Source organism: Homalodisca vitripennis, chromosome 5 (assembly GCF_021130785.1).
Source record: "Homalodisca vitripennis isolate AUS2020 chromosome 5, UT_GWSS_2.1, whole genome shotgun sequence".
In the NCBI taxonomy this organism is placed as follows: Eukaryota; Metazoa; Arthropoda; class Insecta; order Hemiptera; family Cicadellidae; genus Homalodisca; species Homalodisca vitripennis.
In genome coordinates this window covers 75,130,246-75,202,334 of record NC_060211.1, presented here as the reverse complement: position 1 = coordinate 75,202,334, position 72,089 = coordinate 75,130,246, and positions in this window count along the sequence as shown.

Below are 72,089 nucleotides of genomic sequence, written 5' to 3'. Positions count from 1 at the left end.
TAAAAAGTAAAATGATGCTAAACACAAATTTTGTTGCAAATATCTGCTAAAAATTACGTGGCAAGCATACATTCAAATACTTTTCTATCTAATTTAGAGCTTTATATATATATGAAGTGTTATATATCACTGGAAAGAGGAATTTCTAGAGAATAATAATCAGAAAATGTATTTTTAAAAAAATATTTGGCGTTTGAGGTGCCCTTAAAGCCCAAAGGCAGTTAAAACGTTTTAATAATCCAATATAGAATAACCCCGCACGGAGAAAAAACCTTATGTCAAATAGCAACAAGCATTTAAGTAGTTCTTAACATTTTGCAAAATTTCAATAGCATACGTTTTAAAATATGGTTCAAATTCAGGGATCTAGAAGATAAATTACTCTGTAAAAAGTATGTACGAGATTATGTAAGCCGGTAAAAAATCGACATGAATAATAAAAAAGAAGGAGCATCTGGTTTACATTTTATAAAAATATTATTGCCTTGATATCTTTATTGGGCTTTCTTAAACCACGTGTCATTACTTACAACATTAATTCCGTAAATTTTAAACATAAAATATAATGCATTTTTCTATAATGCAAAATTTGTGCATGATGTTTGATATAATGACCTTGGTTATAGCGAAGAGCCTTTGTGCGATAAGGAAACACAATACTTAGAGCATAAATTCTGAAGATCTTAAAGTGGAACGACAGACTGGATGAGACATTGTTAGATACCCAGGATTATTTCGTAGGTTTTTATCATAACCTGCAATCAATATTTAAAAATTATACAATACAAATCATGGTAACTATTCATTTATATTTTAATTTACAAATTTATTGTATACACCATATTTTCACATGGATCATTCGGAGAGTTTGACATGTTAGGGATTTCCTCAATAATAGAAACTGTGATATTATGTGGTTAGAAGGATTTTTGTAATGGAAAGCCTAGTTTAGGTGGAGTGTGATTGTTGAAGTGAGTGGAGCAGACTCCAACATTGTAACGCTTTTACTGGAGGAGAGTAACCAAAGCTGTGCCTCAGGAATAGCATCATCCTTTTTAACATAGAATATGCGATGTTATATTTTAACTAACAGTAAATTATAAATTTATAGCAGTTAAATTACGTATATTACACAAAATTACATATTATTTTTACCTTGCTTCTTTTAGTAACCGATCAGTTTTGTTATAAAATATCTACCAAACGATCATAGCTTATTATTTAATTCCAGCAACTTTATGGGAGCCTAATAATAATTAATGTGATCATAAGGATCGTAAGTGGTCTATAGAATACAAATAGGAGATAGCGAGCATCTTGGTCAAATTTATTTATTTATCAACGGACAACCATTTTTTATAAGAATAATACAAATTAATGAATTCCAGACAGACAGCATAATCGAACAAATTTATCATAAATTATGGTGTGTTAGTTTTAACTATGTTGTAATTGATTTGTACTACATTAAATTAGGTTTTAGCTAAAATTTTCCAAACTCCTATCACATCCTAGTACACATCTAAAGCCTATAAAGCATATTTCTGACTATTTTTATGGTCCAAAGCCTTAGTGTTATAGAGAAAAGGTGATAAGTTAGTCGACGATATTAAGTGGTGTGTGTGTGTGTGTGTGTATATATATATATAGAAGAACAACTTGAACAAATTAATTTAAAAGTAGTCTGTGCACTTAGATATGCCATAATAATGCACCTTACATTTGAAAGAGGATTTAAATGTGGAACTAGTGAAAGATTCTTTAACGTAATAAGATATTTTATAATTGATGCTTATAGCTTTATATACATATAAGGACTATATACTTGCTACAAAATAGGTTTAAATGTAGACAACACTTCTAAACAAGTATAAATAATTTTAGTACTCGAGTATTACGTATTCTGTTCTATTTATTGTGATATTTTTATTAAATAATTGTGTTTTAAACGCTGTGTATAAGAAGATGTTATTTTTTCATTCCCTGATTGCATTAGTATTAGACATTTTCTTACAACAAAACAAGAGGTTAGTTTCTTAAACTATATTTTGATCAAAATTTCTTTTACAACATATTGATAATTTGTTAGTATTAAAAACTGTTACACAACCTTCAAAAGAGTCTCATGCCCGTAAATTGTAATGAGTTTCATAATAACATGGTATTAACCAAAGGGTTACAAAACATTATGTTGATCAAAAGTTTCGTTTTTATAAAATCAATATTATTATTTATATTTTATAAACTGTTGTGGTATTTCGTTTGTACTTTGTGTTGTCCCAATTTATTTAAGAACCAAACTATTATTATGATACCTGTTACGTTAGCAAAGTAAATTTATATTTCCTTTTTGTGTTAAGTACGGAATGTTTTAACTCATATATGAGCACAAAAGGGCAATGTAATCCTTCCCTACAACAAAGAAGATTTACAGTTGCGAACAAAAAGAGACTTAGTCTCATGGCTGAGTTGCTGCTTCTGACACTTTGAGCTTCTTATGTGGGCAATTTTTTAACATTTATTTACAGAATCTTTTTGATTTGTTGGGTTCTTATTACGGATCACGACAAATGATACAAAATTCGAAAATCTAAATCATTTGTTTAGTTTATTATATAGGATTCAGTAAAAATTTACAAACATACTCGCATGGGTGGATATACTTTTATTCAACTGACATAATATTTTTATTTCCTTGACACTTTACTTATTAAAAATATAAAAAGACTTCTAAAATAATACTTCTTAGTATTAGTACTATTTAAATATTTTAAAATTTTTATACTATTAAAACTCTCGGAGAAGTAATAAACATCATGTGAATAATTGTCAAGTTTGAAAACAAATGTAAGCCATTCCCCTATGGATTTAAAATTGAAATAGTAAGAGGTGAAGAAGGTCTCATAAATGTTAAATGTTTACGTTTTAGTATGTCATATTAATACCAGGACTGCTTCTAAAACAAGCTCTAAACATATTGCCTCAATATAATTCCGGTAATAAACAAGGCACTGTAGGGGTACGCTACAACACGTGTGGCAAAACAGACTTTGTACAGGTTGCATACACAATTTCAGATCTATAACTAATTGTATTCTAAATTTTTCCTGTGGGCAAGTAGACAGAAACACAACAACTCAAAAATAAACTGACTCAAAAATTACGCTCACCAAAAAATTGGTAGTTGGAAATTCACCAAAGTAAAAACCATTTTTGTCTATCTACAAATGTAGTTTCCTCCAAAAATTAAAGTCTACGGAAAATATGTTTCTCGGGATGATTTGCCTCATGATGCAAACACATTTTGTTCTTAAATTTAGATTGCATAGCAATGATAAAATAATAAACATTTGGAAATGTACGGACCGTCCTACATCGTGGAAGTGTGCTGAAATTTAATATTGTCACCGACTTTTAACATTGACTTTCCCTCTGTTGATTTTTTCGTTTTACTATGTAAAAAAGGTATGCCACCATACGTTTCGCAACAAGTCTCGTTGAGATTGGATGTTAAATGTAAAATCCATAGCTCATTTCAATCACGACAGGTTCTACGGACAGATAGCCAGGCAATTATATAAAATATATGTTTACATGCAAATGGCGAAGGAAAGGCCTCGTTCTTATACAAATGGATTTTCATACTTATTTAAAGTCTACTATGAAATATCTTTACACATCTTGCCACATTACACATTAAATTGGGTTTCATATTAGTCCACATTAAGTTACTATAAAATTGTGTTTTATGTTTTGGGATAGTTAGGCTACATTGTGTTAATATGTTAAACGTTTAAATTTTAAGGATGTAATCAGTTTGCTTCCAAATTTACTGATTCTGTTATTTGATCGTTGCCATAAATTTTATCCATAAGACTAGCGTAAAAATATTCTCTAACGCTCAGCCAAACCCCACGGAGTACAATGCACCATTATCGATTTCAGTGTTGCTTATATACAAATGAAGAAGCTTATCCAAAATTCCATGTTCATAGGTGTTTTGCATGCGAGATACAGTAAAGACCGAAAAAGATTAAATTTTTCCAGCCTTTTCAATGACAGGATTTGCTAATGGTTAGCCTATAATCGGTTCAATCAAATGGATTTTGAGAAAGGACAAGTAAATCAGGTTCAAATTATGTCTAAGAACGAAACTCTTTTATAAAAGTTCTGTTTACCTTAAACTGTACTAATTTACATATTGCTTTGTTTCATTGCGTATTTTCACACATGTATATACCGTTGAGACAACTAACGGTATATATAATACCGTTGAGACAGCTATAATAAGACTACAAAGTATATCAGCCTTCAGTTTATACAATAGTAATTTTGTTCCTTTTTATTATTATTTTAGTACTATTTGAACTGTTGCAAATATTTTCAACTGTTTATGGTTCGATCCGCATACTTATATTCTTGTTCGCAATGAATAACACAATCTTTCCTGCAAAAAGACTACCAAACAAATGGACACAGGAGTTTATTTGGATATAATATATAATGTGCTGAATAAAAGAGTGTTTGGCATTTTGTAACGAAATTATTCAATGATTTTAGTATATTCAATAAACTATCCAGATGAGATGACCATGCATTAAATTTCAAATGGTCCATGTCACGGTACCAACCTGTCTATATCGGGGACAAGCAACAGCCTTCCGTACTTGTGTACAATGAATTGTACTAGGTATAATACAAAAGATTTTAGAAAGTAACAATATCTTATTTACCTTATGATAATACAATAACACTGCGCCACTGAAATAGGAATAGGATAATATTTTTGTTTCATAATAATAATAAACCTCAGATGAGTTTTGTAAGTCATATAAATGCATGTGCAAAGCGTACAGTTTATAAAATGATACAAAGGTTGTTAAGAATTTTGGTTAGAAAACCGTTTCAAAACAGAGTTCCTTATGAGAAAATCTTTACTGAATGAAACAATAAACCATTAGTATTTACAGATAATGTATTTTTTTAGAATTTATTAGCACTGTGAGTTAGTTATGAAATATTTGTGGATTTGAGACAAATCCCCGTACTACTCAGTTTAAAATGTTTGTTTCATATTAAAAGTAAATCATCAGATCCATATAAATAGAGTTTCATCTCAAATATAAGTTTGATACGCATGAATTCTGTGTTGAGAACATCTGAATTGTAGTACGGAAATTGAGAAATAAATATGTTTTAATTGTATTTGTTTATTAAAATATATCATTATTTTTAATACGGTTCAAACTATTGCAAATATAAAAATACAATTTTCACTATTACAAAAGTTATGAACCAGTTTGTTTTAATTTAACGGGAATGCCAATGTTCGAGTGGTCTAAGACGTTGGACTTTGAGTTTGAGTTAGAGATAGCGCAGGTTCGAATCCTGTCTTTGACCGTTGCACTTTTTATAAGTACCGTCGACCTTGCACTGTATCGACTCTCCCCCTTATTCTGTTTTATAAGATCCTCGCACAGGCCAGTGGCCCATGAGGACGGGCAGAATAAGGCTTAAAGGGAGATCGGCTTCTCCTTTAAAAAGAAAAAATAAAAAAGTAGGAAGATGACAAATAAAACTGTTCTGCAACCACGTGATCGGGTACTGAACGTTATTGTTTATATTTTCTCTTTATTGTCTGTTTAGCACAATTAGTACTACTAGGAAATAGTAGTAGTTTGCTTTTGCTTTGTTTGACTTGAATAAAAAGCTACATTTGACTATGATAACACTTTTCTTTTTTAGGTGGATTTAATACAATCGCCCTCATGACGGAGTTAGTTGCAGAATGTTCACATTTTCACCAATTAAGAACACCAGACTCTTAAACTACCATAATAAATAAATAAATGTATATGTGTGTGTGTGTGTGTGTGTGTTGTGAGTGTGTAATTATTTATTGGCTTATGCAATAATATGGTGCGAGCTTGTAAACACTATAAACACTTACTTTCGATCAATTCATTAGTCACTCTTAATTAATAAAAAGTATAAAAATCGTGGCCGAATTCTTGCAACAGTTTTACCTGGATTAATTCCCAACCTAGACTCAAAACGGACCTTTTTAAAATATATAAAGTAATAAAAAATACATTTTCTGTTTTTTTATAATTTTTTCATATCTCTTCAGGTATCTATTGTGGCTATTAGAATTTTGCAAAATGAATGGTTTATATATATATATATATATATATATATATATATACAAACATTATTTTAAATTACATGAAAGTTCTAGACTTTTTTCTAGATATAATTCATAGTAACACACACACACACACACACACACACACACATACACACACATATATATATATATATATATATATATATATATATATATATGAGTTATATATGAGTTTGTTGTTACCTGTTTTTTTTTATATATCGTAAGATATTATAAGATTTTCAGGTTGCAGTCGTATGAAGTTTTAAATAGTATAGAAAATTTTGTAAATAATTTTGAACGCGGTAACTTCGTAGTTCTGAATAAATATAGGCTAAACTTGCTACAGAGGCAGTATTTGAATACAGCTTTAATTACTTTGTTAGCCAGTCTTAAACAAAAAATGTTTTATGATGACGGTAATTAGCAATTGGGAAAATTTTTATCTCGTGTATTTTATAACTTACATTACAATGGATATTACATCTCTTAACATTTTTAAGAAATGTAAACCAAAGATTTATTCTTACTTTATTTTTCTGTGACTCTTAAGGTTTTAAGGTGGTAGTTGTTTCAATTAATGGATGTATACAATTAATTTTTCGTAAGTAAATAATATCTGATTCATTGTAACTTAATCGAGTTACAAATTTACAAAGAATTTATATGTTTATAACAATCTATGTCTTGTAAGGGTTCAATATTATGTAGTTTGAAAGTGCTACCATTGTGTTTACATACTAGCATTGTATTGCAATTATTGTTCCATCGGTGATGTGGAAATTAAATATCGAAATTATTAATGCTTATGAATGTTAAGTATAGATTTAGTTCACATATCTCTTATTGCAGCATCTGAAATCTTTTAAATCTCTTTAAACGATCATGACTCCATTTCAATGAGATTTCAAGAGTTATATCGAAGACACCATCAGATTTCGCATGATGTACTTCGAGGGAGATGACATGATATTTTCAACAACTATCTTATAGCTTCAGAAGCACACATAGATGTCTTCTGAGTTTCAAAGATCCTTTCAGCAGTCTCACTTTCTTGCTATGGTAATTTCCTCAAATGTTACGAAGCATTTATAAATCATAGTTAATTAGGGTTTGGTTGATAGCATCTTTGATGTAGTACCCTAAACAATATCTTTAATTTAACATGAGGCGCAGATAAATCCTTTGACCAACTTTTGTAGTAAGACTGTCTTTCTATAGACACTTTGTAATTACCTTTTATGTAATGTATTAACATCCGTACTGTACCAAAATGTGTATTAAAATTTGCAATTTAGTTTACTCTACTTGGCTGCAAATATAATTGTATTTTTATGTTTGTATGCAAACTATAATAACGTTTTTACGCTTTCCACATCGACAGCAACTCGCTCTTTTTATATTCAGGATTTAATAGAAATATAATGAACAAAGTGCTTGGAAACATTTTCACATTAAAAGTACAAACCTTTTGTCAAAAGACTTGATATTACGATGTTCACTGGTCACTAAACATACAATGCTTTGACTTGCAAACAAACAGCTTCCACTGTAACGCTTCTCTGTGACAAATAACATATGTAGTTGTACATGTAACAAAGTGACTCAGTTGCAGTGTTTAATTATTGTCATTTTCACGGTTGTCTTTACATGTCGACCTTATACTGATTGTACATACATCACAAAGAGGTCTACTATTACTCGGTATCTAAGAATGTGAACATGTAGACACCTTTGTAATGGATAATTAGTAAGTAAAAGGTTGTGATCCTGAATACATGTAACCTTGCATTGTTTAGATGTAAATAATTACTAAAAATACTGGAAAGTTTAAAGGGTATTCTACATTTTAGTGACATTTAAAAATATTAGTTATGAATTTAAAAATTCTACACTACTTTCCTATTTGTTAGTCCACTTTAAAGTTTTTTGTTCTAATCTATACTTTGTTGCGATTCCGGATATTGCTTAATCGGAAATTGTTCAAAATAAATAAAGCGACCTGAATTGATTGTTGACTGTGATGGTATTATTTGCGTACACTAATAAATGCTATACTCATTTCTACTAATCTATTATTTACGTTAAAGTTTCAGTTTTTGAACCTCGACCCAGTAGTAGTGTTCCACTTAACTATAATGGTTTTCGCCATGTTATCACGTTTGAAATGTATCACACAACGGTTCTTAAACATCTCAAAATTTATAAATTTAATAACATCAGTCTAGGTCAACGAGTAAGTTTCTTAAGACGAAAGCTGCTAAGCATATAAACATTTACAAAAAGAGTTGTATATCCAAATTCCCTAAAAATCGTGAATTGTGTCTTAAAATGTCAGTCTGTAGCTATTACATAAGGCTATAATAATCAAACAAATTACTGTACCTCAGAAATTTAGGCTTGACAATATAAAATACATATAATCCTTAACTTAAGTGCCTGTCCATGTACAATAATTACCTGTAATTAACTCGAGAATTTCAAGATAATTATATATGAAATGAACTTAAAATTACAGCCAAGAGTTAAAAAGTTGGTAATATGAATTATGTTTTGAAAATATTAGGGAATATATACTTTTTCACTATATATAACTGAATACTGAAACCTATGAATAAATTCGTTGATAAACATTTTAATTCTGTACATCTTCTTTTTTATTTGCATGAAAATAAAGTGTGAAATACAAATTAACCCTATATTACAAATTTAACGTGTTGATGTCTATGTTGTTTATATACACAATAGATATAATGGCTCACGTGTGACGTGAATGCTGGGGGATGGTAGTTATGTGGTCTGGAATGTGGAGTAGGCTCCAGGGTTACATCTACACAGTTACTATCAAAGTGCGCTTCCATTATAATTAACTTAACTATGTTTGCAGAGCATACTATTAGGGTGTTTTGGTTTATTTATATACAACATTTGATTTTTTTCTTCGTATAGATGTGTGAATTAAAGTACAATATACAAACTAAAATTGTAATGTTTTGTCCAATTCGAAAATAAATTGCATAGTGAGTTTAATTTATTTCGGCCTAAAAGTGTCATTTAAAATTCTGTTACTAGTATGTAAAATAGGAGATTAATATATATATATATATATATATATATATATATATATATATATATATATATATATATATATATCAATAAACATTGAATCACAAAAAGTAGTTGCTCCGCCGGGAAATATGTATATATCGATTCCTACATGGATAAGTCTGTAATATTCTTATAATTAATATAACCATTCATATGGCTAAATAATTATGTATCTAATGGATAATCCGTCGTATTTCTTCAGTACTGTAATTGTTATATGATTAAATTGATAACTTTAATATAAAAAGTTAATTAAAACATACACAGTTGTTTGTTTATAAGGTGGATTAGTGAAATTAACTTAAATGTTGAAATACTTTTACGCCTATTACTTTTGGCTATATAGTTACGGGATTACTCACATTTAAAATATGATTGCCATGAATTCAAACGCTTATTAGTTGTTATAAAACACATACATTAAATATCAATAATGAAGTCTAAACAATTGATTTGTTTCTGAGCAACAAATAAAATTATCGATAAAGTCATAAAAACTAGATGCTAATTAATTATACAAATTTCTCATAATTATAGCCACAAATATTAGGGTATAAGACCGTAAAATTGTTTGAAGATTAACATTGTTCTTAAAGGTCTAAATAAAAATGGGCGCGAGTAAAACCCATATATATATATATATATATATATATATATATATATATATATATATATATATATATATATATATATATATATATACAGTATACACAAATAAAAAGTGAGTCCCAAACATATGCAGAAACGGTGGTAGCTCATTCTAAATGTTAAAATAATAAAAAAGTTTGTGTAAATAAGTGTCTGAAAATGCTTCATTAGCGAGTTACAGCTAGCGAAATATTTTGCCCAGATTTCAGCTTACCATGTAAAACGAGTTCTTCCTGAAAGTCTGGGAAGATAAGACTATGGGGTAAATTCAATCGTTTCTTATAGTTTTTAACCTAATACATTTAATAAAAAAAACCCCAAAACCGTAAGTTAATGGATTTTTATGCAAATTAAGCTAATTACAGTGTCCACTTCTGCCCATGAAATGTTTTATACCATCTCGAGTGTTTTATTGGTAAATAAAATATACTTAAAGAGTCGATGATGAGTGTTTAACCAAATGCAGTACTTATTGTCTCCTGGACTTAAATTCTGTATTTTTGGTTTGTAGTAGGGATAGAGCTTGTTATTATTGAGTGTTATCCCTACTTTACTTTGCGTAAACCTGAACCTTTTTAGAAATACTTCTTGTACCTGAACCTGGACTATGTTCAACAGCAGCAAAAATGCTTTCTTCTACTTAAACATCATATTGGCAAAATCAGCCATACTGGTAATTTGCACTAAGGTGTAATCCTTTTTTAAGTAGCGTAAAAATGTAGCATTAATTTTTCTAACATTTTGAATTCTGCAGTAAGAGTTTAACGTTTTCTAAATTCTTTAACAGCGGCCATAGTTCTGCCTTCACATACACATTAAATAAACACCACATTGGCGTATTCCTCACTTGTAAATAAGGGTGGCATTAATACTCCAATAATTTAAAAATTACCACGGACAAAACAATACTTACATGGAATGCAACTCAGTTAGTAGCCCTAAAAACTATTTTAATCCTACAATTAAAATCATATCATTGTGAAACAACTGGCTATTGTATTTCCAGCTTATAAATAAAAAAATCTCTCCAATAAACACCACTATGTGCTTTTAAATAAAATTAAATCAAGTCATAAAATATATTATCAGCGTACATTTATATTAAAAATTGTGGTATGATTCTTGGTAAAATAACAAAGTTATTTTTACCCAAAGAGGAAAAATTAGTTTTTTCTCTCCATTGCTTGCATTGCTTGGTTTTCTCAAAAACTACCTAACTTACAGTTTTAGGACATTTTTTATTCAATGTATCAGGTCAAACATCATAATAAACTATTACTTCCTTAATCTGCCTTACCAGAATTTCAGGAAGACCTCGTTTTACAAGGTGATCTGAAATCCGGGCGAAATCTTTCGATAGCCGTAACTCGCTAACAAAGCATTTCCGACTCCATGTTTATATGAATTTTTTCATTAGTTTTACATTTAGATGAGCCTCACAATTTCTGCATATTTTTGTGAATCACCCTGTATATAATAGTATACAGAAAAGCATTTTATATTAGGCCTATCTTTTCATACGACACTCAATATGTATAGAAATCGTTGGCCAACTTGTAACAAATATTTAACAAGGGATTTAATATTTAATTTAATTGTAAGATTTTGCATCGGCCCTTAGAATTTACCACTATGATCTCTGCATCCGTTTAAAATTTTCTTCATCTGACTATTCGTAATACCCTTCAGAAGGAAAGAAACACAGTTAATCTAATATCGTGTTCGAATAATAGTTTTTTTACTATAACTTTCGTAAGTTGACTATTCAATAGTTATAAAAAAATACTCATCAAAAGTTTTACATTGTTTATATTTGTGTGAATACCAATTGCATTAACAAAGATCAGTTCCAAAGTGTTCTACAGTTGCAAGCGATTAAATCAGCACTGCCACTAACGAATCTAACAAATAAACAAACACCACCACTCTTACTTTTTTGTGTAGCAAGCGAACTATCAAGGTAAGCACAATAGCCTATACTAAAACATGAAATTAAATTTTGTTCAGTTTCGAACCAGATGGCTGTAATTAAACAAAGCTGATGCAGCAGGAAGAACACAAACAAGGCCAGCAGCTGTTTAATACCACGTGATCCGGACATCGGCTTCCCGCTTTATTGTCTTTTTATCTTATCCAGACAGAATATAATACTGTTATATTTGATTTAGCAAGTTTAATACTGACAAATCAAAATGGAAATTAGATTTATTCAAATGCAAATCAGATTTAAAATAAAACACTTTTACTGAACCGTTCTTTCAAAGTACCAAAAACAATGTTAATTACTTTTAAAACTGTACACAGTTTATACTTAAATTTGATTTTTTTTAATAAATCATGGATTGTTTTAATCTTAATGATATTAATATTGAAGAAAGCAGTAGTATTAAAACAGTTGGTGAAGTGAGTCAGTTTTAACGGTAAAACACTGAATGAACCTATTATAACTTATTGATAAACAGTTTGTAAAGTTTAAAAAAATTAAGGATTTTTCATACAGATTAAGAATACATGTTATTCTCAACAAAAGGAGAGACCGATTCCTTTTTCAGACTTACTTCCCCATTTCTTACGGACCGTTCGAGGATCTTATTATACAGAACAAGGAAGAGAGTCTGGACAGTACAAAGGCCGATAGTATTGATAAAAAATGCAATGGTCACAGACAGGGTTTGAATTGGTGCTAACTCTAACTCAAAGGCTTTGTAGAATAATCAGCCGCCAGATTTTCCAAATCGTACATGTATTATTATACAACTGTTATTTGTTAGTTTTCGAACATTGTTATACATTTTAATGAATATATTTTACAAGAAACCATTAAATTTCTACACTAAACAATACAATAGCAGTATATCCATTAACGATTTTAGTATAGGCTATTTTTAAAACTATTAGCAATCAAGTTTTTTAATTGAATAAATAATAAGCTAGTGTGGTACATTAACTCCAACAAACGTTACTATTAGTGTTTTGTGTCTCATCCTTCTAAAATAGAAGAGGGTGTATTTGGAGAGTCTGATTTTGTCAGGGAAGACAAATACCTGTTCAAGTGTTATTTCACCCCTAAATCAGGTTTACATCAGGGCGTAATTTTACAAGCTTTCTACCATAATGTTTTTTCAAACTATATATAAAACTAGTATCGAATAAATCAGCGCATATTGTCACAGTATCTAATAACAGTAAAGCTCGAGATTCCTCCCTAAAATTCTGATTTATTGATGCGGGAAATAATAAAACAAAGAAAAGCATGAGTAAAACTCTATAACATACTAATAACTAACTGGTTAATACGTTCTTGTTGATTATTATAAAAACTTATTACACAAGGGAAAAAAAACTCTCTGTCTGTCTGTCTGTCCGAACGATATCTCGAGAACGAGCAGACCTATAGTCTTAATTATCAGCATGAAGATTCCTTTTATATCATTAACATTGAATCCAGTGATGGTGCATGTCACTTAATGTCATTTGCTAAACTTTAGTAAACATGTTAACATTTGCGCTATGAGTAATAAAATTTGGAACAAGCTGATTTACAATTATATAAAACTTAAATAATTGAAATAGTAACTTATGGTGCTTTAAACTTTAAATTGGCATCCATCCCCAGCAATTCCTGTTACTGAACCTTTTTGTATTGATATATATATATATATATATATATATATATATATATATATATATACACATACATATAATATTAACTCACCCGGCAAGTTTCAGATCCGGGTTCGACTCCCGGCGGAGCAAGTACTTTTTGCGATTCAATGTTTATTGAAATTAAATAAGGCTATTGCCATTTATACAATTTAATGTAAATAAAAGTCGTTTGACAGGTATTTGGTCTTCCGATTATATGTTAGTTTGCTTATTTAAACGCATATGTGACAGATACGGCCAAATACAAAATAATTGAATCGGAAAAAGTAAGCGTTCTGTGGTGTAATGGTATCACATTCACCCGGCAAGTGAGAGATCCGGGTTCGACTCCCGGCGGAGCAAGTACTTTTTGCGATTCAATGTTTATTGAAATTAAATAAGGCTATTGCCATTTATACAATTTAATGTAAATAAAAGTCGTTTGACAGGTATTTGGTCTTCTGATTATATGTTAGTTTGCTTATTTAAACGTATATTTGACAGATACGGCCAAATACAAAATAATTGAATCGGAAAAAGTAAGCGCTTTATTGACCAAATTACATACATATAATATATATACATATACACATATATAAATTTTTAAATAAGTTAAATTTTCAATAACCCACTAACACTGCATTATAATATAACAGTTGTATATTATTGTATTTAACACATTAAATCATTATTATGTAAATTATATCATAGTGAGGCTTTTATGTGAGAGCGATGACAAGTGCAAAAGATGGAGCCCAGCTTTACGCTGTTATTTGTGGAGAACAGCCAAGGATTGTGACAGTAATACTGATACTTAGTTAGTTTGGTTTACCTGTAAGAACCATATTACTACATTTACCTGTAATTAGAAATAAATAATAAGGAACACTTGATATACTGTGCAACAATATTTTTATTTTTACTGGATAACAAAATAATAATACTAAAAATGGAAATGGTATCCTGATAACTGATAACGTATATATAGCCTACGCACAGGCTGCTTGCCCATGTAGGCTTATTTCCATTGTAGAATATATGTTAATCTGTAATATTTAGTTAAATAAATCATACTTAAATTATATAAATAATATTTATCCAATTACTGTACTTAAAATTAAATTGTTTTAATTTATCGCCACTTAGTAAGTATAGTAAAAGGGTTATTTACTATTTACCAACTGTAAATAAATCTAATATCTTGGTGTATATGTTTAGGAAATAAAAAATGTATCTATTCTATCCTATTCTAAAAACTTCTGTACCATCCCGTTTGAAGATGGACAGATTCACTGATATACAACATGTAGAATATCAAAATGAAGATGATTTTTTTATTATATGAATAACGTGATTAATGCAATAAAGACGTGAAAATCTTTGATAGTATAGTGGAAGTAACATCTCCGACAGTTCTCTCAACTTGGGTAGTAACCTTGATACACCTTTAATTTTATAAAGCTTATTTGGAAAACTCTTGCAATTTCTTTAAACAACTAACATAGCAGTGAGTCTGAAATTGATCCAAAACTTTAAATTTTATGACTAAGCACGCGGAGTCCGATGTCCATATCGCTTGATAGTGCACGATAATATCAAATAATAAACGTAAACACTGTACTAGCAATTAATTTGTTACTTATTAATCTTTTTCTAATTAATGTGGTTACTAACAGGCTTCAGATTAATGAGTTGCAGATTTACGTTTCTCTCATAAAAATGTGCATTTAATGAATGTGTTTCTCCTATAGAGATCTTAGTGGTCAATTATAACAAATCTTTTACTTCCAATAAGCCATATTCCATGCATGCAAATTATGAAATAAAACACTTCCCTTACTACCCAAATCCTAGTAACTTAGGACGCATATTTCACCACACATTTTGTGCAAACTATTTCAGATTTATGACGTCACTCATCAGTTTCAAACAACTAGTACCTAATGACCTTCACCGTAGGCCACGGGTTCGATTCCTGTAGTGGTCAGTAAATATCTACAAATGGTGGACAGTTTTAACTAAAACGGCTAGTGTAAATTATTAAACTGCAACCTGCGTAGAGGAATCTTGCTTATAAGCAAGCGTTACATTGCTGATTTACAGTATTACAACGCTTAACGCAACGACTCGAATACCCGATTCCATGTCAATTGTAATCTAAAAACGCAAAGATGCTATAAGCGCAGCTAATGGACTAAATATAAATGTGTCTGACCATGAGGTAAGTTTTAAATGGAAGGAGAATGAAATAAATATAAAATTAACTAGGCAGTTCAAAAGTCATGTCCATCTAGTAAGATGAGGTGGAGACATTCATTTATTCTCTGAGCTCAAACTTGTCCTTGGAATCTTGGAGTGCTCTTATCCAACCCACCTTCTGAAAGGACCCATAAGAATCCCTACGATTGTAGTTATTATTTTAAAATTCTACCAGTTACAAGTCATACAATGTTTATTTCAAATGTATTAGAAACATATATTGATCTAATCTTGCGGTACATTCAAAGATATATGATTAACAAACCAAGAATTATTTAATTAGAAACGATTTAATCAGTAATACTAAGAAGATTTATTTTACTATTGCAATAAATTAATAAACATGACACATATCAAAACATAAAATGTATGAAATTAAATCTACCAGAGTAAAAGTGTAAATTCGTTTCCATGCATGGTATCTAGCCACCTTTTATACAAATTGGCCACATAAAACAGGTAGCGTGCTGACGGCCAAGCCACACGACAGCAGTAAATCACGTGTAACGCAAATGTCGGGGAGAGGTTGATGTGGTTTGGAGAGCAGTCCTTACACAAGAGTGACAGTCACTCACAGAGACCACAGGGAATATCAACAACGTCTACCGAACTATGTGTGTGTTTAACGTAGATCAATAAATTTAGACTATTTCTCAATCAAGTGAAGGTCACAGATTTTCTGTAAGTAAATTGCTGTCTCTTTCAATTTTGAATACTATGTTAGTAACAATCTAATACTATTCGTGAACCTAAAATGAAATAATTCGTTTAATTAATTTTTTTTTATTGTATAAGAACAAATATATTAATCTGAGATACTAAGCTTACAATAATATAAGTGTTCCATAAAATTAATAGTGGTAATATCATGTTCATATTGAAATTGTTTTCTTATGTACGTAGTCTTGAGAATGTTATCTCACCTGAAGTTTTTAATATTAGTTTTAATATTAATAACTAGTTGTTCAACTATACTTGAGTACTAAAGAAGGTTGACGTTATCATATTAAAAAGTCCTCCAAGTATCATTCAGACCAGAAAGAACCATAGTATGAAATCAGTGGATTTAGTTTTCTTGAAACTTAGACCCATAATATATTCTCGTCCACTCCAAAGAAAATGTTGTAAAAATTCCTATTTATTATGCTTAAAGTCAATAGGTTTTTCGGCCTTAGTGGTGTTTGTGACAAAATCCTTAATCCAGGTTCCCACTTCTCCTATAGACAACAAAATCTCCCTTCGGATAATATGACACTAATACAGAACGGTTTATTTAAAGTAAAGTATATTAACCTTCAACATATTAATTTATACAAATAAACCTAATCAATAAAAATGTTATTGTCGTAGTATGTTATTATGGCTTGAAATATGATAATAGTAGTAGACCCAGGTCATTACATACCGCTATATAATATTTAACTTACAAAATTAAAGAATTTTAATACTTATGAATTCAATAAAAACTAGCAAACATATACCCCAATCCAATCCTCATCACTTCCCCCATATCAGCAACTGTTCGGTATGGTTTAAAAAGTCTTATTGAAATGTTTTTATATTCCCTAAATAGCAATTTACTTGTGGTTAATAAATTATGGATCGTTTTTTTCCTAACAAAATATTACATTTTAAACTGCTTGGATTGATATAAAACCTTTTTAGGAAGGTCTTGGCTTATATAATAAATCGGGATTAAAACACAAAAATTACTATTCTACAGTGATGCAGTAATTAGTATACTTTGTCTGTTCCTTGAAAAATGAATTTATATCATTGAGAGCGTCTAGAGTGAAGTAGATAGTACTGTAATATGTAATATCTGTAACCATTTCGGTAATTTCTCTGACTCAGGGTTACAACTTTTGTATAACAGATAAACAAAAACTATTAAAAAATTCAGATTAAACAATCCACCCATTATTTGAACTAGAATGGTTAGAGATATAAAAATAACTGGTCAATAATTTTGTAACTGTTTTCTTATGGTTCTTTCGTTTGTTTTACATATTAATTTAAGTATTCCATCGTGTACTATGTAAATTACACATGTCTCAGAAAATAATCACTAAATAATTGGTGCTTTTAGATTAATATGCAGGCCTAAATACAAGATGAAACAGATAACTGTAAACTATAATGCATACATATATTAAATACGTATTGTGCTAAAAGAAAATACTAAAATACTCAAATTTATTTTTCAGGCGTGAAGGATGCTTTTCAACTTGAATGCGTTTAAATGGACTTACGGTTGAATGTTCATAGCAATATTATTTACTGAAAAAAACTATTAAAGTAGATGTTTGTATTTGGAATCTTTTGTTTTAGATCTTAGCGATTGCAGCACAATTAAACTTTAAAGGTCTTTAAATACATTCTTAATTATTTATTTTAAAACCTTGAGCTGTATAAACCAGTTAGGGATACAAGTTTAGGGAAGTACAACGATTATGAATGGTTGTTTATATCAAACGAACTTATGGTTGAACTATGTTACTAGAAGATTTGTATTCTTCCCCATGTTGAAATTCGATATAAACGATTGATTTTTATAGAACTTAAACAGTAGATATTATATTAAAGAGAAAAGAAATATACCATTTAAAAGTCAGTCAGACTAATATAGTTCTCTTTGATGAAATTAATCAAAGGTTGCTCTCTCGATATTTAATGATTGTAAATCGAAGTGTCCTATTGCAACCTAATAATAATTAATTGTCTTATATAACTTGTTTGGATTTTTAAACTAGTTTAATCATGGCTAAAATAAAATAAAATAATGTTAAGATATTGCATTCAGAAATTAGTCCATCATTACTCTGAAAATCTAGTTTTATTTGTCTGTTACGTAACCTTAGAACTAAACTCAGTACATGAATTCGTTTTTCAAGTTAGACTTTGACAATGGAGGATTAGTGAAAATTCAATGTTTTTTTGGAATTTGTCCATAGTAGTACGAAACAATAAAAAGAGATTCATTAAGATTTGACATCTGTGATATGCACCTGAAATAGAGATCAGGTAGCATATCTTGAAACATACTTGTCAGAGTAAACTAGATATGCGCATTTTTTAATGCTGACAAAAGACACTGTAATCTCATTAATTATAATAAAATTAAAAAGTCATTAATGTGCAGTCTTAATGGCAACTGTTCTAACTTTTTGAAAAAAATACTGCAAAAAATTCGGAGTAAAAAGAAAAAACTACTAAATCATACAATATATCAGCTTCGTTATTAAAAATAAACATCGTTAGCTATCTTGGAGAGAGACTTAATCCTAAGAGATTTAGCCATTAAGCGCTTGTAATAATTAATTGATGAATAAAAGGGCTAAGAGCACATTTAGATAAACTGTAAAGTGAACTGTACTCTTGAAGTATTCAACGTAGGGACTAAGCACACAAGGTGCACAGGAGTGCTTTGTCTTCTCAATAGAAACTTATCACTTCAATTTGTATTTTTTTGCTTGTATTTATTAATCATTATAGCACTAACAAAATGGTTGCTCTAACACGTTATAATGAAAGAAATATACAAGTTAGATAATGGCAGCTAACTAAGCGACACTTCACAGAAAAAAATCTGGTGTCTCCTGCAGCTGCGCCACTCCGGCCAACAGTTTTAAAACGTGTGTGTGTTTTTAAAGTATTTTTTAGGTTTTATATTGTTTATTATATTTAAAATTACGGTTTATATATGTGTGAGTATTTATCTATTTATTATAAGAGATCAAAGTAAAACATGTTTCTGATGCTCAATTCTGAACACGATTTGTAAAAATTATAATTAATGAAATTATAAAAACAAAATGCAATGGGAACAAAGTTTTTATAGGTAACAGGCTTTAAAGAAAGTAGCCTTGTATTATTTTTTATTTCGAGTTAAAAGCGCACTTTCCATGTTATTGCATTCTATGTGTTACTCGCAACTTCTTACGCAATTAATAAATTTGAAGGCCGTGGATTACTCAGTAATACTGCGGTTATTATTATTACGAAAATGTAATATTTTGGAGCCATATAATATCTTTTAAACGTATGCAGGCATACTAAATGTACATATTATATCAGTGTTCTTGATTAAGAGGATCAGATGGTAAGGGTAATTGCGACTGACTCTTATATCAGGTGCCGCTCGTATACAAAACATTTCTGGTTCAAATAAATTATATTTCCGAAGGTAACGCTGCATTTGCCTTGTTGCGCTAATTAAGAATACATATACATATGTCTCTAGAACCTTTGTTTAAAATATATTATAAAATCTTGCACCGTAACTGGCATTTCTACTGATTTTATTAATGTACTTAATAGTAATAAAACATTGGTTTTGTACACTGAAGACCTTATAATCAATGCATTTAGCTGAACGTTGCATTGATAAAAAGAAAATTGGTACCCTATAAAAATAAACTATGCAGCAAATAAAGTCTAACTGGTAGAATTATTTAGCATATAAACGAAGTTTCTTGAAGAATTACAAATTAATTTTATAGGTCTATTTATTATCGAGAATTCTTGTTGACAGACAGACTGGAATAAATATTTCCAGCCTCTTGAGTAAAAGGCCTTCGCTACAATCAGCCTAAAACTTTGCATATATTCTTAGTAAATACAACAATGTTCACTTCTGTGTGATACATATCTTTATTTTAAGTTCTACGTTCGATGATCTTTCAATACAGAAGAAACATTCTATACTTAAAAACAGTTTTTTTCAGATGTTACGAAAAAGAGTATTAAATTTAATTACAATTAAAACAAAAATAAACTTACAGTTTTTTCTCTTCAATTATTACAAATTTAGAAAAATATACCTATAATAAACAAAATTGCACATGGTACTTCCTTAAAACCACATTAAGTGTGGTGCATATTGTGAAATTTCAGCTGTAAACTTCAATTTATTCTGATATTAATAAATATAAGTAGTGTATATTATGCATATGTTATAGGCACTCTAGAGAAACCGAGAGCTACTTAATAATGAGTATAAATCTTCACTCTATATGAAACTAAAATTAATAATTTGGAGTAAATGTTTAAATATAAAACTTGTCATTATAATCAATGAAATATAACTTGTAATATAGAAAACAATATCAATTTTATTCGTGCTTAGTATCAACATTTTTATTTGCTAAATTTATAGTTCTGATTTCGTAGGTAATTTAAAATTAACACAAAGTAATTGAGCTTTTATAAAAATAAAATGTGTGATATTTCATTTGAGTGGGTTGTATTGCTGATCGAACCTACTAATGTGTCCTCTCACAATAGCGAAGATTAATAATTCACATCCAGGCCCTTACTTGGTGAACCCCCAAATTAGACTTTGTATAACATAATCCAACGCTAGACCTTACATGGCGGAGTCGAACTTTACACTGTTAATAAATAATAAGTTGTAATAGGTTTCGCAGTATTTCAAGAAAAAATTAATACTTCACTGATTACCAAGGAACTAAACACACGTCAGCAAAAGACAGTGTTTGTCTGGCGTTTGTGATCGTGTAGAACAGTTCCCGTCTAAACAACCCGGAAGGAAATACACCAGAACTTCCGCCAGCTTTGTGGATACCAGATAAGACTCACATTACATTGTTTACATATTTTTGGCAACAAACTTTGTGTGTACTTTAGCGTAGATATTATAAACAAAAATTTTTAATTCATACACACAATTACAATGCAAAATTCAAGTCTTCAGTAATTGATTTACTAACTTGTGTAAGTAAGTTCAAAACCGTCTTGTGTTCGCAAAATGTTACCGTGCAGCATATTTTTAATTTTTTACTTAAACAGCAATCTTCTACAAAAGTTTAACTATGTGTACCTAGTAGTTCTCCCGGATTATTGGAGTAGTTTTTTATATGAATATTTTACGTCAGATTTATTTATACCCCCATTACAACTTGATTCCACTGACACTGTTACGTATTATGGTGTAGAATATGCAATGGTGTAAGAAATATTCAAATTCTGTTTTAGTACACGATAACGTGAATTGAGTCATATAATGAATATCCATTTTCGTATTGATTATAATTTGTACTTAGTATTGTGAATGTGGTCTTTAGGTCGTCTTATAGTTGTATGACTAGACTGATTGGAATAAATGGATTCTCATATCATGCAGTTACGTTTGTAACGTATAATGAGGATTATTTATTATTTTATGGTTAATAATATAAAGTAGTGATACTTTATGATTCGCTATTTATAATTGAGCCAGAAATACGAATATATAATTGCATCAAATTGTGTTTTATTCAATTACAATTCAGTAAGTCTAGTTATATAAAGGATTAAGTAAGAAAGCTCCAAGAGTAATAAAGTTGAAAATGGACACTGCTATACATCTTCTTACGGTTTTGTTATACAGGGTGTCCAAAAAGTCCCGGGTCGGTTAAATATTTTTCAAAATATTTAAAATAGAGCTACAAAACCTTACACAAAGTTACTGGACATAAAAATCTATTTTATCACATATTCAGTGATCCGCTACTTCCTCAGGGGGGCGGCCCGCTAGGAGTCAGAAGAAAATTTTAAATGTAAGCATAGATTAATGTGCATATGAAATAAAAGGTCTTTATTAGTAGAGTACAGAGCCGCAAACCCGACCTCAAACGGATAACCGAGTCAAACATGACAGCCGTTCAAAGATGGCTAGAGTTTGGGTCCAAAAAGTTCCGGGTCGGTTAAATATTTTTCAAAATATTTAAAATAGAGCTACAAAACCTTACACAAAGTTACTGGACATAAAAATCTATTTTATCACATATTCAGTGATCCGCTACTTCCTCAGGGGGGCGGCCCGCTAGGAGTCAGAAGAAAATCTTAAATGTAAGCAAAGGTTGGAATGCATATCAAATAAAAGGTCTTTATTAGTAGAATACAAAGCCGCAAACCCAAACTCAAACGGATAACCAAATCAAAAATGACAGCCGTTCAAATATGACCCAAAACTCCGATCCCTCTCAGAAATAACGAAACTTATTATTCTACAACAACAATTAATTGTAAACAGTTTTGGGTTAGTAAAGTTAAAATCAAAAAGCTCATCAGTTAATTTTTTACATGAAATTAGAGAAGTAAAATTGTAAAAGGTAGGCTGCTAAGTCAACTAACAATTCATACGTAACTTGATAAAAATGTGAATAAATTATACAATTTACTGCACTGCAATCTCCATATGTAAACCATTCGTCAGCCAGTGCAAACGGACGCTGCTCTGAAACACGTATCTGGAAGGCATTTAAACAATACGTTTGTTGTTTTGCAGCTGGAAGCGAAATACTTTATGCTCTCTGTAAACTTCACAGAGTGCATGACATGAATAGTAATTGTGGGCTCTTTTTGCACTCATTGTGGACGTGTTTAAAAAGTTACTGTATTTTTGTGTAATGAAAACAAATAATGCTCGGAACTATTGAGTAACTGAAATTTTAACTAAATATAGCACTCTGAGTTGCATAAGAAGAAAATGAGCTAGAGAATTATGTGATATCTCACATTTAAATATTCCATTAGTACGAATCGAGAAAACTGTTAATAGTTTTTTAATTCAATAATGAAGTATAAAAAAATTGTATTTTTTTCTCAAGCAAACAATAAAAAAAACAGAAAATTATTTTTTGCATATTAATTATTTACTTAATGTGAGATTTATCACAAAACTATACGGAAGTAGATTCTAATGGCCGTAAGTAGAGGACCTTAGTACAAATTTCACACCAACTTTCTTAATCCTGGCAAGGACTCGATCGTATAACACCATAAATACCTTAGAATTAGATAACTTTGAATGAAAGTATACGCTTTTTTTAAATATAGAACTTTACAAGCCTATGTATATGTATATTTTCTTCTTAACCAGGGCAACAACTTAAACGTTAATAAACTACGAAAATAACTATCATTGGATTACAACGATTGAAAGTAATACATTTTTGACAAAAATTGTCTTTTCAGATCTCCATACTGTGCATTTTCTCGACTCGGCCGACAATGTAAACGAATCTATGACACCTAAAGTAAATTACAAAAGGCCGGCAGTTGACGCTTTTTGAACAAAGAAAACTTTTTGGACATATGTATGTATGCTTAGACCTGTAATATCTTCCTGATACCACTAATTTTTTAAAGGTTTTTCATTATGTCATTTAGAAAGTACATGCCTATAAAATACATGTTATTCAATAGATAATCTATGCCAGTAAATTATTAACTGGCAGTAAATGATTTATAAACATTTTTTAACGTTAAAAACGTTTTAGAAACTGTATCGTAGCAGCTATTACATTTACAACTCCGCATATAAATTTAGATCATTTAACATTCTAGTTATATGGGAAATGTGGCTTAACCTAGGCTATATTGTTACGTATATTAAAATATAAGCGTTTTTATATTCTATTTAAAAACTGGGGGAGAGTGGATACTATTCAGTACCAATACAATGTAGATGATATATTCTTTTACAGATTAAATTTTACAATACAATACACAATAATAAGAAGAGGGCCTTTTGATTTTAAACAGACGAATGGAAAATTATTGAGAAAGATTGCTATGTTCAATTTCGAATAGAAATCAAATTAAGTCGTTAACTTTATAATGCAGTCGCTATATTGAAATACCACTTCAATATGTGTGTGTGTGTGTGTGTTTTTTGTTTTGTTTTGGTTATAAATATACGCTGTTGCAATTTTATTTATCATATTCTTAAACTTGCATAAAAAAGAAGAACAGATCATTCAGAATATAAACTATTTACTGTACAAAATACTGTGAGCTGTATGTAATGCACGTCTTCATATAATTGCATAAAGAAATTATAAAAAAGAGCTTGAGCACTTAACCTTCAACAGCATATTTTATGAATATTTAGAACTTCGAAAGAACGGTATAAAAGTGTAATGGCAAAGTTTTAACGTTATCAGCAATACTTGCCCCAGGATACTACTTCCGCCTTGAGTAGCGCAAACTATTAACCGATAATGTTCCCTACATTATCCTAAGAAACTATATTGTTTTTAAATATGTTATTAAATCTTGCACAGTAACAGGGATTTTTACTGAGTTCATAACAGTACTCAGTAAACACAAACAATTTCTTGCACTAAACAACCTTTTAAATGAGCGCGATGTCGTTTAGCCTAACATTGCATGGATAAAAAGAGACTTTTTCACCCTATAAATAAAAACATGCAGCACAAGAAGTCTAACTGGTGGAGTTATTTAGTGGGTTGCTTTGTAGTTCTCCAATAATTCCACTGCTAATGGATCGTAATCAATTCCTTGACATGGTATTTAATCTGTTTTATTGTATCTTAGCAAGAGATGAAATAGAACTAATTAAAATTAATATCCAAAGTAGTAGGTGATCAAACGTTACAAGGTAGGAGTACGCCACACCACGTATCCATGAAATGTCACCGAGTTTGTACTCAGTTGTTTCACTAATTTATTTATTTTGTGACTTTCTCGTACCATCACGGTTATGCATAAGACCAATTTAAGCATATTTGCTTTCGCTCAGCCAAATTCCATCTAGTAACATGCAGCATCATAAACGCCAACGTTGCCAGCATATAAACAAAGTTTCCTCAAGAATTTACAAGTGTATAGGTAAAATTCGTTAGCGAGAATTCATGTTAACAGACAGGCAAGGCTAACTACCAGAGGCGTTGCGACACGCATAAGTCAGGAATCACAAGCAACCATGTTGTGTGACACACAACTCTAGTTCTATAAAACATGCGCTTAATAAAAAACAAAACACAACATTAATTATTGAAACTAAACTATAGAATAATGGTCAAAATTGGTCAGCATTCGCCGACAAAGCACCTACGACTTACCGGAGGCCAATAAATGGCATAGTCACGGCGGAAACATGATGATGGCAAAAAAGGAGGGAACGCGATTGGGCATGTTTTTATTGTGTTCATGATGACGAATTTCTTTAAACCATGATGTGACTCCTCATCGGATTATTTGAAATATCTAATCTTTTTTTATACTTTTGGTTTTCATTTTTAGTTAATTTTTCAGAACTGGCAACCAAAGCGGCATAAATCGGCTGTTGGTTGACTGATTGCTTGGTCTGCAATTTAGTGTATGGGGTCTAGATAATTTTAATTTTTTCTTTATGAAAATTATGATGGGTTTATTCCCAATTCATATAATGGTCTTCGGACAATGATGAGCAAATAAATTGTTTACTTTTATGTTAGACTCTTCCTCGTGTTTTCTTCATGGTCTTTGATCCTGACTGGTATTTCTGTCTCACCTACGTATTCCTTATTGTAGCAACAATTTTATACAGTAAATAAAGTTTTTTGTAATAATGTGTGCCATTTTTTTGTTTTGTATTTAAGAAAACTTGTTTAGGAGTATTGTGTTTCAAAAGCGTTTGTAATGTCATTCTTTCTATCTCCGCTTCTAATTTTCTTTCTACGATAATCGATAATCCCGGTACATAAGGGATTTACAAGTAATGCAAATCTACCACTATTCTGTTTTTCTGATTCAGGAATTATTCTTCTTGGCTCGTTTCCACATACTTATTACTAATTGAAGGGTATCTCCATCAGAACACAACATGGTGGTTGGGATTTCTGATCTAGTATATGTATATTACATTTATACTATTTAACGTAAATAAAAGTCGTTTGACAGGTATATGGTCTTCGGATCATATGTTAGTTTGCTTATTTCAACACATATGTGACATATAAGGCCAAATACAAAATAATTGAAATCATAAAAAGTAAGCGCTCTGTGGTGTAATGGTAGCACATTCACCCCGGCAAGTGAGAGATCCGGGTTCGACTCCCGGTGGAGCAAGTACTTTTTTGCGATTCAATGTTTATTGAAATTAAATAAGGCTATTGCCATTTATACTATATAAAGTAAATAAAAGTCTCACATTACATTGTTAAATGTTTTTGGCAACAAAACTTTGAGTGTACTTATATTATAAACAACATTTTTTAATTCATACACACAATTACAATGCAAAATTCAAGTCTTCAGTAATTGATTTACTAACTTGTGTACAAAACCGTCTTGTGTTCGCAAATGTTACCGTGCAGCATATTTTTAATTTTTTACTTAAACAGCAATCTTCTACAAAAGTTTATCTATGTGTACCTAGTAGTTCTCCCGGGTTATTGGAGTAGTTTTTTTATATGAATATTTTACGTCAGATTTATTTATACCCCCATTACAACTTGATTCCACTGACTGACCTCTGTTACGTATTATGGTGTAGAACGTACAATGGTGTAAGAGATATTTAAATTCTGTTTTAATACACGATAACGTGAATTGAGTCATATAATGAATATCCATTTTCGTATTGATTCTAATTTGTACTGAGTATTGTGAATGTGGACTTTAGGTCCTTCTTATAATTGTATGACTGGACTGATTGGAATAAATGGATTCTCATATCATGCAGTTACGTTTGTAACATATAATGAGGATTATATCTTATTTTATGGTTAATAATATAAAGTAGTGATACTCTATATGATTCGCTATTTATAATTGACCAGAAGTACGAATATATACTTGCAACAAATTGTGTTTTATTCAATTACAATTCAGTAAGTCCAGTTATATAAAGGATTAAGTAAGAAAGCTCCAAGAGTAATAAAGTTGAAAAATGGACACTGCTATACATCTTCTTACGGTTTTGTTATACAGGGTGTCCAAAAAGTCCCGGGTCGGTTAAATATTTTTCAAAATATTTAAAATAGAGCTACAAAACCTTACACAAAGTTACTGGGACATAAAAATCTATTTTATCACATATTCAGTGATCCGCTACTTCCTCAGGGGGGCGGCCCGCTAGGAGTCAGAAGAAAATCTTAAATGTAAGCAAAGGTTGGAATGCATATCAAATAAAAGGTCTTTATTAGTAGAGTACAAAGCCACAAACCCAAACTCAAACGGATAAACGGAGTCCAAAAATAACAGCCCGTTCAAAGATGGCTTGAGTTTGCAACTTGGGTTAATGTAAAAAATTAACTGATGAGCTTTTTGACTTTAACGTTACTAACCCAAAACTCCGATCCCTCTCAGAAATAACGAAACTTATTATTCTAAACAACAACAAATTAATTGTAAACAGTTTTTGGGTTAGTAAAGTTAAAATCAAAAAGCTCATCAGTTAATTTTTTACATGAAATTAGAGAAGTAAAATTGTAAATAAGGTATGGCTGCTAAGTCAACTAACAAATTCATACGTAACTTGATAAAAATGTGAATAAATTATACAATTTACTGCACTGCAATCTCCATATGTAAACCATTCGTCAGCCAGTGCAAACGGACGCTGCTCTGAAACACGTATCTGGAAGGCATTTAAACAATACGTTTGTTGTTTTGCAGCTGGAAGCGAAATACTTTATGCTCTCTGTAAACTTCACAGAGTGCATGACATGAATAGTAATTGTGGGCTCTTTTTGCACTCATTGAGGACGTGTTTAAAAAAGTTACTGTATTTTTGTGTAATGAAAAAAAAAAAAAAAAAAAACAAATTAATGCTCGGAACTATTGAGTAACTGAAATTTTAACTAAATATAGCACTCTGAGTTGCATAAGAAGAAAATGAGCTAGAGAAATTATGTGATATCTCACATTTAAATATTCCATTAGTACGAATCGAGAAAACTGTTAATAGTTTTTTTTTAATTCAATAATGAAGTATAAAAAAATTGTATTTTTTCTCAAGCAAACAATAAAAAAAAACAGAAAAATTATTTTTTTGCATATTAATTATTTACTTAATGTGAGATTTATCACAAAACTATACGGAAGTAGATTCTAATGGCCGTAAGTAGAGGACCTTAGTACAAATTTCACACCAACTTTCTTAATCCTGGCAAGGACTCTCGATCGTATAAAACACCATAAATACCTTAGAATTAGATAACTTTGAATGAAAGTATACGCTTTTTTTTTAAATATAGAACTTTACAAGCCTATGTATATGTATATTTTCTTAACCAGGGCAACAACTTAAACGTTAATAAACTACGAAAATAAACTATCATTGGATTACAACGATTGAAAGTAATACATTTTTGACAAAAATTGTCTTTTCAGATCTCCATACTGTGCATTTTCTCGACTCGGCCGACAATGTAAACGAATCTATGACACCTAAAGTAAATTACAAAAGGCCGGCAGTTGACCGCTTTTTGAACAAAGAAAACTTTTTGGACATATGTATGTATGCTTAGACCTGTAATATCTTCCTGGATACCACTAATTTTTTTTAAAGGTTTTTTCATTATGTCATTTAGAAAGTAAATGCCTATAAAATACATGTTATTCAATAGATAATCTATGCCAGTAAATTATTAACTGGCAGTAAATGATTTATAAACATTTTTTAACGTTAAAAACGTTTTAGAAACTGTATCGTAGCAGCTATTACATTTACAACTCCGCATATAAATTTAGATCATTTAACATTCTAGTTATATGGGAAATGTGGCTTAACCTAGGCTATATTGTTACGTATATTAAAATATAAGCGTTCTTTATATTCTATTTAAAAACTGGGGGAGAGTGGATACCATTCAGTACCAATACAATGTAGATGATATATTCTTTTTACACATTAAATTTTACAATACAATACACAATAATAAGAAGAGGGCCTTTTGATTTTAAACAGACGAATGGAAAATTATTGAGAAAGATTGCTATGTTCAATTTCGAATAGAAATCAAATTAAGTCGTTAACTTTATAATGCAGTCACCATATTGAAATACATATACGCTGTTGCAATTTTATTTATCACATTCTTAAACTTGCACAAAAAAGAAGAACAGATCATTCAGAATATAAACTATTTACTGTACAAAATACTGTGAGCTGTATGTAATGCACGTCTTCATATAAATGCATAAAGAAATTATAAAAAAAGAGCTTGAGCACTTAACCTTCAACAGCATATTTTATGAATATTTAGAACTTTGAAAGAACGGTATAAAAGTATAATGGCAAAGTTTTAACGTTATCAGCAATACTTGCCCCAGGATACTACTTCCGCCTTGAGTAGCGCAAACTATTAACCGATAATGTTCCCTACATTATCCTAAGAAACTATATTGTTTTTAAATATGTTATTAAATCTTGCACAGTAACAGGCATTTTTACTGAGTTCATAACAGTACTCAGTAAACACAAACAATTTCTTGCACTAAACAACCTTTTAATGAGCGCGATGTCGTTTAGCCTAACATTGCATGGATAAAAAGAGACTTTTCACCCTATAAATAAAAACATGCAGCACATGAAGTCTAACTGGTGGAGTTATTTAGTGGGTTACTTTGCAGTTCTCCAATAATTCCACTGCTAATGGATTGTAATCAATTCCTTGACATGGTATTTAATCTGTTTTATTGTATCTTAGCAAGAGATGAAATAGAACTAATTAAAATTAATATCCAAAGTAGTAAGTAATCAAACGTTACAAGGTAGGAGTACGCCACACCACGTGTCCATGAAATGTAGTCGAGTTTGTACTCAGTTGTTTCACTAATTATTTATGTGACTTTCTCGTACCATCACGGTTATGCATAAGACCAATTTAAGCATATTTGCTTTCGCTCAGCCAAATTCCATCTAGTAACATGCAGCATCATAAACGTCAACGTTGCCAGCATATAAACAAAGTTTCTTCAAGAATTTACAAGTGTATAGGTAAATTCGTTAGCGAGAATTCATGTTAACAGACAGGCAAAGACTAACTACCAGAGCGTTGCGACACGCATAAGTCAGGAATCACAAGCACCATGTTGTGTGACACACAACTCTAGTTCTATAAAACATGCGCTTAATAAAAACAAAACACAACACTAATTATTGAAACTAAACTATAGAATAATGGTCAAAATTGGTCAGCATTCGCCGACAAAGCACCTACGACTTACCAGAGGCTAATAATAAATGGCATAGTCACGGCGGAAACATGATGATGGCAAAAAGGAGGGAACGGGATTGGGCATGTTTTTATTGGTTCATGATGACGAATTTCTTTAAACCATGCTGTGACTCCGCATCGGATTATTTGAAATATCTAATCTTTTTATACTTTAGGTTTTCTTTTTAGTTAATTTTTCAGAACTGGCAACCAAAGCGGCATAAATCGGCTGATGGTTGACTGATTGCTTGGTCTGCAATTTAGAGTATGAGGCCTAGATAATTTTAATTTTCTTTATGAAAATTATGTTGGGTTATTCCCAATTCATATGATGGTCTTCGGACAATGATGAGCAATTGTTTACTTTTATGTTAGACTCTTCCTCGTGTTTTCTTCATGGTCTTTGATCCTGACTGGTATTTCTGTCTCACCTACGTATTCCTTATTGCAGCAACAATTTATACAGTAAATAAAGTTTTTGTAATAATGTGTGCCATTTTTTTGTTTTGTATTTAAGAAAACTTGTTTAGGAGTATTGTGTTTCAAAAGCGTATATGTCATACTTTCTATCTCCGCTTCTAATTTTCTACGATAATCGATAATCCCGGTACATAAGGGATTAAAATTAACGCAAATCTACCACTATTCTGTTTTTCTGATTCAGGAATGATTCTTCTGGCTCGTTTCCACATACTTATTACTAATTGAGGGTATCTCCATCTGAACACAACATGGTGGTTGGGATTTCTGACCTAGTATATATATATTACGAAAAGCTTCGTGTCGGCAGCTGGAAGCAAAATACTTTATATAATATATATATATATATATATATATATATATATATATACAATATATATATATATAGAATATGTATATATATATAAACATTGAATCACAAAAGTACATGCCCCGCCGCGACTCGAACCTGGATATTTCACTTGCCGGCTAAGTGCGCCATTACACCACAAAGCCCTTAACTTTTACGATTAAATTTTGTACTGATATCATCGACCTTTTTACTTTAAATAGCAATCTTTTCCTAAAATTTTATTTATATGCACCTAGTAGTTCTTCCAGGTTTCTTACTAAAGTTCTGGCTCTAATTATAAGTTTTAATTATTCTAAATGTAGTTTTGAATTCCTTATAACCAAAAACAAAGAATAATAACATATAAATGTTAGAAACTTAAAAATGCTACTTTTTTTGTTCATTAAAAATTAAAATAAACAGTAATTAGTTGTGTTAATTTAAAATTTAATTTTACCTAAATATATAATTCCTAATTTCAATATAAATCGCTTAACAGCTTCGCTCATGTTGCATGCAGAGCTTAAAATCCACTCGAATTTATTCTCTATACGTCCTGCTGACATATAGATATATTTAAAATCGTAGAGAAAAGAAAATTTTACATCCCTTCTTCGGATAAAAGAGAAATTATTTCGGTCTACGGAGTTAGATGCTTTACTGGTGCTGAGCCAAATTACATGGACCATCGTATAATTCACTATTGTCTATGTAGACATAAGGTTTAATTCAGGATTAAAAGTGTAAAGACTTAAAATGTCTTGAGATATCTTGTCACGAATTCCACGTTTATATTTGATAGTAATGTTCAAATTATAAATGGCCTGGTATGCAAACGATAGTATTAAAACACAAGAGTGCATAGAAATATTGTAACTAACTATAACTAAAAATTTCCTTGTTAAACATTGCACGATTGTACGAAGTCTGATACAAAGATATTCAGATATTATCTCGATGTTACCATGGTTACCCTTAAGAACAATCTAAAATAATTGGTCTTCGCTTAACACATCCCCGAGGGGTGAAAAGTATTATCGTAAAACTCAGTGTTGCTTATATAGAAATAATGCAACATGCAACATTTCAAGTCCTACATCAATGTTTTCTAGATGTCATACGGACAGACAGACAGGCAGAAATGAAAACGTTTGCAAGCCCTCGAGTGATACGCTTCGCTAACGCATTAGGAGCATCTGATCATAATCGTGTCTGTCGATACAGATCTAATTTACTTGGGTTCAACATTATATCGGTTGTAAAACTAATGCACAAATACTGTACTGTTGAAACATCTGTGTTTCTACATTCAACCATACTAATATCTCAATTGTCATACAATATACATTTTTGACTAATTTGAAAGTACTTTTCTAGTTATTTATGTACGAGTGGTTACTATATACGTATTTTCTCTGAATGTTACCCCATGCAACAGTATTTATATCCATAATTAAAAAATTAAAGGTAGGTTCGTAAGTCAACTAAATATTCATATGCAACTTGATAAAAATGTGAATAAATTATACAAGTTGCTGCAATCACCATATGTAAACCCTTCGTCAGCCAGTTGCAAACGCACACTGCTCTGAAACACGTATCTGTAAGGCAATTAAACAATACGTTTGTTGTTTGGCAGCTGGAAGCAAAATACTTTATGCTCTCTGTAAAATACACATAGTGCATGACATGAATAGTAATTGTGAGTTTTTGTTGCACTCATTGTGGACGTGTTTTTAAAGTTACTGTATGTTTGTTGAATGAAAACAAATGATGCTCTGAACAATGCAGGAACTGAAATTCAATTAAAATGTAGCAGCCTGGGGTGGCCAAGAATAAAATAAATCGTAGACAATTGATATCTCAAATTGTAAACACCTTTCAGTTTTTTTTTTTTTTTTTTTTTTTTTTGTAAAATATAAAACTAAAAAAAACCATAATGAATTATAAACAAGTTTTATTTGCCTCTTGGCGAACAATAAAACATATGTAAGAAGCTTTGGATGCTTAATAATTATATCTTTAAAATGAGATATATCACAAAATCATACACCTAAATTTAGGACGTTAAGACGTAGAAGCGGTTGAAGTTCAACATTGTCCTTTAGGGGCTATAATTAAAATGTCCGCCAATAATTGTAGTCTTAAGAACAGATTTGATAGGTCGGTGATGTTCTTGGATTAAAAGTGAGTTAAACATAATTTATGTTTTTAAACTAAACACAATAATATTCTTGTACAATCTTTTTATTATAAATATTTATAACAATTCAATTTTTTACTAATATGTTAATAAAAATTTTATATTTAATGTCATCATAATTTTCTCGTTACACCCTGTCTTTGGACGTTAGGATATCTCTGCACCCGTCTAAAATTTTCTTTTGGCCAGTGGTAATGAAGAAGTAAAATCTTTTAATAAAATACCTTTTCCTATAAAAATCTATTATAATTATTACTTTTTTAAGTTAAACTAACAGTTACTAAAAAAATTGTCAACATTTTAATAATTTATCTGTTTATGTAAATATAAAATTCATTGACTAAAATTTAGTTGGAACGTGTTCTACGATTAAAAGTGTCCCAATAGGCTTTATATAAAAGCTTTAAAATCAATATAAAGAAGAACTATTGGCAAGACATTGCTTACAACATAAACGAAACAGAATAGAGAAGCGTTTACATAAAAAAGAATACACCAACTACTACTATGTCCGGATAAAAATTACAACACAATAAATTGAAAGTACATGGAGCAAGCTCATCAAACCATGTTGAAGACCTAAAATGCATTTGGCCTAAATTTAAGACAACTTTTAAAATAAATTAAAAAAAATAAATATATATATATGTGTGTGTGTGTGTGTGTGTGTGTGTGTGTGTGTTATCTATAAATTACGTCATGAGGACCATTGCAATAGACTGAATACTATGAAATATACCTAAAAGTATACAACAAATATTGATATATACAATTATATACTCTTGAATGTACTCAACAACAAACATAAATTTACCTACATCAGGAATTTCTAAGTAGGGTCGATACTATACATAAGACTATAAAAAATAGTCATATTTTTCAATTTAAAAATACGACTTGTATTTTAAAATTTTTAAATATTTACAATTTTAATTTTTTTTGCCAATATTCTTTCCCTGTTGCATAGAACCAGAGCAACTCTTTTAAAGGAAAACTACTTTGGGATTTCAATATAGCTTTTCGTAAAATAAATTAGTTAAACAAAGTATTTAAATCTGATTAACACACATTTGTTGAAGAAACTCTCTACTTAATACAATTTTCAACCCTCAAAGTACTTTTAAAACAAATATACTGTGTAGGGAGAAACCAATATTGTCTAACAAACTCAAAGATTCCATCTCAAGTTGTATTTGGCCACCTCCTCCCCCCGTTGGCCAACATAGCATGACTTTAGTATTAGTTTATGTTAATCCCAAGTTCTGTTAATTGAATCTTCCAACTTGATTTAACTGTATTCCGGTGGAGAGGAGGAGTTAGAATTCATAGCAAAATGTGTTACTATTTAACAGCTATTTGTGTTTCTATTAACTAGCTATTTGTGTATTTAACAAGATCGTGTACAATATGAAATCATAATAAATCTTAGGAATTTATAAAGAAAATCAAATTGTTGTATTGCATTTCTCACAAGTTATGGGGTTCGTATTTTACTAAATGTTGTATTTAAACCACAATATCCGTGAATCACATAAATAATACAAACAGTATATTCAATTATTACTTTTTTCTTTGTAATGCTAATTTAAACAATTAATTGGAATTGTAAATAATTTAGAACAGTAAAATGTTTCTAAATAAGGTAAAAGGTGTCCGTGTGGGTATCTGTTAATGTAATGTCTTAAAAAACCTAGTTCTCGAATGTAGAACCATCTATCCATATGTTGTCCTGGGTTACCTAATATTACTTACACAAAAGCCATATGTCATAGAGTATTGTACCATTCATTTGTTATAAAACTACCTGTCATGATTACTATTTGCTGGCACGTGCACGAGTGTACAGACTTTTGAATGGTTAACTCCCAGATGACCATCAGCTGTTTCCCGCTGATATAGTAACCCCTGGCGTATCTTGGGCCCTTGATAGCATGTCAAACTTCCTTATACACTTAAGTTCCTTATATTATATTTGCTTTATAAAAAATATTTATTAAGTAAATTAATTTTTATAATTGTTTATTGGGACTCTATTAAACTAATTTGCTTCAAATATCAACGATCCGAACCAGGCGCTTTTGAAATTCCCTCTAACTTTATTTTCAACTTAAAGAAACCTTAGCGTTATGAACCATTATGTTTTAAACTGGCATATTGTTGATTATAATAACTTACGTTATGATACTTGAGGTATTGAAACAGACCCTATTTAAGGTAGTTAAAAACCTGAGTAAAATTATCTTCATCGTATTTAAATTGTGACATAAGGAATATTTAAACCTTCTGCCCTAAAACTATGACTGTGAAACCCAAAGTGTAGGTTTATTGCAAACTGATTAAGCTTTCGCTAACACAACAGTAGGAAAATATTTCGGGATGCGGTGGGTCCACGGTCGCATCGTGTGTTACTAGTATCTCTTCTTGCTACTCTCATCTGTCCACTATGCCAATTCTCCTCCTAATTCTCTTTGACAAGACTTTCGTACAGGCTGTTCGCCCATGAGTACGCAGAATAATGCTAAAATGTACTTAGCTTTGTATAAAAGAATTTTGAACAATATACGCATATACCGGGCATTTAAAAAAGGACTTTACAACTTTTAAAATTCATATAAATTTTATTAAACAAGGTACAGAGCTGGTTTTGGTATTACTTTTAAGGAAAAAACTTCAAGTGTTTTTACCTTAAACTGAAGATTTTCTATGTGGCTTCCGTTGTTTATTCTGCAGACATCCCATCGGTGGTCGATTTCTTCCCTACTCGCACTAGCATTTCAGCTGTAACTTGCTCAGTAGCAGCGTAAATTCTTGCTCTAAGTTCAGGTAAAGTGGCCGGCAAAGGAGGTACGTACACCATATCTTTTATGAAACCCCAGAAGAAAAAGTCTAGCGGTTTCAGGTCTGGGGAACGGGGGGCCATGCAAATTGGCGCATCACGGCCAATCCATTGACCTGGGAAGCGGTCATTTAGAAAATCCCGGACGTCAGTCAGATAGCGTGGTGGTGCGCCAACTTGCATAAAGAAAACCTTTCGTTCTCGGTCATCCTCATCGATCTGTGGTATTAAAAATTATTGCAACATATCAAGGTACACTATCCCATTGATGGTTCTCTCTTGGGGAAAAAAAGACCGTACTCTTTCCTCTTGCTCAACGCACAAAAGACGTTCACTTTAGGGCTATCACGAACATGTTGTAATGTTTCATCTGGATTTTCGCTGTCCCAAATCCTACAGTTATGTGTGTTTACCTTGCCACTTAAGTGAAAAGTGGACTCGTCAGAAAAGATTATGTCGTCCAAGAAATGTTCATCATCATCCACTCGATTTAACACATCACACAGAAGTTCCTACGGGCAATCTTATTAGTGTCATTAATTGCTTGTAAAACCGAATATCGGTATGGTTTCAAGTGCAAACGTTTTATCAACACACGCCAAACCGTCGTATGTGGTAGTTGCAGCTCACGAGATGCACGCCGGGTTGATTTCGTAGGGCTATTTACAAAACATTGTCTCACTTGCTCAACGACTTCGTCAGATGTGCTTGGACGACCAAGGGATTTTTTTATGTTTCACTGAGCACCCTGTTTCTACAAAATAACTATGCCACTCATAAATTGTAGGCCTACTAGGAGGATCTTTAGAGTACTTGGTACGAAAATTACGCTGAACTGTTGTCGCAGACTTCGATTCTTCAAACCAAAACACACAACTAGCACGCTCCGGTCCAGTGAAGGCAGCCATGTTTAACGTAACTGTCACTAGCGGACTACGCGAGTCAAAACTTGAACTGTTTTCCTTTAAAACAACACAAAAACCAGCTCTGTACCTTGTTTAATAAATTTTATATGAATTTTCAAAGTTGTAAAGTCCTTTTTGAAACGCCCTGTATAAAACATAAATACTGTCTTCGTAATATAAGAAGTTTTCTACGTATCTCAAAAAGAGTGAGATTCATAACCTATTAAATATCAAGCATTAGTTATTTTTTAGTTACAAGGATTGAACACATCTACTCAGATTAATTAAAAATTGTATTTTAAATTTTGAAACATTTAATGTGGAACTAAACAAAAAATGTAACAGATATGTATAAAACTATAATTTAGATTTTGTAATTTCCGGATTCGACCATTTTTGTGAAAAAGTTTAGCACAAAATTAAGATTATATAAATCATAATTCACGGAAAGATTATTTTGTATTGTTTTTCAAATAAAAAACAAAAGAGAAAGAGGAAACTAAGAAAAGTATAGTGAGATAAAATGAACGGGGGTGATCATACAAATTACTCGTTTTAATTCAGATATTTATCTAACGTGTTTCCAACAGTTAATGATCAATATAGAATTAGAATTTTACTACTCATAAGCGTTGCAAGCCACTTATTTCTAGAACTCTGCTAATTACTTGAGATAAATAATGATATTATATTCAATATCGTAACACAGCTAATCTAATCTTATCATAAAAAGTCGTTTTACCTTTTAAAGGTAAGCGTTAAAGGCACACATGAGAATATTTAATCGCACGTTAAATAAAACTATGATGACCGAAATGTTATAACTGTACTTCGAGTAAAGGAATTCTCAATTAATCTTCAATTGTAAGCTTCAAAGGGCAACTTGTGACATGTCCTACCACTTAAACCTGATGAATAATAAACATTAATGCTAAGCCTTGTTGGACACATGATTTGGACAGAATTAACAAGATCCTTTAGAATATTCTGCGTAGATTGACTTTACTCGAGAAAAACTCCTTTTAAAACTTTCTTATCATCATTTTTTATTTTTCTGTATAAATGTTAAAACTTTGAAATATCTGAATGTTATTGGCAGTTGGGGGAAATTTGTTGAATATAGTATATATTCTTATGTAAAATAAAAAATCATACAAAATATTGCAATTTTCTATTGTAGCACTTACCAATAATATTGGCAAAACTTCACTGACCATGACCCCCAGAGCCCAACACTACTCTCCCCTCCCTTGAAAGGTTCATGAGAATAATTATAATATCACATTACAATATCTATATGGCGCAGGCTAATGGAAACGATAAATTTATCAAAACATACCAAACAAGTTTAAACTTGGTACAAACCAACATATTATAAGTACGTCGGGTAGGTTCGTTGGCCAGCTTGATACAGCATTGCATTTCAATATAGTGGACGTTTAAATAAAAAATGGCATATCCGTTATTTATGAAGCTAGAGAAAAAACACAAAATGTTCTGGAATTCTTATATTGTTTACTAAAAATATTTTTAAGAATTAATATTTTGTTTGATCTCTAATGGTTTTGAGATATCGCTTACATGTACATTCCATAACAGTATGCGTAAAGAATGATGAAAAAATTAAAAAATTTGTAGAATAATTGATTTTATAAATATCTTGAGTACGTTTATTTGTATTCCTGAGAGATTTCATCTTTGTAGCTGTTTAAACTTGAAAAAAAATCACAACTTCGTAATTTATCAACATAAAGAATCCAAAATCGTTTCCAGGGTGCTACGACATATAAATTACATAAATATAGATTAGTAATGTTTCAGCTGTTACAAAATCTACCACTTCTTTAAAGTAAGATGAAAGGACTATATTTATATAATCTGGGGTCGAACTTCCGAAGTCAAGTCAGCAACAGTTCACCTAGCATAACATGGGTTCCCGTCCTGAATTTTAAATCATTACAGAGTTACCTCTAGTAAAAATATTCATGTGGAACTTCTGGAACATCTTCATAAACAGATAAATCCATAGTTTTATTGTCACAGACCTGTTTTTAATAATTAATTCCCTAAGCAAATGTGTAATCATAATAAATGAACTGAAGAGGCGTCTGCATTACTACCACACGGACTTAATATTCACTATCTGAAATAGTTTTGTTTATTTTAGAACTGGCTTTCTATGTGTCGTAACCTTAAGTACATACAGCAACATAATGCAATATTCTTAAACTTAATAGTATTCTTACAACCATTAAAATGCCACATAGAATGAATTTTTGGTCCATTAATAATATATATTTAAATTAATATGCAAACTACGTTTATATTTTGATTACACTGCTCGAATATCGAAACTCTAAATTACGTTGACATGAGTTAATATCGTCACTTAAATGTGAGAGAATAACGTTTTAACTATTATTATGTTATCAAATATTGTATTTGTGATTCGGGTTTATAATACGGCAGTTTATTCTAAGAAGTTTTTAGGTAGATGATAAAGATTTGTCAAGCAGTAGCTAATTCAGAAACATTTTATTCAGGACACACACGCGTATTTACTATTTAACTAGCATGGTAAAATTAACTGTTTCTTCCTATAATTTTTTACCAGATCATTTATTAATGTAATAATACAATTTCATCTACGATTCCGTTAAGTAGGTTCAACCACTCCATGTATTACATTAACGCTTCTAATCAATAAGAATGTAAATTTTGTCAATAAATACGTTGATATATTAATTAAATAAATATTGACTGTCAGAAAATGTCTTAATATCTACGTCACTCATAACATCTTTTAATATTTTATTCAAATATCAATAAAATAAATGTAGCTTCGAAACAAACTACTCTAAAATAATTAATATAGATTAAAATTGTAACTCTAAATTATGACATTTTCTACTTTAAAAAGCGTCTCGAGTTATCCTGAGGAAATACAAATAAACACGGTTAAATATGTGATCTGAATTAAAATTTATTTTCACACAGCCAAAAATGAGGAGTATACAAAATGCACTGTTTTTGAAAGTAATACAGTTATGTCGACTTATTGCGCACTGGAAATAAATAGAAAATTTCGTTCAAATAGGTTTATAGTCTTATAGGATATTATCTCAATATTCATAGCTCCCAGAGAAAAGCGAGTATGTAAGAGTATAATGACAAAGTTATCAGCAGTAGTTGCCCCCAGGACACTGCTCCCGCCTCCAGAAGCAGAGACTATAAACCGATCGATAATGTGCTCTTACATAATAATCACAGAGTAATAAGGTATATATACCTTATTACTCTGTGATAATAATATTTGTTTCAGCTGTACTGTACTGCATAAAGTATAAATAAGCTTCTGTACGCTTTGTTTTAATTTAATAGTAATAAATATTACTGTTTGAAAGTTGGAAGAATAAAACATTTTTTAATGTGTTAAGTCAACGCTTAAAACCCCTTCAAAAATTACCTATCTATTGTTCGATGATTTAAGAGAGAAACGAGTTACTCCTGTTCTGTAAATAAACACCTAGAGTAAAAAATATAAATGGAAATGAATTTTTCTTGTAATTCATAAGTTTTACATATTCATAAAAAAATGTATGTCTTAAAAGTACCGCACAGAAACTTAGGGAAAACCTAAGCCAAAAAGTGACTGTTGGAATAATGCTTAAGAGAGCCAACATTTTGAAAATAAACTGAAATGAAACTCTAAACTAGTTAAGTAGTTTTATTTCATAAAACAAAACTTTGTCTGACTTATAACTTTGTTTTGTCAATATTTAGGGGTCTAAAATATAAAATCAGTTGAGTTTTGCTAGCGAAATTTTAATCATATTTTGCTTTAAAGTACTGTAACTCACATAACTGTACCTTAAATTGTATAAAATAAAACGGCGTATCATGTTTTCTGAAAGCTTAGGTTTTGAAGCAGTTTTATAACATTTGCTAGTATCTAGTATTTTTTATAAAGAACTCTGAATATCAGTTTTTGTTTGAATTTTTAAATGAGAACTTTCCAGTTTAATCCGATTTAATTAATATTTTTGGAGATTCGGATCCATTAAAAGTTATCTACATTTACGCAAAATATATTTTATAATACAATGGTAGTAATAAGGTTCATGAAATGTATCGAAATTCATGGAAATGAAATAAAAAATTCTAAATGATCACATTTTATTATAAATTAAACTAAATTTGTGTTTGTGAGTAATATAAACTTTAAATTTTGTGTATTTCAGTCAAATTTATGTTGCATTATCACCTACAAAAAAAGTTAGCAACTTGTGTTTCTTGAAATCAAAATAGAGTGAACACTTAAATTTTAGAGAATATATAACTATAATTAGTTTTAAACTCGATTAGACATGGTGATAAATATGGAGGCCATTAAAAATGAAGATATATTATTTAAGAATGTCCTGTTAATAATAATACTATTAAGTAAATTCGACACAATAGCAAAATAATTATAAATATCATGGGCTGGAATAAATGTTGCAGTATACTTTTCAAGAGTAAAGTGTAAATGCCATTTACTGTCGACGTATTTTACTGATTACAGAATATCCCTAAACACTTGGCTACAACAGATAGTGTTTGAAGAACTTTGTGATCATGTAAAACAGTTCTCGTCTGAACAACCCGGAAGGAAATACACCAGAACTTCCGTCAGCTCGGAGGATGTCAGATAAGACTCTCATTATATTGTTTACATGTTTGGCCAGCTATCCTTTTGTAGCTGATAGATATACACTATATTTAACATTTTTCTCAAGCACAAATTTAGAATGAAATATTAGAGTAATAAATTTCTTATTGCTTTAAATGTAGACAAAGATGAATTATGTAACATTTAAAGTAGATCTGCATAGATATATTAACGGATTCAATGTCTAAGCGTTAGCGAAGCTTTACACTCTCATCGGATGGACAGCTTGTATTCTATCAATTGATTTTATTACATAATAACGGAAAATAGATTGGAATTTCGAATTCTAAACTAATATTGTTTTAAACAATAGTGAGAAAGCAACTAAATAAAGCCAGGAAAGAAGTAGAATAAAAAGTGGCGTTAAATACAAGAAAGGAGAAGGAAATTGAGAAAGGGAAATCCTTCATTGTATCGTTGTATTTGTCTTCAATTCGTTACTTGCAAAATTCGTCATTGCTAGATTATTATTCTCCCTTTCAATGATAGACTTTTAAAGAAAACATGGTCAAGAATTTGGCTTATGTGGTCCAGGAACAGGGAGAGTAGTTTTAAACTCCTTTGCAGATCGTTAATAGATATAAATGAGTTACTAACGTCTACGTTTAGTTTAATGAGCCCACTAATGAGATGTCGACACAATGCTTATTTAACCTTAAGAGAATTATTTTCAATGCTATTATGAATTTATCTACTAACTGGGTAGCATTTTTTATCAATTGTAACAAAATTTGTATTTATTGAAATAGTTATTAAGCACTTACTATTCATATGAAGCTTGCAGGTCGATATATCACATTATCGCAAAGCAATTCTGAAAAATAGGAAACTATAAGTGTATTTAACAGTTATAAAATATAACACATAATAAAAGTTACAAACATGTTATAAACTGTTTGATCAGTCGTATTTACCACCTAAAGTGAGACCAGTTAATATTTACGATAAAAATAAATATAGACTAATCAATCGCAGTCAACCACTCATATACGTATTTGAAATATTTGAAATTTGTATAAGTATGGGTCGGATAGGTATTGGTCATTTATATTGTTGTACTATTAATATTGGTAACGTTTAAAAAGTTATATATACATATATATATAATATGTATATATATATATATATATATATATATATATATATGTATATATATATATTATATATAGGCCTATATATACATATATATTTTCCAAAATCCAACTCTTAAATGTTTTTCCCAACTTAGCGCTGAAAGGACTATTAAAGTAGGTAATATAGTTATCAAGCACATATATTTATTACTTTGAACATTTTTGGGGGAATTTATAAAAATTACCGACCACAAATATAGTTGTACATATCTATTTATCATAAATTTATGAATAACAAAATGCCTCAATTGTATAAATAAGGCATTTTTGGTATACTTGGTTACAACCTTATCTGCCTTATATTTGCAATGGGTATAGAAAGAGTGGGCTTTTATATTTTTTAGAATCAAACTCCTTGCTATAATCTAAAATATTTCAGGGCATTACAAGCAGGGTATAAATCGATATGCTGATTCAGTACTTTAGACCTATCTTACGATATAACGACCCTTTCTCAATGGTGTAATCATCGCGTGGTCCCGTTTGCTGTCTGCAGTCTAAGAGCGTTCCTTAGACACATGAGCAGGCATTTTTACCGTCGGACTCGATCTGAGTATGACATGCTCCGGTACCAGTAACTCGGCAAAGATGTCGCTCGCCCTTTGTCTTCTCGTTTGTAGTGCCAGTCTCGTCTTTTAACAAACCGCGTTATGAAGTAGCAGAATCGGTTTTCTTGTCTTTCTATTAAAGTGCGGGGGTAGGGAATCCTTTTCGTATATCTCTTTGATAGTAACAGAGCTGTGTTGGCTCCCCTCTCGTGATGAGCTATGAGCCAACTCTCCATTTCCTTGTTGGATGAAGTATTGATTGCCGTCTTGGGTCCCGATGCCCTTTGTAAACTCTACTGTTGCAATAGAACTGCCACTTTGAACTTGTGTCCTATGCGATAGACAGATTGATTCCCTACAAACATGCGTCCTGCTCCAATGCCGATGACTTAACAGTTACAACAGAGAGGTGTAGTAAGTGACGCGTTGTTCTGTGGACCCCACTTCAACGGCCTGGAGGCCCTGAACGAGCTGTAAGTGCCATCCTATATGAAGCCAGTCACGGAGCTAGAACAACGTTGGTGAGTTGGCATCACTCCTTCTATAAACTTTCTTATTGCTATTCTTCCCTCCAATTAATTTTCGTATATTGCTCTGTAATATATTGCTCTTTTTATATAACTCTAAAATTTCAAAACGATTCATTTTTGTCATTTCCGAGCTAGGTGTTGGTGCTTGTAGAGTCTATAACTCAGTCTCCATTTACATTCCCATGGTAAGCACGAGCTGCCTTTTACTTTCTATTCAAACTTCAAACATCCTAAATTTGACTTAAAACACCTTGATGGATCCCAAATACAATGGGTCTCTCTTGTTAACTTATTTGACTCTACTATTCACCAGAATTCTTACCTATCGTGACTAAGTTTCAGTATCTCTTGTCTGTCTTATCGGGCAAGCCTCTAAATATTCAATACAATCCGTGCTATTGTTAACTCTTTCTATGAACATACTGAATGTCTTAAAGCCCTGCTGTGCGATGTCGTTGGAAATAACCCTCTTCTTTCTGCACACCTGATTAAAAAACCAGATCACAGGTTGATAAACAAACTTGAATTCTCTTGGTCCAAAGCTACTGAATGAATCTATACAGTTCCTGAACACTGAATGATCTTGCGTTGAAGGTGCTAATCTTTACAGCTACGAAAACAAAGGTTCCATTCTAAGTCCGAACCGCTCTCTCCCTTTAAGGTCCATTTCTCCCTCTAAGATTGAAAAATGCTTGCCACTTCCGCCCCAAAGAGCTGTCGCAAGACGGAAGTCTCTGCTGGCCCCTGGTGTTTTTTTGAACAAACAGGACACCATGTGTACACCTGACGTTTTTAGTAAACATACTTCTCACGACTGTCACAATGTAGTGGAGTACCACAACTGTTGTGTTTCATGTCTGGGTACACACGTTTTAACTCTATTTAACTCTAACGCCTTGTGCCACATGTTAGAAAAGGCATCACATTTTGCTTCATTTTACACCTAATGACCCTAATGGTCAAAAGGTGTTCCTTCGCAGGCATCTAGGCCAACATCTGCAGAGCCCGACCTCGTGGCGTGCACCTCTCAGAATAAAGATCCTCCACCATACCTCTGTAATCCTGGGCACTGCGCTCGTTAATATTACTGCCTATAACAGGAATAGTCAGGTTTTCTGCACACTCATTGACCCTGGCAGCCTATCTGACTTTCTAAGTGTTAATGAGTGCTGTGACGAGTTTAGAGTGAGGTGTCATTTTGGTCACTTTTGCCTATGATTTAATTTTTATAGGAAGTAAGAATAATATAATTTTATAAAATTGAAAACTCAAAAAAATTAAGTTGAATTTGTTTTTTTTTAACTAGTCTAGATAGAGTACTAACATTCTTAAAAGGAATATTCTGATACGTATAAATAAATTGACCTGACATATTTGTAATGTATATAATTATTAATCTATACACTATACAATACAAATGTAATTTTGTAGTAAATGTATCGTACGAAATATAATGGTTTTGTTTTGAACGATTTATAAACAGTGCGAGATTTTATTAAAGCAACTACCACATATCCAATCACCGTAACAAACTTCAGGCTGTTTTAGGCATAATTTACATTTTATTATAAATTATAAATTTATTACTCTGATAAAAACAATAAATAAATGTTGTTCGGTTTCTCCACTACAGTTATTTTTTCAATCCTACTGCACTTAGTATTTACTGTCACTTAACCGCTAAATAAAGTTACACAAAGCATAACGTAACCAGTTCAGTCCACCTCATATATGCAACGTAAAATTAAACAAAATGGCAATTTCCTTTAGTTGGGAAAAAATCCTAAATCCGATTATCTGTCACAATTGCCCTTTTAAGTAACAGAGTGGTGGAGTACACTTAAGCAAAATCTGTTCTTTACACAAATTTAATCCACCACGATTAATTCTACTTGAAAAAGGAGCCAATGTCATTTATTTTCAAAACCCGTACTCTGTTTGTTTATAACTGGATGTATACTATTAAAATTTAATTTATTTAAATTGAAAACTGCTGTTCAACCATGTGACGGGCACTTAATTAAAGTCCGTACATCCAAAATCTACATTTTCATTACCACACCGAACAAAGGAAGCTTTCAGTTACATATATACAGAAAGAAATGTTATCACGCAAAATAAATCACTGATGAAACATTTCTCGGAGTTGCAATTAATGATGCAAAAATACATTTAAGAAATTTATTATTCGGATATCAATGATACATCATATTGGCTGTCAAGAGAGAGTTGAAGGACAATGTGACCTCTGGTGCAACAAATATAACTTTAAAAAAAATATCAACGACAATTCGAGTAAAATGAGTTTATGAAATATTCATTGGTAAAAGAAAAACGTTGTAAGAGAATAACCTAATGCTTAATTTTAATCCTGGATGCCAGTTTGCCATGAGCAATTACAAGATAAGGTATAGAGTAGAAATGAGGCAATTGTAATTTAAAATGTCCTCGAGGTTGCAAGGACTCGCTTAAGTGGAATAATGAAAGTGGCATGCCATGCCGCTCTCTGTCAGCCGGAGGGTTGGTAATTTTACAGTTTCGCGCTCACAATGTTGTTACTTGAGTGAATGTGTATCGTACGTTCTGAAATCATAATTAAAAACTATCTTTTTTAGTGATTATACACGTGATTATAACAACGATTATGACATTTGCGCTTCACCATTCTGTTATATAATGTTTACTAATGTGTATGTTATTCCATTTACTGTTAAAGAATTTGAATGTTTTCTAATGGAAGCGTAAGGGTACGACACAAACACAAATACGTAAACTTATGAGAAACAATATATTGTGTTCTATGACGGATTTCAATATAAATGAAAGCCTTACGTGAAAATATAAATTAGTTTGTACACTGAATGAACGTTTAACAAAGTAAAACCAATCTTTAAGAATATTTTTAGTTCAATATTTTTAATTTTGAAACAGTTACATACAAAAACATGTTTGTATAATAATGTAAAATCACAATACTAAATTTTACAAAGGGTAAAATTAAGAATTGTACTCTTATCTTACTTTCTTTGAATAAAAACTTAACATAAGAAAAATGAAGCAATTGAAATAAAATAGTAAAAATGTATTAGTATAATATATTTAATCCAGTATATTATACATTCGTATTTTGACTTTGGAAAACTAGTTATGGATTTTGGAATTTTAGTTTCACGAGTGATATCGGTTTACTAGTCATTTAATCAGCTCAATATTAAAAAACTATTGATTTTTATGGAGAATGTTTATTACAATTTGTTATAGATTTTCTTGATATTTGATAGGCTATGTTTCTTGTAATAAACACGGTTTAAAAAATAACTTTTACTAAAAAGAATTACATTATAATAAAATATTGTAATTTATTGGGTTCAATGAGTTGTAAAGTTCCCTACTCAATAGTAGAGGTCAAGTATATTAAGCTTGATTTAGGTGCGTATTTTGTATGTTTACTCAAATTAACCTTTTGTGAGTGTTAAACCATTTTAATATAAGTACTTTCAAATACAAATCTATATAAAATAAATTTCAAATAAGTGCTAAAAATGATTAATCTGTGTTACTTTATAAACTGATGGTGAATACAGACTACTAGTAGTTTTTTCAAATGGTGAAAAATTACAAATTCTGTTTTAGTACAATAATGTTTATAGAAAGGTCATGCACAGATTCACTAATACGCTATAAGGATAATATTTGTAAAAATATGACAAATCTTATATGGTTATCCTAAACAGTACTTTTAATTCATACACTTATATGAATAATATAAGAGTTAACATTAAATAATAAAAATAAACTAAATTATGTATGTTTTAAACAAATAATTCAAGTAACTATATAAAATTGCATTTAACTTTAAAAAACAATAAGATGTGATCTTTATTTATTAAAAAGTAGGAAATAAAGAGATTTTGACCATTTATTTTTATATTTAATAAAATATTATAACAAGTATCAAAAAGCAACATTACAATAAACAACTTATAGGTGGAACCTAAGCCGATGGGATAACAGTAATAGATACACCAATATTTATTTAATGTTATTAGTGTATTTAAATTTAACCGTCGAAGTCTCATTAGTTGCTTCTAAATAAAACATTATAAATATTTTTCAGTTATATTAAAAATGTGTTTTTTTGCACCAAATTGAATTCATTATACATTTTTTGACAGTAGTGAAAAATTTCGATCCATCCAACAAAATAATCAGATCATTATTCAATCAAAGGTGCATGAAGATTTTTATCTACTTTACAAAAATTAAAACAAGCAAATTACAGATAAGGAAGAGAATTATCAAAAAGCCAAATGCTATGGATTATAGACGTTAAAGATTGTCCAATAATCAAAGTATCACAATGTCACTGAGATGTAGACAAGCCGAGAGCCTCAAGAAGGTGGAAAACTCAGATGTCAGGCTAACTATGCGGTGACTGTTCAAATGTTCAACATTAACAACCATCGCGATTGTTAAAAGGTCATTGTAACGTTTGAAAATGCCATTTATGTGAAGTTATTGATGATCCAACAGGCCCTTATGGAATTTGTGTTGTAAAACCGTATATCCGTCTATCTGTCAGTCTATGCAATATCTCTTGATATTTCTATAGGTCCCAGAGGCATTAATACGGTACGTGGGTCTAGAAAGATCTAAATTAAATTTAGGGTCAAAAGAGTTTCCTTCTGTCTGTATATAATTTCATCTGCCCTATGTACGATAACCCTTCAGAGAAACGTAAAATAAATTTTAAACTTGGAACATAGGTCCAGGAAAAACGCTATTCATTTTTGGCTAACATGCCTGCACATTTATTGATCTGACCTTCATCCTGTCTGTACGGTAATCTTAAAAGAGACGACATAGACTTAAAACTTGTAAATATGTAGATTCTTCTCGGTCCAAGGAAGAGCTCAATTTATTTATTCTTTAATATAGTGAATCGTTACTACATTATTATCATAAATATTACTACTTATAACTGTAATAACGTATCTCCTTATGTTTTATAAATAAAGACCAGATCTTAGTGTAGTTATTACGTATACGTTTATTATTTATGTGACGTTAAAGAGACAATAAGAGTATCGACAAACACACTTATGAGGTTTTGTTTTTTAGTTTTCTTTCTACACAACTTTTAAAAGAAATGAAGGAATATAGTTTGTTTTTAAATATCCTTATTTAAACAAGCCATATATTGACCTATATATTTATTGAGCCATATATTTAAACAAAAACCTATATCCATATGTAAATATAATGGGTAAACAAAAGTAAATAAAAGAAGAATTGTGTGTGTGTGTGTGTGTATATATATATATATATATATATATATATATATATATATATATTTCCAGTTAGAAAACATGAGAAAATAGGAGAAAGATTATTTCTTTCTCATAGAAGTTTTTTCAGACGCATTGTGATAAACAAATCGATGTAAAAATAATGCTATTTGTACTTAAAAATATAGAAAAAATTGTATATTTACAATGCTTTTACTCTTATGATGATATATATTTAAATCAAAGTATTATGCATTTTATCAGTATACGAGGTGTGATCAAAAAGTTCCAGGACTGAATTTTTATACATTTATTCATACAACATAAAGGTTATTCGAATTTGTCTCCTTCAAAGTACTCCCCTTGGGAAGCTACACACTTTTGCCACCGGTGTTTCCACTGATCAAAGGCCCCAGAAAACTCTTCTTTTGTAAAGGTGTTTAGCAGCTCCGTCGTCTTTTCTTTAATTTCGTCAACTGTTTGAAATTTTTGCCCTTTCAAGGGTCTCTTGAGCTTCGGGAAGAGAAAAAAAGTCTGCTGGAGCCAGGTTAGGTGAGTAGGGGGGCTGAGGAATGATAGTCATTGTGTTTTTTACACAAAAGTCACGGATAACTAATGCAGAGTGAACAGGAGCATTGTCATGGTGAAGGACCCAATCACCACTCAGGTCTCTTTCTTCTCACAGCATTACGCAATTTTCTGAGGGTTTCAAGATAAAAAAAAAAACGATTAATTGTTTGACCTTGTGGAAGGAATTCATAGTAGATGACACCTTTACAGTCAAAGAAAACCGTAAGCATGACCTTCACATTTAAATTGACTTGACATGCTTTCTTGGGTCTTGGAGAGCCTTTTGATGTCCGTTGTGATGATTGGGCTTTTGTTTCCACATCGTAACCAAAAACCCATGTCTCGTCTCCCGTAATGACATGATCCAAGAAGCTTTCGTCGTCATTTGCCCTTTGAAGAAGTTCCTCAGAAACATGAATTCGGTGTTGTTTTTGGTTTTCAGTCAACAGTTTTGACACAAACTTTGCTGCAACACGACGCATTTGAAGTTTTTCAGTTAAAATTTCCTGACATGACCCAAATGAAATGTCACACTCTTCTGCCATTTCATGGATTGTTAGTCGACGGTCTGATCGTACGAGAGCGTTCACTTTAGCAACATTGTCATCATTGATTTACGTTGAAAAACGTCCGGAAGGAGCATCGTCGTCTGTGGATGTTCGGCCATCTTTAAACCTCTTGAATCACTGATGGCAGCATGATCGGCTTAGACATTCTTCACCAAAAGTCTCGTGTAATATCAAAAAGGTTTCAGAAAACATATTGTTCAGTTTTACACAAAACTCCACACAAACACGTGGCTCTTCTTTCATATTCATTTTCATTTAACAAAAAAATAGCCAAACTCTATAAAACTAATCTCAAACAAACTGTGCTTATGTTACTTTCAGTGATGTTATGATTGATCTGCAAACACAGCTGTGTTACTGTTGAGTCAGGGAATACAATGCTGCCAACCGCATCGCTGTGAGACATTGCATTCCCATAGTATATAAAAAGTCCTGGAACTTTTTGATCACACCTCGTATAAAGCTGTCAACAAAGTAATAACACAAGCAATACAAATTAGAACACATTACTTCTACATAGTATGTCACGGAATTTCAACATGTGGGTGATCTTTACACTAATATATCTTACAGTAAAATGTTATTTTGAGGGCTCCTACCGTGCTTATTACTTTAAAGTATACGTCCATGAAAATTTATAAACATAGTATTTCATTTGGATACCCCAACGCAATGATTCATCATGGTTACAGTTTTCATAACATGTATAACCTATGCTTTGCTTTGTTTCATATTTTAAATTGGACAATATAAGTGGTAATAACATCATTGCTCATAAATAAATGTAATCATTATAATAATTACTAAGGCAAATCGATTTAATAAACAACAGATGTAAAAGTAAACAAAAATGTGTTGCTAGTCATACCTATACAATTCACATTTGACTTAGTAAAAGCGTGGCATAAAATAGACACATTTATAAAATCTCCATATGTAAAACCATTCATCAACAAATGGAAACGTACACTGCTCTGAAACACGGCTCTGTAATGTAGTTAAACAATACTTTTGTTGTTTGGCAGCTGCAAACAAAATACTTCATGTGCTCTGAAAATTATATATAGAGCACAGCGAGAATACTAATTGAGGGTTTTTGTTACACTCTCTTTAGACGTTCTTTTAAATTATCTGTATTTTAATGGAATGAAACAAAGTGTTGCTCTATATAGAATGACTGGACGTGAAGTAAAATAGAGCAGACAATTGTCAATTGAGAACCAAAAAACAGTGTAAGGTTTGCATTTATGTGCAGGGTGTGTTTAAATGGTTTTAACTTTTGTGAATTTATGAATTATAAAATAGTTCATAAAGCTTGTCTCCAATACAATTTTGCATGTCCATGTAAATAATATATCACTTGTTTAGTAATATGTGCGGATTGTAGCAGTTTCCAGATCAGATCACCACTCCATTGTTTATTATAGCGTGCACTGTACTGCGATAAGTATCAAGTATACAAATTGCATTTAAGCTGTAACGTGAAATATTACGGTAAATGATTCATTTATGTAAGTCTTCCTGCACGGTTAATTTAATGACCTACTTCATTCTTATCAAATGTAGAAAGAAATTAACATTTGGCAATATTTAAAAGATCTAGATTCAAAGAAAGTTTTTCTTCCCTTTTTTACCTATTCAAACTCTACAGGGTTTATGAAATGTTAAGGTAAGTAAGAGTCTAATATAAAAAACTAGCTTAACACGTTAAGTACAATTTTAAACTTTTAAAATAAAGTTTTAAAAAATCATACGTGTTTATAGTTTTAGGATTATAACTGTACGTAAATGATAAGTTTACATTTTACCGATTCAATTTCAGCATTTTAGCATTTACCTTTTTACGTTCCAGCCAAGGATTTTTAAGTTTTGGCTGTGTAATTATTTCGGCTACTTCCACCTGAGAAAAGAATGATCTCAATCACATAGTGATTTGGTCATTTCAGTGATTCTTTACATTATTCTTTTTTTAAGTCATGTCATAGTAGAAGTGCACCAAACCACATGTCGCATAAACGGTTTTTACTACAGACAATCAAACAGGAAATACATTTCTGCAGACTATGAGTGATAGACTTAGAAGATGCTCATACAATAGCCGTAGAGGAAAAACCTCATTCACAAAACTTGATGTTGCCTATGAAGAAATAAAGAGAACACATAAAATATCAAGTCAAAGCTCAATTCGTTCTCTTGATAACCTGTAGACAGGAAAGCGGGCAGACAAACAGAAAATTAACTCTTTAAGTCCTGAAGTACGGAAAAAATATATAAAATTGTAAGCCTGTAGGTCAATAAATTCTCCAGATACCTAAATCCTTTGGAGCAACATGCATTATATTGGCTAAAGCTTCAATTTTATCATTATTGATTGTTTGTGTTTTCTTGCTATTTTATTTTAGTCACAATTTAAACCATGGAACCTCAGAAAATAAAATAAAATATACGAATCTCACTTGAGCACACACCTTTATTTTCTGAAAATATATCATTACTAATAATAAAAAAATTAGGTACTCTCGTAAAGTTTTACAATAATCATAGTTGGGGATATTTCTAGTAACGAATTAAGTCGCATTAGTCTTATAACTGTGTTGTGGTTTATTATACAACAATACTATCCAAAGCATCCATTTATATTAACTTTCAAGGAATAACTTTTATTTTATTTAAACAACAAAATATAAACTTTTATATTTCATGTTGTAATAGTATGTATCACTAGAGCTTTATTTTATTTCTAACTTTGCAAAGGTTTATAATTAATTTAGCTTTAAGTTTTCAATATTATCAGTTTTTTACTAATCAGCAAGCACAAAAGAAATGGTGTTCAGAGGAAAGTGTGGGAACACAGTGTTATTACTTGCTCGGAGAACAAGCTAGTAGATACACAGTCGAGAGAATAGAGAGTGACAACGTATTTAAACATTAAGTCAACAATTGTCTGTTTAACATTGATCCTTCTCCTGTTGTATTTGGTACTTGGTAAGAGGCTTTACTCCTCTCTAGAGAATGTTCAGTATAAGTAAATAGTATACCTAAACAGTTCTATAATTACTCCATTTCGACATCAATACAAATAACCTACATTATAAAACCACATTTTTATTAGAAGTGAAATCTATTTTTCTGCCAATTTCACTGTAATACTGTATTTTTAGGAATGTTCAGAATGTTTTAGCTTAAACGGAAGGCATTGAAAAATGTCACTTTAATATTAAAGAGAATAATTCTTTTGGCGGACTATTGATGTACGTTTTCCACATGATTTCAAGGTATAATGACAGCTTCGCCGAAACGTAAACAAACAATTATATATACATCTGATGTAGACTACCAAAGACGTTAATGAAAAATCTGCTAGGATAGATTAAAAGGGAAATGTGAACCACAATAACATAGAAAATTATATATGATAAGAAAAACAATTAAATGCCTCTCTACCCTAGTAATATTTTACAACGATTTGTTTTCTAAATGATCGATCAGTTTACTCACATTATTTATGACATAAATGCTGTCCTAAATATTGTATCGTCTGGATCTATCTCTGCTTCTGCAGACTTTTACTTTGGTTATGAAATTTTTGAGTTTAGGTTACTTAAGCTGTCAAAATTTACAAAAACCAAGTTATACTTGACTTTAACACACTAAGAAACTTCCAAAGCCAAACAATCAATGCAAAGAGACTCAAATATATGGGAAAATACTGGTTTGAATAAATCTACGAACTAATTTATTTATTAACAAATCCAATGGAAAATTGATTAACTGACTGCATCATTTAAAAGCAATATTTGAAGCTCATCGTATTCTAATTAATATTATTTCATTTTCCATTTCACTACTAGTTTCGTCCTGATGATATTTAAAAAAAGGATTAAAAATAAATGTATTAGATATTTTTTAGCTAACAAAGCCGTAGTGTAAAGTAATCCAGAAAGAAAATTGGTCTTTTCCATAGGATATTAACTTTGATAAATTATATTTTCCTTTACCTTACATTCACTTGACAAATAAATTATGTAAAAACAGATTTCAATAAAAGAATTTCTAAAAAAAAACCATTCATTGACTTTGTAAAAAAATAAATTAAGTTTAAGAATGTCAAGCGATAAAAACATAAGTACAAAGATATATGGAATAACAATATATGTCTTGTTTACAAAATATTTAGCAAGACATTCCAGAATTTTTACTACTTATTTCAGTCATTTACAAACCCGTAATCTCATTAAATTTTAGAATATAATGACAATTAAAATGAATGAAATATTTAATTTTCGGAAATTTCCAGATTGTAGTGTAATATTACTGACCAAAGGATATAACTAATACAACCGATAATAATTACTTACTTATTTATTTATTACTTTAATAATCAGAAGACAGTGATCACTAAAATATATGAAATGTAAAAAATATCTTTTAAATGTGTAGAAAATTAATACAAAATATAAAGAATTTTTATGTTAAAGAATTTAGTGTTTCATATTATTTTGAAGTGTAAAAAATAACCATTTAATAATGTTTAATGGTCAATAGTGGTTGCTAACGTACGTATATAATTTATTTGTAGATTTGGAAAATGTTCATTTGTGTTTGCTAGTCTGTTTTTTTTTTTATATTTAAGTACCTTATTCTTTCCTATTTTCGGTGTACTCAATTCTATAGAACTGGTTAGATCAACTGATTCTTTGTTGTAATGGCCTATAAATATCAGTGTACATATTTAATTCGCTCACGAATCGTATGAATTTGAAATATTAAAAAATTGGTTTTACATTTTATAGCGGAGAAACGCAGGTTAACAGTACTTTTCTCTAAACCTTAGGGACAATTGGATAAATAATCATGTTTATAGTGTACACGGAATAACAGTTATGTTGCAAAACTTTCAAATAAGGCTTTCATCAATTATATATTCATAAAAATGTACTCTTTAGTCAAAGAATGCCTGAAATTCTTGATAAAGCTTGCGTAGGAGTGAAGCATATTTTATACGTCAATTTCTTTATACTTCAGATTTAGGAACACTCGATAAAATTAGTTTATTTATTTATAAAATAGTCTGACAGTTAATATGTTGGTTAATGGGTTGTATTACAAAGGATTTCTTTTAAATGCGCTAACCTTAGATTTTGTTATTTTTCATTAACATCTAGTTAATTTCAAGAGAACTTAGTACGTCTTTCTATAGCTGAACCTCTATACGGACTGCCTTTATCCAATCAATTTGTTTTTATAATTTTTAAAAGCATTGGTTCAAAATTATCATAATAAATAATTTTAGAAGTGTAATAAAAATTATGTAGGACTGAGAAAAGTAATATTACCTCTATTATCTTTAAGATAACAAAAATGCTGTCCTAAATATTGTATCGTCTGGATCTATCTCTGCTTCTGCAGACTTTTACTTTGGTTATGAAATTTTTGAGTTGTAGGTTACTTAAGCTGTCAAAATTTACAAAAACTTAACTTGACTTTAACACACTAAGAAACTTCCAAAAGCCAAACAATCAATGCAAAGAGACTCAAATATATGGGAAAATACTGGTTTGAATAAATCTACGAACTAATTTATTTATTAACAAATCCAATGGAAAATTGATTAACTGACTGCAACATTTAAAAGCAAATATTTGAAGCTCATCGTATTCTAATTAATATTATTTCATTTTCCATTTCACTACTAGTTTCGTCCTGATGATATTTAAAAAAAGGATTAAAAAATAAATGTATTAGATATTTTTTAGCTAACAAAGCCGTAGTGTAAAGTAATCCAGAAAGAAAATTGGTCTTTCCATAGGATATTAACTTTGATAAATTATATTTTCCTTTACCTTTACATTCACTTGACAAATAAATTATGTAAAAACAGATTTTCAATAAAAGAATTTCTAAAAAAAACCATTCATTGACTTTGTAAAAAATAAATTAAGTTTAAGAATGTCAAGCGATAAAAACATAAGTACAAAGATATATGGAATAACAATATATGTCTTGTTTACAAAATATTTAGCAAGACATTCCAGGAATTTTTACTACTTATTTCAGTCATTACAAACCCGTAATCTCATTAAATTTTAGAATATAATGACAATTAAAATGAATGAAATATTAATTTTCGGAAATTCCAGATTGTAGTGTAATATTACTGACCAAAGGATATAACTAATACATACCGATAATAATTACTTTACTTATTTATTTTATTACTTTAATAATCAGAAAGACAGTGATCACTAAAATATATGAAATGTAAAAAATATCTTTTAAATGTGTAGAAAATTAATACAAAATATAAAGAATTTTTATGTTAAAGAATTTTAGTGTTTCATATTATTTTGAAGTGTAAAAAAATAACCATTTAATAATGTTTAATGGTTAATAATGGTTGCTAACGTACGTATATATAATTTATTTGTAGATTTGGAAAATGTTCATTTGTGTTTTCTAGTCTGCTTTTTTTTATATTTTAGTCCTTATTTTTTCCTATTTTCGGTGTACTCAATTCTCTGTCGTTCTATAGAACTGGTTAGATCAACTAGTTCTTTGTTGTAATGGCCTATAAATATCAGTGTACATATTTAATTCGTTCACGAATCGTATGAATTTGAAATAGTAAAAAATTGGTTTTACATTTTATAGCGAGAACGCAGTTAACAGTACTTTTCTCTAAACCTTCGGGACAATTGGATACATAATCATGTTTATAGTGTACACGGAATAACAGTTGTGTTGCAAACTTTCATATAAGGCTTTCATCAATTATATATTCATAAAAATGTACCCTTAGTCAAAGATTGCCTGAAATTCTTGATAAAGCTATTGCGTAAGAGTGAAGCATATTTTATACGTCAATTTCTTTATCCTTCAGATTTAGGAACATTCCGATAAAATTAGTTTATTTATTTATAAAATAGTCTGACAGTTAATATGTTGGTTAATGGGTTTTATTACAAGGATTTCTTTTAAATGCGCTAACCTTAGATTTTGTTATTTTTCATTACACATCTAGTTAATTTCAAGAGAACTTAGTACGTCTTTCTATAGCTGAACCTCTATACGGACTGCCTTTATCCAATCAATTTGTTTTTATAATTTTAAAAGCATTGTTCAAAATTATTATAATAAATAATTTTAGAAGTGTAATAAAAATTATGTAGGACTGAGAAAAGTAATATTACCTCTATTATCTTTAAGATAACAAAAATACTTTACAAAAATGTTAGTCAACAGTGAGACTTTCAAACTCATATAAAAATTGTATGTACGTATCAGTAAACAGAATAAAACTTATTCATAAGTATCCTTCACTAGTATTAAACGTTGCAGTATCTGGGACGTTCTAAACATAAGGCTTTTAATTATCAAAACTGTATTGCAATTTTTATTATATACAATATACAGCCTATAAAAGATTAATTAACAGAATAAAAAGTTTCTTTGTTTAAAGAAAAAGTCAACTGTAGAGTTCTACAGTTGTCTTGTGCAATGTAAGAGTTCCAGTGGAGCACCTGCAAGAAATATTGTGCACATGTGATTCAATGGCATTTAAAAAGTATTATACTCATTGAAATTATATTTAACCATATATTATATTTAAAATTCGAAGACGTACAAACGTTTCAAACCCATGATTGTTACTAAATATATTAAAAATACATACAGGGTGATACAGGGTGATTCATAAAAGGTGTGCAATATTTCAGGACTTGATACAGGTCATCAAAACAAGGAAAAAAACTCCATTGCACATGGGTCCGGAAACGTACCGTTTACTGTCTGTCTGTCTGTTTGTGTTTTTCTTGTAAACCATCATAAATAAGAAACTGCAAGAGATAACGAGTTGAAATTTGGTACACTTACTTTAGGTATCTTTTTCTAAAATGGAACAAAATAAACTTAATTTTGCTCATTTTGTTAGAAAATGGTGGACAGATAAATTCTTTAAATAATTATAACTTGTAGGGCTTTTATTTAAAATAAAACTTTTAAATTCAAAATATGTGCGCTGTTGTCTTCAGAAAACAACGATACCATGTATGTTTCAATATTCAAAACTTATTAACAAAACTGTGATTTTTTTTAAACCTATTACAAGTTACACAATTTAGCATTGAAATAAAAATGTTTAATTTACATTTTTAATTAACTTTCACATATAACAAATAGTAACAAATCCTCCATACAAGAAAAACACAAACAGACAGGCAGACAGTAAACGGTACGTTTCCGGACACATGTGCAATGGAGTTTTTTCCTTGTTTTGATGACCTGTATCAAGTCCTGAAATATTGCACACTTTTTATGAATCACCCTGTATATAGTGGTAATTAATGGGACATATCATTGTTTAATAAAGCTATTTCAACTAGCCTATGCATCTAAATGGGAAAACAACATATATGGTATATTGAGGCCTGAGAAAAAAAGAATGTTTAATCGTTTTAAGTGGATCCTTCACATTAATAACAGTATTTCTGTACGAATGGGAAGTTTTTATTTTTATTAGTATGTACTTTAATCACTCTAGCATTAAAAAAATATTACTCATAGTTAAAAGTTCAATTTGACACATTTTGTACAAATATTTTTTCCATTAAATGACGTTAAATTTAATATTGTATGCGTTGTGCTATAATTGATTACACTAATACTATTCTATATTTTATATTCGTATTTATAAATAAACAACACTGCACAAATCGAAGAGCGAACCTTACGTTTGTAGTGTCAGAACTAACATTGTGTACTACAGCTATTGCAACGAACCTATGCATGTATTTTAATGAACATAAATATTACATAAAGGTTATTTATAGCTAAATTGTTAACCGTTGGAAGTGCTTCAGTAAAATCAATACAAATTAATTTGATATGCATATTGAGGTTTATTAATACGTACGATTAGTTAGAAATTTGTGTTTAAATGCTTTTGAATATTAATTCTGTTTAACAATTCCTTCTGGTATAATATGTACATGTATTTTGCCTAATAAAATGAAATGAAATATAGTATAAATAATGCTCTTACTGATCAAACAAGAATTATTTATAATTTTTTTGCGTATAACTGTAAGAACGAATATTAAAGGTTAAAACCCTTTATAATTTCTAATTAATCTCATACATTTTATACTATTTATCAGTACATCTTATAAAACCTCAAATACTATAAGTTGAAAAAAGTGACTGAGTTATTCCGTACAATAAAGACATAATCAAGATGGTTATAGTTGTTCTTTTCTCCACATGTTTTTTAACATTGATCCTTTCGTATTTTTTACTTTGATAAGAGGCTGTACTCCTCACTAGAAAGTGGTCAGTATACGTAAATAGTATTATTAATTTTTTATTACTAAACAATTACAGCGACAGTAGTTATGATGGGTTTAATGTGGATATAATATTTTCATGTGGATGATCATTTAAGTAAAATAAAACGTACAATATTTATCAAAGATGGTGAAAGACCTAAAGTTTGTGTATGCAAAATACTATACATGAAGGTTTTTTTTATTTGACGAATGGGTTTGATTTAAATTTTTGGAATTTAGTGTCCTATTTTTGTAACATTAACGAAGGAAAATTAAAACGAAAACATATTATTATCCTATCAATTCATTTGCCGTCAATATTAAACTTTAAATTAAGAATAATTTTTTTTATCAGACAACTCTCAGATATGTGATATTTGGCTGATGATAGCTGATTTATTCAAGATCGGGTTTTTTCCAAGTAAACGAGATACAGTGCCAAACGTACAAATAACTTTTAACTTTGAGACTAGAAGATTTCCACTGGAATGTTAAAATTGGGCCACGGCTTGTCCCAATACTGTACCAAATACTAAGTATTAATAATAACATTATATAGTTTTGTATTGTATTATTAAATAAGTAGTAGAATGGATAGAACCAAAACATGACACAATAAACTTAGATCTGTATTTACATATTATTTGTAGATGTACCTGTAAGGAAAGAGTTAAGAAGAAAAACAATTTGAAAGAGAAAGAAAGGTGTTGGTCAATTATTTTGTTCTCTTTATTTAAATTTATTAACTGTAATAAATGCTGTGAAATGGAGAAAAATTCCTTTTCCAACGTTTAAATTTGAAACTACGTCTTATTGACAACTGCTATGGCTATCGATAATAAGTTTATAATAAATGATAATTGTACTCAAGTTGCTATTATGAACTCAACTGGTTATATTTTGGTTGTAAAAAGTGAACAATATGAGTACCAGACAGCTCCTGAGGCACCCTTATGGTTTCTCGAGGAGATCGCCGATAAACACCTGTTAAGTAATGGCACTTAAGTGGCATAAATTACTTATACTAATTTTGAGTGAATAAATTTACTTTTTAACAATTATTCAATCTTCAAACGATTAATGAAACTAACGGTCAATAAACCGAATACTTTATTATTAATGTATTTATTTATTGCATGTTAATTGATCTGGACGTAATCCCTTCTCAGGAAATCCAATTTTTTCTCTATTGGTTTTAAAAATCTAACAGCTCAGCGTCCACCTTATGAACTGACAAAAGTAGTCATTTTAATAAAAATAACATATCACTAACGTTCAATACTGAAGTTAAAAGCTGACTATTTTCACCTATCTATCGCTTTGTTTTAGTCACTTCCAGAATACCTTGTATATCTGCGAACCACAATTTCTCTGCAATTTAAAGCCATTTTAGTTTTTCACATACCACTGTTCAATATCCCTTGAAACAACTACATCATCTCTCCCTTCAGGGGGGTTGGTTACATCCCTTGAACCTTAATTTCTTGTACTAACTCCATTCATAGCAATACCGAGCTTGGTATCTTCGTGTTAAGAACCGCTGACATAAATTGCTCAATGTTAATCCATTTTTCTTAAAAACCAAACCAATCATCGACGTAGAAACCACTACTTCTCCAGGTCCTACTGCTCAGTCAGGTCTTATAAGTGTTTATCTAGTAATATTGTAGTAATCAGAAAATGAACGGTTCAAAAACATTTTTCAGGTACACAAAGCACATTGATAACAATCGATTTTCATTGTGAAATTTCCATATAAACATATGTTAATAGGAGGCCGACTGGTTTTCCGATAACTATGGAGATTAAAAGGTCAGCTCTAGATCCATTGTCCCAATCGGGAGTTTGACTTCCTTGATATACTTGTCAGCAAACTCTCAATCATACGGAGAACTGCCAAAATTGCCATCTCAAACAATAGAGGCCAATCGTAGAACTTATTGGAATGTGCCCCATTCCGAACTAGGATAAATTTAGTGATTAACTCTATTAGTCTTGGCCCTGAGAGATAATCTTTCAAAACAGTTATTAGTTTTGTCCAAAATAATACCTAGAAATCTTGAAATACAGAAACGTACTACTAGATTTACTACGAATGCAGGAGTTTTCAATTATTTGGCAATTATAAGCTTCATAGGTTTAAACTATCTATTTTGGATCAAAACATAATGGATTTAAATTTTAATGAATAAAAATCATTACAGTTGAGCTTTTACCTGTACGTTGGCATACATGATGTTGGCAGTGTTAATAAGACTTTCCGGATTATTCTGCTTTGACAATAATTTTTAACGGATCTTTGAACTATCTTCCATTGGATTCATCAAATTAATTGTTTCTTCTGGTTAGTATTTTAAGAATGATTTTAATATTTAATATGCAATCTGTATTTTCATTCAAAGTTTTCGTCTCTTTCGTTTTTAAGTACTCGCGAAATACTTCGAAATATGTTCAACAATGTGTAAGCAATGATAACATAAGTCACTTTGGTGAATACGTGCACATGAAATTGTTAAAATTAAAATAATAGTATATATTATAGTCAAAAGCCAAGAGCCATAATATAAGCACCAAACCTAGTTTTTCTTTAATTTGGTAGAATAAACGTCCCCTAAAATAAACTGACTAATCGTCAGTTGTGTTAGTTTTAGTAAAAGTCAAATTGTAAGGTTATAGGATGGGTAGAAAATATAAATGATACTTTATATTAAAACCATTCAATGTTTTTATACCACGTACAAGTTACATAGAGTGAAATATCGCCACAAAATAATAACAAAATCCTGCAATTTATTGCAAGTTTTCTCGACATTGATTATCAAAACTATGTAAAAGTATAATGGCAAAGTTTTACCGTTATCAACAATACTTGCCTCAGGATACTTCTCCCACCTCCAGAAGTGCAGACTATAAACCGATTATGTTCTCTATACTGCATTAGGTAATACTGTTAAATTTCAATATCTTACAAACTTTGGTACAGTTAAGGAGGAATTATAATTTATAATTTATTTTATAATCGTATAAACTTTATAGTCATTTAAGAAACAAAATGAAGTGTTTTACAATTTATTCATGTATTAGTTGCACATTAATGAGTTCCATATCGTTTGTTTTTTTTTTTTTTTTTTTTCGTGAAAACGTTATGTTGCATCTAAAAACTGCCACAAACAAAGTGTGAATAATGAATGTATTCTTTTTGCCATTCAGAAAATATAATTCAAATTTAGATAAAGATCTTTAGGAAATATATTGCATTATACTCTCTAAATAAATGATCGAATCATCGGAAATATAAAAATAGTTCATAATTAATGGTAATCAATGCATTACCAAAACGATCCTCGAATCTGACTTGAATGATATGCCCAGATCTTCGTTTAAGTAAACTTATGGTATAATACAATTTGTTTATTTTCATTGTAAAAGTTAATAAGTACAAGTAATAACTACTTAGTACAATTCTTCCCTGAATAATGAAATTGTTACCTCTTCTTTTAAGTTTTGTATCTGAAAAAATTAAGACAATATTCTAAAACATAAAGTAAATAAATAAACGTTTATTCATTCCATTAAGACTTTTTACAGTAATGAGATTTACCTTTTATCACGTTTGTCCTGAATGTACAGCCATGTAAGTAACGTTTATGATCAATTAAAATAGAAAAGTATTGCTCTACATATCAATGAAAACATTTTTTTAAAACTATTAGCAGTTTGTAAATTAACGAATGCTTTAATTTTATACATAAACAATGGAAATACTGTTAATCAAGAAGTACAATTTTATATTTATAATAAACCATTGCTGTTTGTAGAACCTACTGAGACATGAACAGCCAATGGTGTTATATATTTTTCTTCTTTTAGTTATATTAAACGTACAATTGAAGTAGTTGTAGAATTAAGTTTGTTACAAAGAAAATACTTATTACAAAATTTAAAAAAAGTTAAATTGGAGCAAATGTCACTCAAAACAAAACAAATTCCCGGCACATTACTTGGAGATCCTCAAACTTTTGGACAAACAATATTTTAGAAACTAACATTCTCTACTACATACTACTTTAATAATACATTCTATATAAAAATTATATAACGATAGTGTCCTCGGTAGTAATGACTAAAGCAATCTTTAAAATTTAAATTTTATCAGCTCAAAAACAATAAAATCAGAAAATTTATGGTCGTGTACTTAAGCTGAGAAATGAAGTTAAGGTCTGATATAATGTACCTAATTATACTTTATGGAGAATATTAAATCGGTATAATATTCCTTGCAGATGTTAAGAAGAGAATGTTTCGCTTAAGGGGTTTTGGGTGCTTTGTCTACGTGTAGTGGTGTACTCTACCTTTCATCAAGGTATTTAATTAGAGAGGATGTGTAACATAGTATAGCAAACACAGCAGAAAATTTCATAGAAGGAAAATATAATTAAGTTTTACGTATCTGTATTTTATTTATTGGTCCAGCTTCCTCTAGTTTATACTATACTTAAAAGAATATAAAACGTTAAAGGCAAGAAATGTTAAAGTATGTTAAGTTAGTTACATTAATTAAGTATTTTTTAATCGTCCCCCTTTATTTATTTAGGACTCGACGGGTCCTTCTTAATGTCTTGTCGTTTTACATTCATTTTTCTGTTTCAATATCTTCGAAATTTGAAAAAGTCTCGGGATTTTATTACAATTTATTAACATAATATAAATGAATATATCTTTTAGTAATCTATAATAAATAAATATATATAATCGAAATACAAATTTACTTTATAAAACTATTTTTGTATTTAATAATTATCGTGATTGAGAATTGAGTTATTTTATTGTTTTATTCTCTCATGTATAAGAGAATAAAACAAGTTTTAATACAAACTACTGAACTGAGAAAAATTTAAATGTTACTTTATGATAACATAGAAAACTATCATTTAACTTTTAGCTTTTCAGCATACCAAAAAATGAATAATTTAGGTTATATCAAATTCAGTACTAAGCATTCAAAATTTTAAAAAAGCCTTAAACCATGCAAATAGTTCGGTCATTATAAAATGACTGAACACCTTGCAAGAGAGACAGTGTTTGTGTAGGTGCTCGTGTAGAACAATTCTTGTCTGAAAACCCTGGAAAGAAATACACCAGAACTTCCGTCAGCTTTTGGATGCCAGATAAAACTCTCACTACATTGTTTATACGTTAAGCTAACTAATCATCTTAAGCTAAGACATAGATATAAATCAAAATATACTTTTAAACATAAAAAACTGTATGGTATTGTCAACAATATTTCTACCTCATGTTTCACGAGTCGAAAGGGAAGTGTATTCTGAGAGGCAGTTGGAGAATTTAACTCTCGTCAATCTATAAGTTGTGTTAGTCCTATATAGACTTACATATATATATATATATATATATATATATATATAAGTCTAATTCCGTGAAAGGACTGCATGTTGCTATAGTTTTCACTCTACGTTAAAGAACAAGAGCAAGAAAATCTAACTGTAAACACATGATAGCTATCGACTTTTTGAAAGACAAACTGTAATGACGTATCGTATAGTAACAAAATTATTATTTGTATGTATTTTTTATAATTCTTAAAAGTTTTGTTTTCTTAGACGTAAAATTGTAATATGTTACCAAATTGGTCTCAAAAATTTTATTGTAAGATTTTAAAAGAAAACCACGACTAAGAAATCATGAACGGGTCCTAAATAAATTAATAAAATTAATGATGAACCGGTGCCTTTTATTGATTTATTTAATCTATTACTTCTACCATATCCAACTAACAAACATTCCACTAAATCAACATCAATAAACAGCAAATATATTTCAAGGAACGGATTCTTTAACCATAAATGTTATGTTGTTGCAATAAATTTCTACCTAATCTAAGTAACTTTTTATTGACAATATGAGTTAGCACTTACTTCTCAGTCAATGCATCTAGTCTGGTATGAAGTTATCCATCAGCAAGCCTGTAAAACAGCAAACTATTAATAAAAGAACTTGAAAAATACATATGTTTACATCTACACCAATATCTACCAACCCAAATAGAAACCAGATGACATTTAAGACTCTAAAAAAATGATATATTACACCAAAAATCATCAAAGTGAGGAAATTAGATTATGCTAAAGTACATAAAAAGATTTAATTTATTGCTCAGTACCATTTAGTACCTAGCTATCTAAAATAATTACAAAATCTTACCTAAATATTGTCCCAGTACCTTAAACCATTTACAGTGTGGTTATAGCGGAATATATAGGGATATTAACGTTCATAAACTAAAGGAGATATTCTCAAATACACCGCTCAATGACGCTAAACGTTCACTAAAATAAAATTCAAATATTTCTTTGGATTTTAATTCATCCAAAATATAAATATTTACTCCTCATACACCAGTAATGCTGTAACAGAAAATAAACTGATTTTTCAAAACCTGTAAAGTTATTGTATTAGTAAATATTACCATTTTGGGTGCCGCAGAAACGTCCCACATTAAAATTTCTTTTTACACTGTATGTACATTGTATAAAATTATATAAAAATTAAAATTTATCTTATAATGAAAACTAATAAGCGTTAACGCCATACCCAAGCTTTCTGAAATCTGAAAGCCGTGTCGTGGGATAGATCTACACGATAATGTTTTTCTATTAAAATGAGTTATAAACAAACAGGATATCCTCCATAACGATGAAAACTTAATGCAAAATTTAAAATGAACTTAGCTTAAGCCAATGTAAAGTTGGTACATAATTTATTCTTAGTCTTAAAGGTAGTAGTGTTTCAAGTACAAAAATGCTGTGAAGTTTTGAGATACCTCATAACATATTTTTTAGACCTTCAATATTCCGTTGAATTGTTTTATTTGAACAAAGGTAATGTTGAAGAGAACGTAAACTACTATTTAAAGTGTAAATACAGTTATCGAATACGAAACTCACTGCTTGTGTGGCATATCTTAAGGTGTACAACTCAAAATAATTAGGCTCGAGATATAAATTTTTGTTTTAGGGACCTAATAGGTTTTGTCGTTAATGCCCGTTCATTTATCATCAAATTGCACGGATTTTGATAGAACTGTACTAATTGAAATTATAATCCTCAATTCACATGGTTGTGTTATCATCCAATTACAGACCCATACCAATAATTTAATAAACTAATTCCATGGCTTTTGCCTCTATGTTCATATTTCATTCAAATGTCATCATCATCTCGAGGTCGGCTTATAAGATCATGTCTAGTTATTTTGGTCTCTTTAATACCAGCATGTTATACAATATTATTTTTTTAATTGTTTTTATCGTGGAGCTTTGTCTCTTTTGGTACAAACATGTTTCATATGGATGAAATATATGGCAGAAATAATACCTGTATGATGCGTGCAAGAAATATGAAAAATAAAAGACTATATAATTAATGAATAAACACAGATTATTATTATTATTAAAGGGATATTTTGAAGTAAAATAGAGAGTTAGTCACCTAAATAAACAACTTTCATACCTAATAAAATATATATGTGCAGTAAAATATACACGTTATTACAATTTCCATATGTAAACAGTTCGTCAGCCAGTGCAAACGCACGTTGCTCTGAAACACGTATCTGTAAGGCATTTAAACAATACGTTTTTTGTTTGGCAGCTGAAAGCAAATTACTTTATTCTCTCTGTAAAATACACAGAGTTCATGGTTGGAATAATAATTGTGAGTTTTTGTTACTCTCATAGTAGACGTGCGTTTGGAATTTCTGTATTTTTTATGTAAACAAATTATTCTCAGAACTATAGAATATTTAAATTCTAGAATAACTACTAAAATACAACAAACTGTCCGTAATGCAGTGATAATTAAAAAGTGACAATAAATTTATTTTAATGTAATAAATATTTTAACTGTTTAAACTTACGTGAATGTTGTAAAATCGTTTTGAATCATTACCGTTTACAAGGCAATCAGGTATTCACTAGTATGTGCGGTTTTATATTGTTTGCAGATCAGAACACTCCAAATTATTTATCACGCAGTTACTTGGATTCAGTTAATTGCACTCATAACATCAATCATTGTGATCATTGTCTGTGTCATATAATTATATCTCCTGACATGCTCTACGTATTTTAATCTACTTATTCTATGAACATTTTCAAACGAATCACAGATTTGACCAGTTTAAAAGGAAATGGTATTACACAAAGGAAATATTTAAGTATTACTTTTTTGAGTCTGAAATTGGATAATAAAAGATGACTTTGCAAGTTATCATTGACGTTTGTAGTTTACATTACATTATTAGTTTTAACTTAACAAATGTATATAACTTAAAAAGTAACAGGTTTCCTCTTTAGTTCATTAAATTACAAGTGTTAATATGTCCCATAATTTAATGCTATACGATTCTTTAGAAATTTATTTATTCAGTTTTTTTTCTCATAGCCATTATGTTTACCATAATAATAACGTTAAAATAGTTTTAACAGACAAACCTCCTCAAGTGTCATGCACAGGCATGGAATTCGTTATTGGTTATATGGAAACCTTGAAGCGTAATGCAAAATGTGAAATATATAGATTAGTTCGGTCTCGATATATCATGCGGACAGACAGAAAATTTATTTTTATTTTCATTCGAGTAATAGGACAATAGAGAAAAAGACATATATGAAATTCTTCTAGCACCTGGGGTAAAATAGGCTTTGCTAAAACCCACCCAATAAAACATATTAGTAAAAATATATATATCTGACAGTGGTACATATCGTTTATAACATCAAGCTTTCCTAAATCCATGAAATCAATTCAAGAAAGTAGTAGGCATATATTTTATGAGGAAAATGCAATAAAATATACTTTTCAGAACAGTTAGTAAACTATTCCAAAATACCAAATAGCTATATTCACTCTTTACGAAGATTCTCACATATCATTAATGTTATAATATATCTAACATTCGGCAAGTTAAAAAACTCGCATTTACAGCAAATTGAAAACTTCATCACTTCGAACCCGCGTAAGATTCGTGACCCGGAAAGAAGGCACAGACTTTGTTTACATCGTGGATACCGTCTTGAGTTTTTGTTTAAGTAACTAATATATAACTTATACTAGTAAAAACCTGTCTCTTAGTATAAAATAAGATGTCTGATATAATTAAATCATTTTTAAGCGTTTTAAATCGTCACAAATATTAACAATGGAAGGCTTGCAAAGGCACAAAATACATGAATACACTAACATTGATTTGATTTACACATTTTAGATCTAAATAGTGTATGTTTTTAAATCTTTATTTCTATTCATTACTTTGTTACATTTTGTAGGTAACATCCCTAAAATAGTGCAAAATAAAACAATTATTCAAATAATTAGCTGCAATGGACGATCTGATGTTGAGAACAAAGTTACGAGAACACAGTGTTGGTGCTAGCTCGGGGAACATCCCTATCGAGAGAGATATACAACCGAGAGAATAGAGAGTGATAGTGACGACGTATTTAAACATTAAGTCAACAATTGCCTGTTTAACATTGATCCTTCTCCTGTCGTATTTTGTACTTGGTAAGAGGCTTTACTCCTTCTGTGCAGGAATGTTCTGTATTTTCAAGCAGTTCAACATGTGTTTCTCCATTTATCAATTTGAAACTAAGGTTTGAACATCTTAACTTATTTATTATCTACAAGTAGAATATTTTTTTCCCACTAACTGTGCTTTCAATACGCATCCTTCTATCTAGAAAGAAGTGTTGCACTTTTCAATATGTTCGTCTTGGCTCCAGTATAGTGAGCGGTCACTAAATCGATCGAGTAATTGAATCTAACTATCGATAAATTGCTTAACTTCCGAATCATAAATATTTATTATTGAATGAAACTTTAATGAAACTTAATCCCGGTCAATTTTCAGTCGGAGACTCCTCCCTGCACCCTATTCATGCAACTGATGATTGGCAATGTTTCAGAGGCTTGATGGCAACATATCTGGGGGTATTGATTATCTCCATGGGTTTGTTCCTTCTTTCAAGAGCAGTGTTATGTGGCTTGTCAATCATGTAATGATTTGCACAAATGTTGTTCGTTGTATACTCTGCTAGATACATTTATTTTCTGTTGTTCATATTTTCTTACATTACTGTTCTGTTATTAAATTATTATTCATACTATTTCTTGTTACTGTTACAATTTGCAATTTTATAAGTATTCTTACTTCTCTTGGTACTGTTATTGCATTTTGTTATCATACTCTGTTGTGGTTTGTTACTTAAGTTTACCACTGATGTTTATGTACTATTTAAATTTTTCCATATAACTTTAACCTTGTTTTAAAAAATGGTATGTAACGTTGGAATAAATAAATAAATAAAGAAATCTCTAGAAAGGGGCTAATAGAAAAGTCAAAAATTACACATCATTGTTCGTCCGAAGACCATCATATGAATTGGGAGGACATTGCTTAAAAACAAGTATAAGAAGAATGATATTGCTAGTGATTTACTACCTACAGTTCACTGTCTCCAGGACATTAAAAATATAATATATTATAAAACGATTCCTTTGTCTATTACAAGCTAGGCCACACTGTGTCACTTAACGGCTTACCTGATCGTGCATGAACATTTAAAATCTATAGCTCATTTTACTCTTGAGATCTACTCCAACCAATCAATCAATAAACAGCACACCAATCAATCAGAAAGTACATTTTGACTTCCCTTCCGTGGGGAATAAAAAGTCAAATTGTTCAGGCCTTTTCAGTGATAAGTTTCATTTATGCTCCTCCAAATCATATCGGTACTGTTGGTAGTGGAAATATATGCACTAACATATAACAAATTCTTTTCAATTTAAACATGATATTTCATGCAAATATTTTAAAAGTACATTATTATTTTACTCGAGATATCTTATCAAACTCGCATATATATATTCATGTTTATTCATTTAACTGGGTTTCATAGTATTCCTTAAATAATAAAATTCCAGCACACCTAGTCACCACATTATAATGTTGCATGTTCTGGGGGAAGTTAGACTATGTCTACGAGTATTATTGTGTCATATGTTAAAAATATCATATGGTTGTACTTGCGATTTTTACAAATTTATGTATTCTGGTCATCCACAATCCTATGGTTATCAAACTTGGTTAGTTCTTTATCGACATAACCTTTTTAAGTTTCGATCCTCTTGAGCAATATGCCTAACTAACTCTCAGCCAACAAGTTTCCCACTCACCAACCTTTCCTTACGTTAAATCTACATATTGTAATTTCATTTACATTTTTAATATCTAATAAAATAGGTCAAAACTGTAGATTTTGGATTTTTGAATAGACAGCCCATTTATTTAATCTATACTAATATACTGCGTGGAAGACCACAAATGTTGTTTAACAAACACAAAGATATCCTCAAGTGGTTGCATTTTGCTCTCTCCCCGCTTTCCTCCAAGAGTTGGCCAACATAACACGACTTTGAGATTAGTTTAAGTTAATCTCAAGTTCTGTTAATTGAATCTTGGAACTTGATTTAACTGTATTCTGGTAACACAGGACTAGTTTTGCCTTATAAGAGGATATACTGTAGAAAGTTTTTGTTTAAGCCACGTACGTCCTTACAGCACACCAATGCATACTACGTGTCCATTTAACTGGGCTATCATGGTATATCAAAATAAAAAACGTGCTGGAGTTACTTCATATAGTTTTTAGTAAAAATTCAAGAAATAAAATTACAATGTCACAGTTTTGGTGCTATTTTGTAAACATAAGGTACAACATTAGTTATAACAGATTTAGAGCAGTTACAAGGTTCATAACTGTGTTAAAGGTATTCAAGCGGGAGCTTATCAGCAT